The 71,593-nt window shown below is 47.2% G+C and overlaps 2 protein-coding genes across 2 annotated transcripts; one reads left to right on the top strand and one right to left on the bottom strand.

Moving 5' to 3' along the window:
* The first annotated feature begins 34,198 nt into the window (after nt 1-34,198).
* On the top strand, nt 34,199-47,073 carry CAV3 (caveolin 3). The gene is made up of 2 exons (XM_007985095.3): nt 34,199-34,420; nt 45,837-47,073. The coding sequence occupies exons 1-2, from the start codon at nt 34,307-34,309 to the stop codon at nt 46,176-46,178; spliced, it is 456 nt and encodes a 151-aa protein (XP_007983286.2). The 5' UTR covers nt 34,199-34,306; the 3' UTR covers nt 46,179-47,073.
* Nucleotides 47,074-49,023: 1,950 nt separating this feature from the next.
* On the bottom strand, nt 49,024-69,921 carry OXTR (oxytocin receptor). The gene is made up of 3 exons (XM_073009904.1): nt 69,638-69,921; nt 67,561-68,622; nt 49,024-53,652 (listed from the first exon to the last, which is right to left on the bottom strand). Exons 2-3 carry the CDS (start codon nt 68,480-68,482, stop codon nt 53,405-53,407), a joined length of 1,170 nt encoding a protein of 389 aa, XP_072866005.1. The 5' UTR covers nt 68,483-68,622; nt 69,638-69,921; the 3' UTR covers nt 49,024-53,404.
* Nucleotides 69,922-71,593: the final 1,672 nt, after the last annotated feature.

The raw sequence follows: 71,593 nt of genomic DNA, 5'->3' as shown, positions 1-71,593 counted from the left end.
AATTACCCACTAAAAACTGAGATGAATGAATCACTTTGGAATTTTTCCAAATGCAAAATAAGTACCAAGGCTGCATTGATGCTACTATTCCTACTATCATATAGAGATTGAATTGCTGTCTTCAGCAGGTGTCTCCTGGATCAAATCATTGGAAGATCACAGTGGCATTAATAAAAATAGCCACTGCCATGAGCTGAGCCTGATAATTAACGTGCCAGGCTGAGCCCGGCTTTGCATGCCTGCTCCCGTGTGATCTCCACCATAAATCCAGGGATAGCTGTTATCATTATTATCCTCATTGTACAGCTCATAAAGCTAAAGTTCGTGGCACTAAGCAACTTTCCTCAAGTACTAAGCTCAGATGTAAGCCCATGTTTGCCCAACCCCAAAACCCAAGCTCTATCACACTGCATTATTCTGCAACAAGGAGCCTTGGAATTCACCTACCCCCTCATGTCTGACATACAGAGAACAGCAATGCATGTGCTGAGCCCAAGGAAGTGCCTGGAACTAAAACTCTTTACTCTGGATTCAGACCCCTGTCTCTCGTCTTTTGTTCCCTGATAGTTTCATCAGAGCTTTGTGAGAAACAAACACAAAGCGACATAAAATCACAGAGAAGATTAAGAAGGCGTGATTGGAAGTTGGGATCAGGTGGGAGCTACAGCAGTGGGGCGAGGTGGGTGGTGTCTGGCTGGGTATGGTATCTCCAGCTCAGCCAAGTCCAAGAATTTCAAGGTCAGTTAGAGCAGCAATGTCCAGCAGCGGGTGCTAGGAAAGTGTTAACTGATTAACTCAGCCTCCCCCATCCAAAGCTATTGGGACGCCCTGGCCCACAGATGCTCTTACCTTAACAAGTATTTCCCAACAACTGGTTTCCATAGGTACCACAGGGGACACACAGGTAACTGTAGAAGGCACACAGATAAATTTACAGGAAAAATTCTTAATAATGATGCATGTCCTAAGAAAACTTTGTTTTCTTCTAGCTCCACTGGACAAAGGAGGGATTTGCTTTCCGAGTGAGATAAAAATATTTTCCTTGGTTAGAAAGTGAGGGATTCTTTAGCTTGTTAACTTACACAATATAGCTTCTAAGGGAAGCGCTGGGAGACCCAGGTTATTTCTCTCCCAGCCCATGTCAACACGAGGCTTCTGCTGACCCATGCGCCCTGCCAGGGCCTCTTAGCAGGTCCTGGACCCCCATGGCTGCTGCAAATCCAGAAGGCACACATGGACCTGTGTTTCTGTAGGGAGAGAGGAAGATGGGGAGCCCAAGTGGATTATTTCGAAGCTCCTAGAAAACGACCCTTGATAGAAAGATACAAGGGATGTTACATCTTTCAAGGGCCTTGTGTTCTTCTCAGCAACTTCAGGTCATTGAATCCTTGTCCATTGGGATCAGGCGGCCATCTGGCATAGATCCATGGGGCAGGATTGCCATCGTCATCTTCATGAAGCATGTCCCCTTTCCCTTGGAGCTGTGTATAGCACAGCCCCACAGCCTGCACAGTCACTCTTGGAGGCCCCGATTCGGAGCATTCATTCATCCATCCACTCTTTCAACAAAATTTCTGAGCAATTAATTTTTTTACCACATTTATGCCTTTAAAAAGCATTTATCCAAAAGTGTAGGGGGGCACAAAACAGCTTTGAACCAGGAAAATGCACCCCATTTTGAGAAACTCAACCATCTCATTTCATGGATGAGGAAAAGACCTTCAGAAGCTATGTACACACTGACAATTACAAACCTGGAGGACAGCAGAGCTGGATCTGAGGCCCAGATCTGGCTCCCGGCTCTGTGCTCTGACCTCCTCACCATGCTGCCTTCCAGTGGGCCCTTGGCCCTCACACTACCTCTCATCTATGGAAATGAGTCACGATCCTTGCTCCCATTTAACAAAAAGCAAACTAAGGCATACAGAAGACAACCTAAACAGGTCATTAAGATCAACACCAGCCCAACTCAAACGTTTCTCAAGAAAGGCATCTCCCGATTCCTGCAAATCATTTCTGGATTTGAATCCTCATCCAAGGCACAGAGTTTTAATTCTCTCTGGCTTCTGGCCCCTGCAGACCCCTCCCTTACAAATGCCTTTCTTAAGAATCACCCTCACGCAAGAACAATCCCTGCAGTCTACACCCACTTCTTTTCCACCAGATTTTCTGCTTCATATTCAACTGCAGGAGTCCTTTTCTGTCGATGTTGTGGAATATTTATTATCAAAAAGGTGAGATGTTGACTGCAATTATTTTGGGATGTGTATATTTCACTTGCCGTGAAAGAAAGAAGAAAAAGAGAAAAGGAAGGAAAAAAAAGGAAAATGGATGAAAGAAATGAATTGGAAGAGAAGGAATATAAAGAAGAAAAGAGGGTAGAAGGGGAAGAGAGAAGAAAGGAGAAGCAAGGAAGGAGGCAGAGAGGGAGAATGTCCTCAAAGAGGACCCTGGGTCATCTTTTAATTTTCCCAGATCAGCCAAAGACAACCATGTTAATTAGTATAGTCTGTTGACACAGGGAGAGGTTCATTCTGCAGTCTCTGTCCCTCAGTGTTTGGGCCTGAAACTCAAAATTTAATGCAACTTCCACAATATCCTTATTTGGAAGAAAGGGCAGTCTGACTCAGACTCAAGTATTAGTAAAGAAAAAATAAATAAATATTGTTATCAATGAATGTCATTGCAGGGAAAGACCACAGAGGTCACTAAGGGAGCCCTCAAAACCTTCTGCAACCCACAGTCCCTCGCTGTCCATCAACCCAAAAGCCAAACACACAAAACATGCCTTTCATGTCACTTCAAATGTCTTAACAAATTAAATATCATTACTCAAAGAAAAGCAAGGCTGTGGCAATTTTAGGTGAAAATGGTTCATTTTCCCTAAAAAGAAAAACAGAATCTTTATTTTAGTCATAAGATCTCAATTTGCTTGTCTGCCCTGGTTCCTCTTTACTGGTTAAAAGTGGCCATTAGAACATAACCAAGATCATTTTCAACATCAAAGTTGTTGCCGGCTTTTTTTAATGTTGATAAAAATGGGAAATGATGTTCAATAAATGTTTACTTGTGTTCAGAGGATCAAGGACATTGTTTACTCCCAAAAATCTTGAAAGCCAACTTGATTAAGTTGTCTTAGATTCATACCTGAGCTCTCAAAACACCTCTGAGAGATCTGGCAAAGACTGAACATGTGAGAAAGGGTTTTCTTATGGAGTTTCAAGTGTGCTTTACAGACAAAATATCAGAAAAATATGGATTTCTTAAATTCACTCTGCAGACATATTAGACGAAACTGCTTTTTTCCTCCTTGAGAGTAATACCACCAAATCTAAACACTAAAAAGAAATGTTTAACACTAATATAATGAATTTATAGATAAATGTGAGCTATAAATTTCTTGACATATGCAATATTGAGAAACAAGATGGATATTTATTTCTCGAAGTTTCACAATCAATATATTAAAAAGTTCAAATATATCTGCTAAGTACATCAAGTATCTTAGGCTGGGCTCCTGAGCTGCAGACTCTCAGGGAAGATGCAGCCACACGAGGTTTATGAAGGAGAAACCTGTAAGGTGTGAGGGAAGAAGAACAAGGAAGGGGGAGGAGGCCAGCTAGGGGACCATTTCTGGAAGGTGCGTGTGTTGGGAAAAACTCTCCCAAACCATGTTTTTCCTCTGCTCTCATACCACCTCAACAATCACCAACACAGAAGATGACATCTGTGACCAAATGCAGGCAGCGGGGCAGGAATTTCCCCACCACCAAGCAGCAGACGCTAGCTGGATGTCCTCCAATTCAATTCCAACACGATTTACCTGGACATAATGTCAGATCCCACAGGCTGAACACTCAGTCCCCAAGACTACCCCACTCCAGACACCAGTTGCAAGTCCAGGCCTCTGGAACTTCTAACCGACCAGCTTCAAGTTGGGGTTCCCAAAAGCCCCTCTTTGGGTTTGACCAATTTGCTGGAGCAGCTCACAGAACTCAGGCAAACACATTTACCAGTTTACCACAAAGGACATTACAGAAGATACTGATGAAGAGACATGTAGGGTGCAGAGCTTCCATACCCTCCCGTGTCACAGGGTGAATCCCAAAATTGGAGTTCAGGCTGGGAGTCCACGCACGTTCTCCCCTTCACACAGAAATTCAAGAGCAAGACGACACAGTAAAGTGAAAGCAAGTTTTTTAAGAAAGTGAAGGGATAAAGGGGTGGCTACTCCATCGGCAGAGCAGCAGCATGGGCTGCTGGACTGAATAGACTTATGGTTATTTCTTGATTATATACCAAACAAGGAGTGGATTACTCATGAGTTTTCCAGGAAAGGGGCAGCATATTCCTGGAACTGAGAGTTCCTCCCCCTTTTAGACTATATGGGGTAACTTCTGGACATGGCCATGCCATTCAGAAACTGTCATGGTGCTGGTGGGCATGTCTTTTAGCATGCTAATGCATTATAATCAGCATATAATGGACAGTGAGGACAACCAGAGGTCACTTTTGTCGCCATCTTGGTTTTGGCAGGTTTTGGCTGGCTTCTTTACCGCACTTAGTTTTATCAGCAGGGTCTTTGTGACCTGTATGTTGAAAAACCAGTCCCTCCAATCCCGGTCTCACCCATTTGATGGAGTCACTCTGGTTCCAAAGCCTCTGACACCTGGGCGGGCCACCCTCCAGGAACCACCACATGTTCAGAGATCCAAAAGCTCTCAAACCTTGTCCTCCTTTATTCTTAGAGAGGCTTCATTACATAGGCATGATTGATTAAACCATTGGCCACTGGGGATCAACTTGACCTTCAGCCCCTCTCCCCTCCTGGGGCTAAAAGTCCCAACCCTCTGATCCTGCCTTGGCCACTCTGGTAACCAGCCCTACCCTGAACCTATCAGACAAAAGACACATAAAAGACAACACTTTGGAGATCCCAAGGACTTTAGGAGTTGTATGTCAGGAAGTGGGAATGCAGACCAAGTAATATTTCACAATATCTTAGCCTATTACACCTGAGAATCCCTTAGCACCCACCCACAGAGGGAGGTGGATGAAAGCATCCAACCAGTAAAAAGACCCAGGCCTTCCCTCCAGCCTGGGCAACATAACAAGATCCCATCTCCTTACAAAAATTAATTTTAAATTTTTTTAAAAAAATTAAATTAACTAATTAAAAGACCCAGGATCTCCAGGTGAAGCACTGAGAGGATCTGCCACACCCAGCTATGTGGAGAGTTAACATTATTAAAAATGTGTAAAGCTCTTTCCCTGGGTATTCCACAAACACGATGACTGTGGCCTTCATTAATTCCAACCAGGTTAATTTCCCTGTAGCAAGAAATGAACCTGAGTATTCTAAGATCAGCGTTCAAATCTTTACACACAAAAAAGGTAAACAGGCTGATGTTTTAAGACACTATTTTTCACAGGCTGGCTATCTGGATAGCCAGGCTGAGATGCTCTTAGGGAGTTTTTCACTGCAATGCTTGGCAGGAATGTGACATCACAAAATGATTGTCTCTCTTGGATTATTGTCTTAAATGTTTACTGAGAACCTAACATTAATGAAATAGCATCAGCAGACATCCATTCTTTCTTTTTTTTTTTTTTCTCATGAAGCTCATTACTTCAAAGAATTTCAACTATGCTTCAAAGATATCATCAACTTAAGGAGTGCTCTCCAAGGCTTCGGAACAGTTTCTTTTGCACTGCAGCATGCATAAACAAGCGGTGAGTACAATTTTCCTTTATTAGGGATGAATAAACCTTGAAATTTGATTTTTTTCAGCTAAGTCATCTTTTCAGCCTTTCACTGAAAAATCCGACAAATCAATATTCTGGAGTTTATTTGTAATTTTCTCCCCAAGTGAAGTTTGGGCAGCACTCAAGTTCAGGGATTTCATGAGTCTCTTTAACAATATGAAGTTCTTGTTATTCTTTGTGATTTAAAAAAAAAGAAACAGTTTCACATGTTATTCATGTTATTTTCACAACCTAGGTAGATTCCTGATTCTACATTTTAGTACCATTCAGCCACATATGCCAAAGAGAATTGTGCATATAGAGAGAGAAAGAGAGGGGGAGGGAGGGAGGGAAGGAAAGGGAGGAAGGGAAGGAAGAAGGAAGAGAGGAAAGAAGAAAGGTAAAAAGGAAGGAAGGAAGGAGGGAGGGAAGGAGAGGAAGGAAGGGAAGGAAGAAGGAAGTGAGGAAAGAAGAAAGGGAAAAAGGAAGGAAGGAAGGAGGGAGGGAAGGAGAGGGAGGAAGGGAAGGAAGAAGGAAGTGAGGAAAGAAGAAAGGGAAAAAGGAAGGAAGGAAGGAGGGAGGGAAAGAGGGAAGGAGGGAGGGAGGGAGGGAGGATATCTTTTAAAGATTTGTTTATGTACCCCAAACGAATCTCACTTGCTCCTTGGCTAGTCTCAGCATACTCTCTCATTCAAATGAAACAATAAAATAAAAAGTGGTGGACAACAATTTTAATTATTTGTACTTTGTTGTATTTTTTAAACTGTAAAAGTAATACATCATGTCAAAAGGACACGGGAGCCAACCTAAAAGAGCTCCCAGTGGCCAAAATTGGAACAAAACTGAGCAATAAAATAAGTAACAAAAATATTTTTTATAACCCAAAGAATAAAATAAATAACCATAAGCCAATACTAATATAAAAAAGTGATTGAATAAAAAGTGAGGGAGAACAGAAGAATTCCAGTTAACAAATAGAGACAGAAGAAGGAAAATAGACAAACTTTATCAGATCAGTACAGCAATAATTGCTGCAAGATTCACCAAAGATACTAAAATTCGTGGATGAAAGTTTAACAAGATATAGGATATTAAGAAGAAAAGGGATAAGAAGAAAGAACTTTCCCCAAACTATGTATTATTTACAAAAGGGGAAATAGCAACTTTGAGTGGGGAAAGCAGACACCACCCAATCACATGATCAAGGCTAACACCACCAGTAACAGATGTACCAATAGCACGTACCCCCAATATTCTGAGCAGAGAAGAGCACATCACCACCACGGCATTCTTCCCCAAGATCCATAACCTCAATCTGTCAAAGCGTGAGAAAACATCGTACAAACCTAAACTGAGGGGCATTCTATAAAATGCCTGACCTGTACTCTTCAAGACTGTCAGGGTCATAAAAGGACAAGTACAGGTTGAGGAACTGTCACAGATTGGAGGAGAACAGGGGGACACGGGACTCAATGTAACGTGGGATTTGGGAACAGAATAAGGACATGAGTGGAAAAACTGGTGAGATCTGAACACAGTCTGTAGTTTACTGAGCAGTATTGTCCTGGCATTAATTTCTTGGTTTTGATAAGTGCATCATGTTAACATTAGGGGAAATTGACTGTAAGGTTTATGAGAAGTCTCTGTGCAACTCGCCTGTAAATCTACAATTATTCCAAAATTTAAAAAGTAATATATGCTTATTGTAACAAGTCAAAGCCTACAGGAGGTATAAAAAACTTCACTCTCTCTTCCCCACCCCAGGCCCATCCTTTGAAGTGACCAGTTGTTGTTAACCTTAGGGTTCTTTTTCCTTGTAAAGATACTAAAGGAACACTTTTTTTATTGTTTTGTTTTGTTTTGTTTTGTTTGAGATGGAGTTTCACTCTTGTTTCCCAGGCTGGAATGCCATGGTGTGATGTTGGCTCACTGCAACCTCCACCTCCTGGGTTCAAGTGATTCTCCTGCCTCAGCCTCCTGAGTAGCTGGGATTACAGGCACGCACCACTACACCTGGCTAGTTTTTGTATTTTTGGTAGAGACCAGGTTTCACCAAGTTGGCCAAGCTGGTCTCAAACTCCTGACCTCAGGTGATCCGCCCACCTCGGCCTCCCAAAGTGCTGAGATTACAGGCGTGAGCCACCACGCCCGGCTTGGCACATATTTTTATGTACACACATTGAGTGGGTTCTTCACTTTTGTTTTTGTTTACTTGATTGTTTTAAAAAATGGGTCATTGTGAAAAGCAAAGGTAAATATTTACTGATTAAGCTTTTAGAGAAGTCTCTTCAAAAAGCTCTAAAAGGGGATTCCAGGATCCTATAGAGGAGGATTGGAGGATGCCCACAGAAGCATGCTGGAACCCTCTTCACCCCCAATTTCTGAGGCTCTCAAAGTCTCTGCTGAAGACCCTTTCCTCTATATCTCCATAATATCCCTTACCTCGCAGGGATTTCCTTTCCCGTTTATTCATCAGCACACACCCCCAGCATTCTAAGTACTGTGTTTATTTCACTCGCCTGTGACTGCTTCCCTAGCCTTAAACCTTCTCAGCTCCTGCAAATGCCCCAGTCCACACTGTAGCAGGAGCTTCACCACCAGAGTCCAAAGTAAGTAACAAAGGATCCTTCAAGGTGTCAGGGAAGCTGGTAATATACCAATATCTATGTTCTTGCCACACTGCATTTGACTCAAGTTTCTTTCAAGTCAAGAGGGCTGTGTGGCGGCATTGCTCATCATTTTTAGACATAACCCATCCCAAAGAAATTACATCCCATTTTTTGCAATAATTATGGGTCCTAAATTGATGTGAACCTTCGAGATTTAAGGGAAGGAGGTATTTGCTGCCATAGTCACCAAACAGCATCCCAAGAGAAGAAGGGAGGACACAGCAGCGACGAGAGGTCAAGTTGCGCTCTCAGGGTGATAAACAGTGTCACTGATGGCCTTGGAGGCAGCGGTCCCCAGAATCTAGTCATCCTTACGACCAACCAAACAAATGTGATTGTTTATCTCCCTAGACACAGGCAGTGGCAGCCTACGATCTGATGTCTCTCACAGCTCAAGGGAACCTAAAGGCAGATCTGTGAGCCCTTATTCTGATTTCTCTTTGGCAAAGATTCAAGAACAAGTACCTTGTATGAAAAGTGCAAAGAAAACTGGCAGGGGTTAGGAATCGGTACAGGAAAAGGAAAGCGCCAATAAAGGCTGATCAAACCAGCGGCGGTTGTGCGTGACTGGCGTGTGATCCTGCTGGGGCCCTCTAGGAGGCAGTGTCGAGCACTCATGGGAGAGGTCAAAAAGATGTCCTCAGGATAATTGCTTCTGATACTTGGTCATAGCAACCACAAAAACAATTAAACTCGGTTTCACACAAGTCAGTCCCCATCTTACATGGTTGTTGTGAGAGTTAAAGAGCTAATGCATACAAAGTCCCTAAACTAGAGCTCGGCATTTAAAATACCCTCCTCCCTACAGAAATAAATTACACAAACCGTTTATTGAAATATATATATAATATATTTAATATATATTTTATATTATATTATATTATATTATATTATATATATATTTTGTGTGTGTGTGTAATTTAGAGACGTTTTGGTTATCTGACAAGGTCATTTATATGAAAGTGCTTACCCACCCAAGGCTGCTGGAAAAATGAATTGCCACACGCATAACGGAGCCTCTCAGAGCTTCTGCAGGTGCCAAGCAGTGGCTGCGGAAAGTGACGATGGGGCTGGATTGTTCTGAGGTTACACCTGGAGCAATTTTCCAAAGACAGAATATGTGCTGGATTCTACTTTCCATTTGAAAGCCATCTCAGTGGGTGGAATGAGCATCCCTCCTTTAAGAAACTGATAAAGGGGGAAAAGTTACATATTTTGAATAAGTATTGGAAAGGGGAAATCACATATTTTGGATAAGTAATCTATTGCACTCATACCTACAGGCCGTTTATTTTCAGGGCATTAGTGGGAGCAGGTGAAATTGACAAGGTTCTAGCAATGATGAAACCAGGCCCAGAATTGAAAGGGAAGTGCTGTTTATCGAGTTCCATCACAAGCATAGTATTTGGATTGTCTGAATGAATCCTCAAAGCGACACTTTGAAATAAATACCTGTACTGTGATTTTCCGCAGAATTCAACTCAGAAAGGTATCATGCATACAAAGTGCTTAACGAAGTGTTAGCACACAGTGCCCATGCAACATGTTGTAATTATACTTTGGATTACCCACCAAGGTGTCACAGCTAGCGGGGGGCAGAGCCAGGCTGTTTTGAACACACGCATCTGGCTCCCAATGCCATGTGCTTCTCAGTACTGCAGAGACCAGTCTTCCTCATTCCTCTGTCCCCACATTCACCTGATAAATATTTTGGGGGCACCTACTTCATGTTCATCCCCAGTGGCACCTCATTATTTGCAAAGTCGTCTCAAGTTAGCCATCTCCTTTGCTTCTCAATCTTGTATGGTTAGCCGAGTAGAAATTGCTCTCTGCACTTTACAAATGAGGAACCTGAGGCTCCAGAAAGTTCTGGGAGGTGCTCAGAATTCTTAGATACCTTTCCCTCAGCACTCACACGCCCACCACACACCACACACACACACATCCCAATCACCTAAGGTTAGGGTCATTCATTTTTTTTTCAATTGTGGAAATACTATACATTAATCCTATAAAACTAGAAGATTGTTAAAGCTATGATAAAGAAAAATTAGATTTTCCGGTAAGCATACTTCCCAGAGGCAGCTAGTGTCAACATCTTTGTGTATTTCAAAGGTAGTAGATTGGTAGACCAAAGGCCAAAGCCAAACCACATAATTTTTATTTGGCCAATACAGTGCTTTTAAAAGTGTAAACTATTACCAACATTTAGGGAATTTCACATTCATATCAGGATTTCTAACCTCCATTAAGAAACTTGAAGAGCTAGCGATATACAGCAAAAGTTGGCCAGGAGTCTTTTTTCAGAGGGCATGTTCTCTCCAATTTGCCTCAGTCTCCACCATTCCCTATTGTATTACAACTGGTCCAAGTCACTAACCACTGGCTCCTGTAGTCATCAAAGTTATAATGACTGAGTATATCTTTCCTGTCCTTTGTCTATACAAATAACTTCCACATGTGACATCATCTTATATTAACAATTTTCACTTGACTTCATATCGTGAGCTGTTTCCCACAGTATTAGAAATTCTTTTAAAATAGTATGATTGCTGTTTGGCATTCTATTACAGATGTATGTACACCTTGATTAATTTCTGATTTTTTTGCCATTATAAATAACCATGGTGATCTTTTTTAGATTATTTAAATTTGGATTTTTTAAATGCATATGAGCCTCAGATGATTGGATGATCTCTCTTTTAAAGTCCCTGGCCCTAGAGTTAATCACATTGGTCCCCTTTCAATTCAACTCATGATCTATGACTTCAGCTACAGTGGCTATTACTTCTTAGTAATCCACCACCAAGTGCCAGCTGTCTAAGTCCAAGGCTTCAAGTGAGACTCCATGGAGTCAAGGTTTTTAGCTGTTTGCAAATATGAAAGGAGAAATCACCTGGGCCTGGTGCTGCATGGAAGAGATTCTGGATCAGCCTTTGGGGATGTGCATCTCCTGCCCACCACACTGCCCCTGAGCACAGGGCAACCCGCAATGATCCATCTCATCTACCGTTACATCCACCCTCAGAGCCACGCTTTTCACACTTCCCCTACTATGGTCAAATGTCAAAACTGATGTGGGAATTTCATCTTTCATTACTCAGCATGTAGAAAAAAGCCAAAAAAAGGCTTTGAAAAAGTCAAAGTTATTGTCATCACCAAGCGCAATCACCAAAGCCTTCATTCATGGCCATAACTCACATTTGAGACAAAATTTTAACAAAGTTAGTTATCTGATATTCCAAATCACCGCAGTTTAGATATAATGAATTAAGAGGGGACAGAAATTTTGGAGGCAGATGATAGTAACAAGAAGTGGTGGTTGACAATGAGAAAAGAAATGGAAACACTATATAAAGCATCTAAAAGATTCTAAACCACAGAGCAAGCTGAGGCCAGTTCTAACAGAGGCATCATCTTCAAGAGGACAAGGCAGAAAGAAATGACAAAAGGGTTGAGGGCCACAAGTGATCCTCTGCACAACCTCATCTAGCTCAAGACTGAGCCGGATCTCGACTGCCCAAGACTCTGAGGGGTGAGGTGACCTGCTCCTGAGGTCACGCAACAAAGTAGCATAGAGGCAGGATGAGGAACACATCTCTAAGTCCCCAGCTACTGATTCTTTCCCCACCTCCTCTGCTTCATAAGTTGAGAAGTGCCAATGGCCTGGGGCAGTCCCAAAGGAGCGTCTGGGAGCTCGAGTTGACCAACCAGAGGGAGGAGCGCATGAGAGCTCAAGCTGACCAACCAGATGCCCCTGTGGCCTGGAGCTCAGACAGGAGTGACCAGGCAATATGAGGGACCCCAGCTCCTCGGCCAGTCTTGGACTCTACCTGCCTCCTGATTTGGATGAGCTTCTTAACCCCCTAAACCCCAGTCCACTCAGCCACCAAGTAAGGATTAGAGTCCCTGTCCTACCTGCCTCATGGGCAGTCTCAATGGTTAAATTTGTTAAATGTCAGGGAGCTTTAGAAACTGTTATTGCTGTGGGGGCAGTTGAGCACAACAGAGGGGAAAAGACTAGACTCGCTGGCTCACAAAAACAAGACAATTCTGCATATTGCACGTAATCATCGAGCCCGCCTGCGGGAATATCCAGGAAGATTGCTCAGTGACAAATCGATGCTGGAGAAGCTTTTGTTCTAAAACAGAGCAAAAGGAAAACTTGACTACAAAACAGACTACAAAACTTGACTACAAAACACTGGCAGGTTACTCTATCACAATAGAGCGTCTGCAGTTATTTTATTTATTTATTTATTTATTTATTTATTTATTTATTTATTTATTTGCCAAGCAATTTTTACAATATGATATATTCGTTTTACAGTTTGGGATTTTATTTTTCAAAGAGATGTAGTCCTTGTAAACACTGGGTGCGATTTTCACATAGTTTATGTTAAATCCAGTGTGACCCATCGAGGTGAGTTTTACTTTGATCCTAATAGAGATCATTCATGAATGTCGCCCTGTCTCTGTTTCAGTGGGTCATCTGAAGACTGGTTGGATGAGAAAACTGAGGACCAAAGCGAGTATGGAGCTGGCCAACCAAGGCAACTGAATGAAAAGATGAGATTTAGACCAAACCTTCTTTACTTCAAAGACTTTGTGGGTGTGATGGTAGCTTTAAGGGGGGAAAGAAGGCTCAGAGCAGGGAGGCCAGGGCTGAAGACTTGGACATTTTAATTGACACTGTACATCTGAGGGGGTTGGATATTTCATCCTCATCTTTTTAAAATTTCTTTGAGGAAAAAACTGTGTTACTCTAGCATAGATTAAACTTACGGTTCAGGGTTTTAGTCACCCAGTGATATTCCAGGTGGGTCCTCTCTGGGCTGCTGGAAGTTTCTGGGAGGAGTCCCTGAGTGTGTATTGAGATGATGTTTGTGGTGATCTGGGACAGGAGCCTTGCCTTGGTGTCAGAAGAACTGGAAGCTAAGACCTGAGAGAACATTTTTCTGCTGCATAGAGATAGCCTGTTGGCAGCAGGAAGAAATGGAGCCCTTTGGAGATGAGCAGAGGACTAGGGAGATGGGGAGTGAGACAGAGAGCATCCTGGTGCCACCAAACCCCTGCTCTGGTCTCTGGGGGCCTGGTTCCTGCAAGCTATTCCCCGTCTGTTCCTGGGCGTATGAGCTCACAAAGTCCCCTTGCTTCTGATGCAAACTAAAGCTAATAGGAGTTACAAAGTTGCCAGTAATCAATAACTACAATGGTTGTGTTCTGTGAGTTGCTCTGGGAATGTTGACATCAAAGTCATCAGGTGAAATGTGGGGTGGAAGCTTGCACTAACACTCGCGTTCAGATTGCCTTTCTTAGCCTCCCTAAAACTGAGTCACCTTACTGTACAGTGGGGATAATAAACAGGATCCGATTTTCAGGGTGGTTGTGTGACTTCAGTGGGATTGGGCGTGGAAAGTCCTTCCAGCTTGAACATTTGGTGACTTAGAGGTGATAACCCAAAGTCTTCAGGGGAGACAGCCAAGGACCAGAGAAATCAGTGGCCCTCTGGGCTTACACAGCCAGAAAGGATAGAGGAACTCGTACCCAGGTCCATGAACTTGAAGCCCAATGCTGTTTCTACTCTAGCACAACCTCAGAGGGGAGACGAGGTGCCTGGGTGGTGTTTTTGCACAGTTGGAAGAGGAAATTGATGAACTGACAAGAGACAAAAATCAGTGAGTGATTATTTGAAAGTTACCCACTAAGAGTAACTGTCTGACTCAGTGGACTCCTTGACCAATTAGGCAGTCATGAGTAGACAGAGTCAGCTTTACCTGGGTCCCAGGGAACCCAAAAGATACCCAGGGGTGTCCCAAAAGGTAGTAAAGGAAGTTAGATCCCAACAGTCATTTCTTTTACAGTGACCAATGGCAGCAACAGAGCTTGCTATTTATTTGAGGGATGCCTGTTTGGATTAATCCTCAGCTAGAGTTAGAAGAAAGGAGAAGAAAAGGGAAACTCAGGGCATAGGAGGGGAGAATGCCAAACTGCACAGTTGGCACTGGACTTAAGACATCAGGCACTCAGAAATCCACCCCTGTCCAGACTGCCAATTGATTTCACTGCAAATTAAACTTCCAATACTCCAAATGCTCAGCCTCTGGCAATGCCATGAGTTTATCAAGCATCATAAGTTAGAGGCACACGGAGTTATGTGATTACAGCTCTTGGTTTAAAAACTAGGTTGAGCTGAGGGAAGAATATTACCACAAATAAGCAAACAAGCCAATCAAAGAGCTAATATCTATATAAAGAGCTTATCCAAACAATCATAATGTTAAGACAATATGCAAAAGACAGGAGGTGAACATTTCTCTAGAAGGGAATAAAAATAAGAAAATAACAGGAAAAAATGTTTAGCATCACTAAGTACTAAAGAAATGCAAGTGATGTGACATATTATAGCTATTAAATTAGCAAAAACAATGAATAACAATAATGCCCAATGCTGGCAAGGTTGCAGGGAAGCTGGTAAGTTCGAACAATGCTGGTGGCAGGGTATTTTGGAAAGTAAGTTTCTTGAACCATAAAATGACTGATACCCTATAACCCAACAGTGATCACACTTCAAAGTGTTTCTTCTAAAAGAATTTAAAAGCTAAATACTCAAAGACATTGGCACTGCAACGTAATTTGACAGCACCAAAAAAAGTTACAAAAACAATCTAAATGTCCACAGTATGAAAATAGTTCAACAAATTATAATATGTCCAGCTAATGAAATATTTGGAAGCCATCTAAAATGGTAATTTTGCAGATTATGTAGCATCTTAGAGAAGTTTTTAATATGCTTAGTGCAAAAAAGAAAAGCCTATAGAGGTTGGGATTATAATTATGGAAAATTTATGTATGCAGGAGTGCAAGAATAAAAGGAGCTCAGGATAATGAAAAGTGCTGTACCTTGCTAGGCTAGTGGAGAATGGGTAATTTTCAGTCTCAGTTTCTGCATCAAGCAATCTGGAGCAGTGTGTTATCCCTCTCCTCCCTCCCCTCTCCCCTCTCGTTTCTCCCCTCTCCTTTTCCTGCAATCAGGGTTATGAATGAGCTAATATATGGGAAGAATGCTGCACAGTGACACATTACGCTCTTCTTTGCTTCTCCCTTCAGCTCAGGGTCCCAAGAGGGTGCGACCTGCAGGATCAGGGCAGCTGCCCAAGGAGCCTGAGGTCAGGTGTGGAGGGAGCCTTCTGGCCCATGACCAGCATGCCTCTCACGGTCTTCAAACCCAGTTTCCCAACAGGCCTTGCACCCCACTCCCAACTCCTTTTTTGGTCAACAGAAGACCCAGGCTTTCAGCACCCAGAGATTGTGCAGAAGAAGAGAGAGAGACACCACTGGAGCCCCCACCTTGGGAGGTGCCTAAAAGCCATGCGGTAACCCGTACCCCCACCCCCAGGTTTATGGTTTGTAAAGGACCTCTATGTCTTCGATCTCCTCTGAGACGCACAAGAGTCCTGGGAGAAGATAAAATGAAGACTTATTTGAGAAAGAAAATTAGGCCCAGAGAGGTAAACCACCCTCCCCAGGGCTCCACAGGCTGTAAGAGGCAGAGAGCAAGACCAGAATCCAGGCAGGATGACTCCGAAGCCCACGCTCTGTTGGCTGAATAGGAAGAAGCTGAGCTGCCTCCCCCAAAGCTCAACTCCCCTTGAAACTTTCTTAACAAGAAGACATTTTGATTCGCCAGAAATCTCCCAAGGGAAAGCATACTTACTGTCTAGACCAAAGCTTCTCAAACTTGAACATCAGTCAGAATCCCCTGCAGGACATTAAAACAGATGCCGGGCCCCATTCCAGAGCTCCCAAGTCAGTAGGTCTGGGGTGAGGCCTGAGAACTTGCACGTCTGGCCGGCTTCCAGGAGATGCTCATGCTGCTAGTCTGGGGACCACACTTTGAGAAGGCCTGGTTGGAAAGTCTTGATAAATGCTTGAGGTTAAAGATGTACTTGGGGCAGAAGGGGAGAAATAATTCCACATGGAAACCAAGGAGGAAATGCATCCTTCTGCTCCCCAAAGGGAAGTAAAATGAGAAAAGAGGATCAAGCAGATGGGAGGAAGGCATGGGTTTGGAGAAGTAACTTCTTTAGCGACTCCACCAACAACTAATGACAGTAATTAGAGTGATGAGTACTCAGTGCCAGTGGGTTGGTGGTGTGGAAATTGAGGTGACGGATTGGGTGTCATGTGGGAATAGGCTGGGACACATGGCCCACAATGGCCAGATGGGCGGGCTGGCCATCTGGATTTCAGCCATAAATTAGCGGAAGGGCTTTGGATGTGTTGGCTGTGGTGTCAGGGGACTGAGGACATGTCATGCACCTCCTGTGGGCAGGGAGGCCCATAAACCAAGGAAGCAGGTGGCCGTCTGTGGCAGCTGTCATGGCCCAGCATAAAGCTAAGCACTTCTACCTATTATATCATTCAAAAACTGCCTCAGCCTGCAAGATGGGAGAGGGGCCTGGGGCGGGGAGGTGAGGTTGTTGAACTTCCGCCAGCTCCCTGAAACCACAGTGTCTGTCATGCCACCACCAGAGATGAATTCTTCTAGGGAAGACTTTGGCGTCTTTCAGGATCTTCTGTTCAAATGTCCTTCATAAGTCCATTTACCCATTAGTTCCACAAATATTTACAGAGCCTCTACCAGCGGCCAGGTGATGTCACACCTTTAGATGGTCATGGGCTGATGCTTTAGAGGGTTTAAATTGGCAATCAGCCTGTCTCATTTTAATTTAGAATGATCAACAGAGTAAAGAAGCAGGGAGCTGAATTACAGATCTGGTGAGCTGGGACTTTAATGCTATTTGTTAGCAGCTGGTGCTGTTATTACTGTTAGGAGGGTTTGTCACAGAGGACAGCGTGGTTCAGAGTTGTCCATAGGATCTGAGACTCTGGAAAGCCAGAGTTCTTTTGTCAAGAGTCAAGTCTAAGGATGGAAGGTGTGAGTATCAGGGGTGTGAGAATAGGGGGCTAGGCAGTAGGGGGCACAGGAAAGATGGGGGCTCGGGCGGCCTGGGTGCTCCAGGCTTCTGAAAATGCTCACTCTGACAAGAACTCCAGAGAAATGTGTGCAGGACAAATCCCTGCTCATCCTTGTTCTAGGACTCTGAAGGGGTAGTTCCTCTGGAAATCTATCCAGGGAATTCATTCCCAGATCCCTAGAGACCTCCATCCTAAGGAAAGCCCTTTACAGTCTGTTTGGAAGTAGTTCTGTTCTCTATGTCTGATTGTACTTGAAAGTTTTCAAAAGTACAAATGGTGGGGGAAGTAGGTGAGAAAGAGATGTTTAACATATAACCCTGGGGAGAAGAGCGGTGGATTTTGAGTCATCAGCACAAGTTAGAATTTGGCCTCTGCCACTTAGGAGCTGTGTAAACTCAGCAAAATTATTTCCCCTCTTAAGCCTCATTTTCCTCTCTTGTGAGAGAGGTGATAACACCTATATCCCAGCCTCTGAGAGGCTATAGAGAGCAGTGATTGGAGACCTGACTGCTGGGATTCAGATCCTCGCTCTGCCATGTGCAAGCTGTGTGACTTTCACAAGTTGCCTAACCTCTCTGAGCCTCAGTTTCCTCATCTGTGAAATAAGGTTAATCATCATAGCTATCAGACAGGGGTACTATGGTGATTAAATAAGATGTAAAGCACCTGGAACAACTTTTGTCATTTAGCAAATGCTATGTAAGTGCTTATTTATTTAAAAGATAGTCAAATGGGATACTTAACTGTCAAACCCATCACCTGCCATTACATCTGTAAGGGAAGGCTAGAGATTTTTGGAGGGAATTTGCTGCGGTAGCAAGTACCACGGCATTTCCCTATGGGTGCGAGAAGAGGAGGTCATTCCTCTGCCTCCCAAGCCAAGTGAGAGGACGCCCAGGGGAACTATTTGGGTAGGCTGGTGGGGAGGGCTTGCAGGATGTGGACGTAGCCGTCCTCTCCCTTCCCGGATTTCTACTGAGCTGCAGATTCCCAAAGGCCACCCTAAGTGTCAGCGAAGCTTATGGAGTTCTTGATGGTGCCTAACATGAGTGTCCAGGAGTTGCGGGGGGGCGGGGAATGGGGAGCATGCAAGGTAAACCTAAGGCTGGTGGCTGGCAGGAGCCGCCTACAACGGCAGAGCCAGGAGAGCAGTCTGCTAGTGTGGCGGGCCCAATGCTAGGGCCTAAATTGCGTCTCCCCCAAATTCTTAAGTTGGAGTCCTAACTCTCAATGTGACTGTGTTTAAATTAAAGCCACAAAATTGGGAATCTGATCCAATAGAATTCATGTCTTTATGAGAGGCACCTGAGAGCTCACGTGTTCTCCCTGCCACCTGAGGATACAATGAGAAGGTGGCCGTTTGCAAGCCAGGAATGGAGCCCTCACCTTAAATCACCTGGCCAGCTCCTGGATGATCTTGGCCCTCCAGTCTCCAGCACAGTGAGAAATAAAATTTCTGTTGTTTAACCCCATGCAGTCTAGGGTATTTTGTTATGGCAGCCCAAGCCGACTAAGACACCCAGGGTATGTGCCTATTCCCAGGCACCAGTACTCTGTGGAGGGCGGCCTGCCAGGCTCTGGGAGTCCCAGGGGTGTGTAGTCTGGGCCAGGACCAACGATCAGACCACGAGTACATTTAGGGAGGGTTGGATAGAGGTCCCTATAGAGCGTTCTCCAGGGGGAGCTTGGGTTAGGGTATCAGCCTTTTGTCCACCCAGAAAGAACAATCCCAGACAGCACTAGCTGTGTGAAAAGGTCTTTCAACCTCTTCCAGGATGCAGTGGCAGTTAAAAACAAACAAACAAACAAAAAAGCTGCAACCTAAATGAGGAGACCACAGCCCTCCCTGCTCCAGTCCCCAGCAGGGGCAGCCTCACCTGAGAAGAAGAGAGATGCTTGGTGCTGAAAATGAAATTAAATTAAAGTTGTAATGGGCTGGGCTTTCTTTCCTTTTTTTTTTAATTGAAGTGTGACACTTTGCTGTCCAAAGCGTGATCCCAAATGGAGCCTCCCCAGAGAGCCTGGCAGAAATGCAGGCTCTACCGTCTGCATTTTAACAAGAACCTCGGGTGAGTCACAAGCCCACAAATGTTTGAGAAGTGCTGGTGTAACACATGAACAGCTGCAGGAATACCCACATATGGACACACCCAAGCAGCTGGCACCCAGATATTTACCATACCTCCACCTCCCCAGCAAACCCCTGGGGGCCCTTCCTGCTGGATGCCCTGCAGTGGGTTTTCTTAATTAAATCTGAAATTGAGTCTGTTCCAGTTCTCCAAAGAGAACTGAAGGCTGGAGGCTCTGCCCAGAAGGTCAACAAGGGGTGGAAAGGAGCTTGAAGGCAGTGGCGGGAGGGAAAACAAAGCCAAATCAGAGCCCAGCTCCTGCAGAAACCACTCTCTCCTCTCTAGCTCTACGGGCTCTCACTGTACCCCCTCCCTTCTGGCCTGTTGTCCAGGTTGATCTTCACAGCCACTTCAACTCCAGATTCATAAAAATGCAAATAGTGGAGCCTCCCACAGCAGCCAAGCCTGGGACTGGTGATGGCTGCTATAACCACAGCTGCTCCATCAGGCCACTTCTGTTTTTCCATTGTGGATGAAAATGTGCTGTTTCCTTTACATAACGTGTAATATCTTGAGTTTGCTACTCACACCTGTACAATCAGGCAGCTAAGACTTACCTGGTTGTGGTGCTACTTTTCTGAGATTCCTCCCCACTGATTCCTTAACACCTCAAAGACACTGGCACATTCTCAGCAAGAAATGGGTCTCCTCCGTCCCCAGCTACTTTGCTGGGTGTCATTGGGTGAGTCTCCAGGGCTGCTGTTGTTGTTGATGGTCTGTCCTGGAGCATGGGACTTCCAAGAATCAGGCCAGGGCTACTGGCTTCCATTGTCTAAAACAGGGTTTCTCCATTTCTGCACCATTGACTGTGGAGCTGGATAATCTTTTGCTGTAGGGGGCTGTCTTGTGCAGAATAGGATGTCCAGCAGCATCCCAGCCTCTATTTACCAGGTATCAGGAGCCCTCCTGTGGCAATCAGGTATCTCCAGCCTTTGCCAAATGTCCCCAGATTGCTCCTGGTTGAAAACCACTGTTCTAAATGCATGGCCAATGCCCTATGTGCTGGGCTGCCAGAGGGAACTGGGATGGCCTGGTGGCAGGGTTGCCCAGGAAGAAATAATCCAAGTTCCCAAGTCAACAGTGAGGGCATATTCCAACAGGTCTGCTGTCACAAAGAGGGGACAAAAGTACCAACGGAGCACTTAACGGGGAATCAGTGGCCAGGTCCTAGAATAGAAAGTTTCTTAATTTGGATATCCCAGGAGGAGACTCTCGGACAAGGGTTCCAGAACAAGTAGCTTATATGAAAGGGGCAAGGAAGACTGACAGAGGGTAGGGAATTGATACAGGAAAAGGAAGGTATCCATAAAGGCTAAACGCCCCTGGGGGTGACTAGCCTGTGATCCTGCTGAGGGCCTCTAGGTGGCAGTACCAAGCACATGCCTCAGACATCTCCCCAGGCTTCCAAGGCTGAGGGAGCTCCAGTGTATGTATTTATAATATACCAATTCCCAACAGTCAGTGGTTGCTGGCTTCTCCCACAGGGCAATAATTCCCCAAAGAGGCTCCACAGTCCGAGGAAAGCCCTCGGCAGGGAAACCTTGCATGTCAGGAACAGGGAATCAGGCCGTCGGGTCACTCACTATCCCCCCAAGATGCTCCCCTCCCTCAGCCCACCCTCAATCCCAGGCACTGATACTGAACTTCTCAGTCTTCCCAGAGAAGCACTGCCCAACATCGAACCCACGCCTCTCTGAGAGGGAGCCACATCCACTCCTATCCTGGCCCACCCTTGGAGAGGGAGGGTGGCAGATGCAGATCCACAGCCTCCTGGCCACAGATTCCAGGTCCCTAACCCTGTTGAAGCTCCAGGGTGCCTTCCTGAAGAAGCAATTCGGATCACAACAGCATTTTGCATTTTAATCCTGCATCTACATTCGTATCCCTACCCCTCTATCCTGCTTAGATCCGCATATTACTCTGAGCTTACAATCCTGCTGAATGGATTAATGACCAATTCAAAAGATGGAAAACATGTGGCGCTTGAATTGATGAGCAAGTTCTTCCACTGTCTACCAGATCAACCGTGAGCAGGTTGCTTTCATTCTCTGGGCCTTTATTTCTTGATCTGTGAAATGGGAAAAAGATGCCTACCATGTTTCTCTGCCACTGCATGGTTTTGCTGAATGCCAGCCCTCCCTCCACCCGGACCTGCATCCCAATTTCCAGGACTCTGCCGAGGGAATCTCACCTGGGTTCAAAAATACCTTACCATCAACCAACACCTGAGGGCTTCAGGGGTTGGTGTTTTTTATGATTGTTTTAAATTTTATCCCAGACACTGGTGGTCACTGCTGCTACTTCCACCACTGTGCCCTCTTCCTAGCCCTAGTCCCACACATGGCAGCTTTGATGCCCTGGGCTCCTTTGATGCTCTGCTTCCTGGGCTCCTGACCACATTGGTTTCAGCTCTGCCCACCTGGCCCTCACCCAAGCAACTGTCCTCCTGACTGCAGCTCCAAGGGCTGCCCCCTCTCCACCAGAAGGAACTGACTTACCAAGGTGACAGTCTAGAGACTGCTTGCCTGATTAGACCCATGATCCCCAATCTCACACTCCAAGTGAGGCCCCTCCAACCAAGAGGAATCCAGCACATGGATCCCCACTCCCACATGCTGATCCCCACTCCCTATCCAAAGGTCGTCTCAGTTGTAAACCACAGGTCATCCTGATCCCTTTCAGAACCACCCTGAGGCCTAAGGAAAAGCCTTGGCCTTACTACAATCAGATTCCAGCACCACTGCTTAGCAGCTGTGTTCCAGGCACATTACTGCACCTCTCTGAACCTCAGTAGCACCCACCTTCTTCTGAGAGTCATGGTGGAGATCCAGTGACAGCAGATGCAATGCGTTTAGCACCATGCCTGGTGTCTAATCCTCACAGCCCATGCATTCAACAAACGTATAACTGACAAATGTTACCTCTCCCTCCATTTAAAAAAGCATTGCTACCATTGATTAAGAATAATGGTAGCTGGGATCGGTGGCTCACACCTGTGATCCCAGCACTTTCAGAGGCTGAGGCGAGAAGACTGCTTGAGCCTGGGAGTTTAAGACCAGTGTCAGTGGGCAATATAGTGAGACCCTGTTTCTACAAAAAAAAAAAAATTAATTAATTAGACAGGCATGTTGGTGCATACCTGTAGTCCCAGTTACTTAGGAGGTTGATGTGGGAGTATTGCTTCAACCCAGGAGGTAGAGGCTGCAGTAAGCCAATATCATGCTACTGTTTTCCAGCCTGGGCAACAGAGTGAGACTCTGTCTCAAAAAACAAAAACAAAAAACAGAACAACAATACCAATACGGTTTGAATCTGTGCCCCCACTCAGATCTCACATGGAAATATAATCCCATTGCAATGTCGGAGGTAGGGCCTGGTAGGAGGTGATTGGATCGGGGCGGGGGGGCAGATTTTCCCCTTGGTGCTGTGTGGAGATAGTGAGTGAGTTCTCGTGATATCTGCTTGTTTGAAAGTGTGCGGCCCCTCCCCTTCTTCTCTCTCTTCCTCCTGCTCCTGCCATGTAAGACGTCTGATTCCCCTTTGTCTTCCACCTTGATTGTAAGTTCCCTAAGGCCTCCCCAGAAGCTGCTGCTGTTATGCTTCCTGTACAGCCTGCAGAACCATGGGCCAATTAAACCTCTTTTCTTTATAAATTACCCAGTCTCAGGTATTTCTTTATAGCAGTGCAAGAACCAACTAATACCAACAGTAACTAATACCTGGACTCCTCATCACTGTTATAAGTACTTTACATACATTAACTCACAGGGTCACTCCCTTAATCCTGTGACTTGGGAAACATAATCACCCTATTTTACAGAGGAGGAAACTGAGACATGGTGAGATTAAGCAACTTGCCTGAAGTCACACTGAGTAAGTAAGAGCCAGGATGAATCCAAATGTATATGACCCAATTTATACCTTGTCTTTTCAAAAACACAAATCTCAAGATTTTCTGCGTTTAATGTAAATATCATGGCCTTAAATATCAATTCAAAAGTACTCAGAATCCAGCTGAAAGCTGCTGGGACTTCTTGACTCAGCTGTGACATGAGTCATTACATATGCATAGAAATAGCCACCCCTACCAGCTTTGGAAGAACCAAGAGGTGGCACATGCAAAGTGGATTGGCTGTCAAACATGGAGCAGACATTCACCTTGATTGGAGCCAGACCAGCATTCACAATCCTTGTCTTCTCTCCATGGGAAACAAATGCAGAGATGCCAGGGGTTCAAACCTGAATAGCTCGCACAAACACATACAACAAGGCACAATTTTTTCCAACATTCTTCGTTCACGGAATTTCTTGGTTGAGCACTTCTGCTCTAATTTTCTTTCCAGATATGAATCGGTGTGAAATTATCTTCATTTATTCACTCTATATATGAATCAGTGTGACCTTCTCTTCATGTAGTCATTCAACAGTATCTATAGAGTCTCTACTGGGTGCCAGGCCCTGTTCCAAAAGCTACATTCACAACAACAACTTATTCCTAGTTCTTATTCATTTCCTATGAGCCAGTGTCTTCCAGAAGCTCCTTTTGGTCTCTGGAGGGGTTGGTACAGTGAAATCCTCAGAATATATGGTCAGAAACCTTGAAAATTCCATGGGCTCAATTATTCCCAGTTAACCTAGCTCTATTAAAGAAAAGATTGTCTTGTCCCAACCCATTAGCTAAATCCATGACACTCCAGCAGGCCTGCCTGGGGCGGGTTATGAGGCTCTGCTTCCCCCTCCATGTTGCTTCCTTTATTCTGGCTCTACCCTCCTCGCTCAGTTTGCAAGCTTTCTTCCATTTCCACTGGTCTCCATGTGCCAACCGCAGAGCCACTTTCTCCTCCGCACCTCTGCAGAACCAGACTCCTAATTCCTGCTTCTTTTCCCCAACCCTACCACCTCCTTCCCCGGCCTCCTTGGCTGCAGGAAACCATACAGCAGGACCACTCTACCTGGTCCACTAAACAAAGATAAAATTAAGGTCTACTAAAATGACATTGCAGCCAGGCATGGTGGCTCCCATCTGTAATCCCAGCACATTGGGAGGCCAAGGCAGGAAGATCACTTGAGCCCAGGGGTTCAAGACCAACCTGGGCAACATGGCAAGACCTCATCTCTACAAAAAGATTTTTAAAAAAAGAAAAAAGAAAAAAAAATTAGCCGAGTGTGGTGGTATGCACCCATGGTCCCAACTACTTGGGAGGCTGGGGTGGGAGGATCATTCAAGCCCAGGAGGTCAAGGCTACTGTGAGCCATGATTGCACCACTGCACTCCAGCCTGGGCGACAGAGCAAGACCCTGTCTCAAAAAAAAAAAAAAAAAAAAAGACATTGCATTTTCCCTAATAAAATGAATACTTCCTACATTACCACACACGAATAAACAATGGAGGTAAATATACAAGCTGACACAAATTAAAACTTCTCTTACAACCCCACCAGCCCTACAGCATGTTGTATTGAAATACTACAAGAAGAGCCTCACATATCTGAACAACACAAAATAAAGACCAATAGCAAACCACAAAAGTTTTGTTTCCATGAGAGTGATTTTTATTTACCTGACAGAGATGCCAGAGATGCCAAGTTCATCAGATACATGCGACCTAAAGAGTTCTTCACTGCCTCTGTTTAATGATCCGATTGAATGTCTCACTGCTTTTCCTTGAGGTGATCAAGATCCCATTTGTTTAAACATTCTGTTAAACTTCTGGCAGTCATTTCCTACACATGCCATTATCTTCGTCTCCTTTGAGGCAGCGTTGAACTTTAAGCTAGAGTCGACCAAGCTGGAGGTGGTTGAGATATTTTATTTCATTTCAGGTCCTGGGCAGCTAACCCTGCACATTTGCTCCTAATGTCAGTCACTTACTCTGTAACTCCCAAAGGCTCTGTCTTTCTCATTTCCAATCCATCAGGATTCAGTGTGGGGTTCCAAGCCCCACACTGTATAGATGCACATTGTGTAACTTTCCTTGCCTAGATTTTGAAAAGGGTTGTGTTTTCCCCCATGAAAGATCCACCACAACTAGGCAATGCCACAAGAATATCAGCCTTCTCCTCCTGCTGAATCAGCCACTCTTCTTATTCACAGTAGCTGTTCCAGCCTCCCTCCCCCATCATTTGATGCTAAACTCAGCCCCTTTTCCAGAATCCAATGACAACAGGTACGTTGAACTTGTGAAGCTTTTATGAAGATGGCGAGGGGTTGCACTGCAGGGCAGACAGATGGTGCTCCATCCCTAAATCCCACCACCAACTCCTTCTCTCCCTCAGTCTCTCTCCCTGGCCCAATTACCTGATAGCCCCATGGCCTGACTGCCTCCTCCCTACTGCCAGACACTGGTTCTAAAACTAGGAAATCAATGGAGGGGAGCTTTAAAAATTACCGGTGCCCCAGTTCTAACCCAGACATTCTGCTATCACTGGTCTGGCATGTGACTTGGACACTGAAATTCTTTAAAGCCCCTAAGGTCACAGCCCCAGACTGCAGGTCCCCTCCAATTTTCCACAGTCCCCACCTCTCCTTGTCATCTCCCCACACTGAGGCTGGGCATTCCTGATTTTTTTTTTTTTTTTTTTGAGCTGGAGTCTTGCTTTGTCTCCCGTGCTGGAGTACAGTGGCACCATCTTGGCTCACTGCAACCTCCGTCTCCTGGGTTCAAGTGATTCTCCTGCCTCAGCCTTCCAAGTAGCTGGGACTACAGGTGTGTGCCACCACGCCTGGCTAATTTTTGTATTTTTAGTAGAGACGGGGTTTCACCATGTTGCCCAGGCTGGCCTCGAACTCCTGGCCTCAGGTGATCCACCCACCTCGGCCTCCCAAAGTGCTAGGATTACAGATGTGAGCCACCATGCCCAGCCCCTGATTCTTATGGTAATGATTGACCTGTCAGTTTTCCTACAGCTCAAAAGAAAGGGGTGTGTTTCTCATCCCCATGTCTATCAAAAAAGAGATGACCCACGAAGCTGTAGGTGTATTCCACCTGGCCTGCTTCATTCATTTACCTTGAGGGCATTTCAGTTTGCGACCCTGACATGGTCGTCACATCATCCTATTATTATCATTCCTCTTTTACAGGCAAGAAAAATGAGACTCAATGTCATACACCTTGTGACTAGCAGATTCTCTCAGGTCAATTGACTTAGAAGCCCAAGCTCTTAAGATCTACAGGATTCTGCCTTCTTCGAGTGAACCACCCTAGGAACCCACCCTGCACTATTCCCAGAGAGCACTGGCAGTTGGAAATTCCTCCTTAAATGAAGCCCCCAATCTGCTTTTCAGCTGCAAACATGACACTCATATAGAGAGAGAGGGAGGGAAAGTGAGTTTGGAGGCCAGGTGAATGTTGGCTGACCAGCAAGTGCCGCTCAGCTGGGGACCAGCAGGGTCTTCACTATCTGGGTGGACTGCCCTAGAGATGGGGCCCCAGGATTTCCACGGAGCTGGTGGCTGTGCGCTGGAAAGAAATCGAGGAACTCACAGCCAACAGGCAAGACGCACAGGAACCCCTGGTTGACCAAAAGTGTGGGATTGAGGGGGAACAGGAAAGGCAGAGAGGAGGCGAGAACATGGATCACAGCTCCTGATTTGGAGCAGAGGTTGAAAGGATGCTTTGGAGATGGAAGAAGGAACACAGGTGACCTCTGAAAGCTAGAAAAGGCAAGGCCACCAATTCTCCCCTAGAACCTCCAGCAGGAATGCAGCCCTCTAATGCCTTGATTTGAGGACTTGTGATCTGTAGAACTCTAAGAGAATACATGTGTGTTGTTTTAAGATACATTTATGGTTATTACAGGAGCAATAGGAAACCAATACAGTTAGAAGTTTGGGTCCTTCTAGCATGTATTAGTTTGCTAGGGTTGCCATGACTACCGACTGGGGGCTTACATAGCAGAAATGTATTGTCTTACAGTTCTGGAGGCTGGACATCCGAGATCAAAGTGGGCAGACATGCTGCCTCTGAAGGCGCCAGGGTAGGCTCGGTTCTAGGCCTCTCTCTGAGCTGCTGGTAGTTCCCTGGCTTGTGGCAGCAGAACTCTAATCTTCACATTGCGTTTTGTTGTTGCTGTTGTTGTTGTTGCTTTGTTTGTTTGTTTTTTTGTGTGTGTGTCTGTATATTCAAATTTCCCCATTTTATAAGAATATTATATTGGCTGGAATCTAATATTACCAATCATATTGGATTCCAGCCCACCTCAATGACTTAATAGCTTCATCTTAACTCTGATCATCTGCAGACATCCTATTTCCAAATAAGGTTCTATTCACAGGTACTGGAGGCCAGGACTTCTACATCTTTTGCGGGAATACAGTTCAACCCTAACACACCATTATTCCTAAAAGTCGCCCTCCTCTACAAATCGCAGGGGAGGAGGGCAATAATTATTTCCCTGCAAGAAAATGACCCTCCAACTTCCTCTGTCTGTTCCCCAAGCTCCCTCTCTCTGTTCCCCAGAGGCCAACGCCCAGTGCTCTGGGGCAGTGTTCCCCGCCCCCCTACTCACTGGAACTTCAGCACACGCTGCAGGGATCTGGGGGTGCTCAAGGGCCTCCCTCATTCCTTGCAAGACTGGGAAATCCTCCCAGGCAGGAGCCATGTCTGTCCATGATCCTAGGGCTTCCTCCCAGTGTTTGCCACCTGCCTACACCAGCAGGCAGTGTGCCAGGCCCTCTGTTCATCATTGTTTTATCTTGTCTGCCTCCCCAGCACAACTGTGCAATCTGCCAGGTTAGGGTTCAAGTCTTCTTCACTGTTTTATCCTCAGCATCTGCTACATGCTGCACACCCAGTAAGCGTTTGTTGAAATCATACATTATTCATCTTCGTTTCCCATCCACCAAGCCTAGGAAAAACATCAGCGTAAAGTCACTATGTGTTGAATGAAAATATGGCCCCAGGAAAGCTTCCCTCAATGCAGAAGAGTTGAGTTCAACCTGTTTTCAAGAAAGGCAGTGTGGTGTATGAGGTGGGGCGTGCTCTGAATCTCTAGGACAGCGTATGTGGCTCACTTCTGAGGCTCAGGCCAGATGAAATTGAAGCCAGCTCTTCTTGACTCAGAAACCAAGGTCCTCTGGGAGGCTAAGTAGACAGAGACAAGGAGGAGTGATGACTTCTCTCTCATCCTCACCCCTCGTGAATTCTGCAGAATGAGGTTTCAGACAGAACCAAGGGCTCATCTTCAGGGCACCCAGTCTCTGGATTATCCACTGGGTCTGGGTTATACATCACGGATCTCAAAGAGATGTGCAGAAAACCCAGCCCAGAGAACCCTGCCCAAGCATCAGGACTCTGTGGATTCATAAAGATGTTCTGAATGCCAAAGCACCTGGAATTCTCAGAGACTGAGGCCCACCCTGGGCCTTGCTGAAAGAAAACAGCAAACACTGCTCTCACCCACAAGAATACATGCCCCTTCCCGGAAGCCTGCTCCAGAATGGTCTCTGAATGGGGGGTTTTCACTGTTGGTCCTGGAGGCTGGAAAAATTTCCATCTCTTTTCTTGCACGGGCCGGTCTCCCCTGTCCTGGCAACTGCTCTTGGAGGGGAGTATGGCAATTTGGGGTTCACTTACTCCTTCTCATTCTCTGATGAAAAATCAAGGTCAGGGTGGAAGGAATCCCAGTTAGATGTGGTACTCAAGTCAGAGCTATTTTCCCCCAGGTGGGGGAAGAAGGTAAGGAGAGCGAGTCTGCGCTGGCTCGAACGTGAAACCGAGGCTGTCCAGACATGGCTCGGGACAGCACTAGCCCAAGGTGGCTCTGATGACTCGGGACTCTAAACTGGGTCTGCAAACTACATACAGACCATGAGCCAAAATCTTGTTTTTATGATCTGACTGCCGCTTATTTTTGTAAATAAAGTTTTACTGAGACACAACCATACCCCTTCATTTACGCATTTTTTGTGACAGCTTTTGAACTACAAGGGCAGAGGTGAGTAGCTGCGACAGAGACTGTATGGCCCACGGAGCCTGAAACCAGGGCAGTGCAACCCATATGGCCCCATGCTTGGGAGATGCCACAGCTTGATTTCACCATGTTGAAATTTTTAATCATTTTTTAACAAGCGCTGATTTTTGTTTTTTCTCTGGACCCCTCAACTTATGTAGCCAGTCCTACCAGAAAGATTTACTAAATGGTCCTACAGTTTGCCCTGTTCCTCTACTTTTTGAGTCCTTGGTTCCCTTTTACTCCTCTACCTTAACGTTTCTGGACCCAGGAAGCCAGCCCCTTTCTGAAGCAGTCTACCACATCTCTGGGAAACGTCGAGGCAGTCCTTCCTGGTACCCTTACCGAGAACTATATCAGCTATCATTATCAGCGGGGCCAACTGTGACCCAGACCCTGGGTTGAGTCAAGCCAAAGTCTGCCACTTACTTACCAGTCCTTGGGACCACCCAGAATGAATCTCATCCCTTATGCCTTCAGAGATTTGAGGAAAGTTCTTCTGTCCCTCTCGCTGAGTCTTCTCTTTAGAACCCAAAATTGTTCTGTTTCTCACAAGACATGTTTCAAGCTCTTTCTTAAAGGAGCTTCCTTCCTCTATAGATATGATCTAGTTTCCCAAGACCCCTCTTCAAGCATGGAGCCCCAGTGGAGCTCCAAGTATAGTCTGACCAGTGCACAGCTGGGTAAGATAGTCACCTCCATTATTCTAGAGTGTTTATTGATGCATCCTGAGATCACTCTGTCTATTTTGGAACCCATTCCAAAAATCTCCCAATTCCCTCATGATAGGAAAAGATAGTCTGTTATGCTCATTATATAGGTGAGTAAACTGAAGTTTGGAAGGGAGTGGCCTGTTCATGGGCATATAGCTGTTCTTCTGTCTCAAAATCCCAAGCTCTCCAATCCACCAACTGAGATTTTTGGGTGCTCAGTTTCTTCATCTGTAAAATGGAAAAGCTGTGTCTCTTCCAGCTCGAGCAGACTGTGATTTGTTTTCTAAATACAGACCCCAAAAGCCAAGTCCTGAAGAAAATAGAAGCTCTCAGCCCAGATCTAAAACTTGTAGGAAAAACAAAAAAGCTTCCTTTCCTGCTGATCATTCTAGACTTACCAGCCTTGGGAACATTTGCGTGAGTCTTGCTTGTTAACAGTAGCCCTAGACTTGCTAGTTCACTGAGTTTTCAGTCCATGGTACCATCACTTTCTTAGTAAGTCAGCTTATGTAAGCTTTCCCTTTCCTATTACTTCCCCTGTTCACACTCCACAAATTTGGCTTCCTGCACATCCCATTTTCAGAATTATTTTCTCTCTCTTTTCCCTGACAAGCCAAATAACAACAACAACAAAAATCCTTTAAAATAAGAACGCAGAGTCCTCTGTAAAACCCCAGAAACAAAATGGGCTCTGGAAAGCCACTCTCTCTCCTTAATTGCTTTCTCTTGTTAGCTGCATCACCCCAGGGTTGACTTGAAAGTTTCATCTGTCAGTACGTTCTCTTCGTAACATTTTGTCTGTGAGTACACAGCCCCTCTGGTGCCCCATTAGGTTTTCCCATTGTGTGGAGGGGCACAGACTCATACGTGGGGAATACAGGCAGGTTTTACCATCCAAACTTGACAAGTAAGGGCCCCAAGACTCAGAGAGGGGGCTCAGAGCTGCTTCGCGATGGGGCCAAGAAACAACTAATGGTTCCCAGCTTCAGTGCTCTTTTCACCAGCGAGGTTCTGGGAAATACAATTGTCATAACAAAGTGAGAGATGACTCTTTCTCTGCCTCTGACATCTGGCCCTTTCTTCTCTACCTCTCTGATTCCACTCATCCTTCTGGTCCAGCTGAAGCACACTTCCTGTGAAATCCACAATGTGTGTTAGTTGCTCCACTCCCTTGGCCCTCAGCAGTGATCACCAGCTAGGGGCAGTGACCCTTTCAGATAACAAATGAGCCTCCTTACACACACTAAGGTGCCTTAGAATGAAGCCAAGCACGTCATGAATCTCAACAAACAGTAGTTGCTATTGCCATTGGCGCTCATTGTTTCAGTGTTTACGGTTGTGAAACAAGCTCCCCCAAAATCCAGTGACATGAAAAAATGATTATGATCGTGAACTCTGTGGTTTAGATATTCAGACAGGACACAGAGAAGACAGTTTCTCTGTTTCATGGTGTCTGGGGCTTCAGCTGGAAGACAGAAAGGTTGGGGATGACTTCAAGATTGGGGACTGGGAATATCCAAAACTTTGTTCACCCTCATGCCTGACGCTGATGTTGGCTGACAGCTGGAGCCTCAGCTCCTCTCCATGTGGTTTCCCCACATGGGCTGGTGTGGGCTTCCTCCTGGCATGGCGACTGAGGTCCAAGAGCAAGAACCCTGAGAGGAGAGAGCCAGGAAGCCAGCCAGGGAGGGAACACAGACCCTTCCTTTTGGTGGAAGGAGTGTCAGTCTCGTCATCTTTGGAAAAGACGGCCTTCCATCATCATTATTACTATGTCGTTATGATTACTTCCCTTTAGGATGATGAGTTCTTCCAGGTGGCTCTTCCATCCCTTGCAACAAGACTGCCATTAGTTGGTCCATCTTTCACCAGACAGATCTGGTTCTATAGTACACAAAACTTAAGCTCAGGCTTAGATCCCTGCGGCATCCCTCGTGAATACAAGCAACAGTGTTCTTTTTGTGTTCCAATCTCTTTGCAGAATATTCACATACCTGGGACCAGGGGGACCTGGAGACCCAGGCAAGGAATGGAAAAGCAACAAAAAATGTTACCTCTTAATCCTAAGAGACTTAGGGACAGTTTTCTAGTTGCCTGCCATTTATCCCTAGTAACACTGTGGGGGCTGAAAATGTGCTCAGCTAAAAATCTATAGTTCCATCATCGTTTGCCAGGACAGGAGTGACCAATGAGATATAAACAGAAGTAGCCGGATGGGACTTCTAAGAAAGCTTTCTAACAGAGCCAACTCAGTTGGCAGATGTCATTTCTTGTCCCTGCCTCTTCCTGTTTCTTCTTATCCAGACTCAGAGATGATGGCTGGAGGAGCAGCAGCCATCTTGTGCCTATGAGGTAGCTTCAAAGCTAGCAGAACAGAGGGATGGGAGTCCAGATGTCTGATGACATCATGGTGCCACTATAGTATTTCTGAACAATTTGTGTTAAGTGAGAGAAAACAGTTCTTACCTTATTCAAGCCACTATTAGTCTTGCATCCTTTGTATTAGTAGCCAAGTATAATTATTGATAAAGCCTTAATCACCTCTGGTTTTCCCTCTCCTACCTCAAACTTCACTCAGCTCCAATCTACCCTCCAGCAGGCCACCGGTCCTGCTTTGAAGCCTTCAATGGCTTTCCAGCAGCCCTAGATAAAATCCACATTACTTAGTATGATATTTGGGAATCTGCACCCCCGAGGCCTGAGCTGAGCTGTATCTCCTGCCTCAAACCCAGACACCCTGTGCTCCAGCCACTCCACATTTTCAACATTCCTGTCTATACTACTCTTTGATACCCATAATCCTGTAACTTGAAGTGTTCTAAGTGGTGAGCTCCTGCTTGTCATTCAATACATATCTGCAAAGTCACCTCCCACAGGAAGCCTTCCCTGATGTCCTCAAAGTCACTGACTCCTATGGACTTCTAAGACCAGTTCTTTGTAAAATATCTCTGTTGTGTGGCACTTACCACACAGTATTATAATCACTTATCGTTTCAACTGGTCTCCCCCCCTTGACTGGGAGCACTTCAAGGCAGAGACAGAGCCTTGCTGCTCTGTTTATCCCCGGCTATTAGCAAATCCTGAATGAAGGAGTGAATAGACAGGTACACGGAAGCACAGCCCCTGACCCCTGTGATTCAGAGTTGCCATCCTTCAAGCTGCTGGGTCCCAGGGGATGGCTGAGAAGAGGGCACAGAAAAACCAAGCAGATCTCTAAGAGAGGTGCACCCCACTCATGCATGTGGAGTGTCTGGGACCCAAGAAAATCCTGGAAGCTGTGACTAGGGCAGGATGAAGGGTAGCACGAACATGAGCTTCATGTTCCCCGCACCGGCCATATCCCAGTGCAGGCTCCAGACGGCAGACGAGGGGCAGTCCCACAGCAGCTTCCTCTCCCTGTTTCATCCCCAGCCTGGCCCCACACCACAGTCCATCAACTCCTGCTCCAGGTGAAAACCTCAGAAACCCACAAAGCTTAGACCTGCTCCAGGTCACCAAGCAGCAGGGCCAGGCACTGGCAATCCAACGAGAAGCCCCACGACATCGCATTTCCAGCTCCTGAAGCCATTCCCAGGGTAGGAGAGCCCTAACTGTTATTATCTTGTCCCCATTTTATAGATGGGGACAGAGTGACCCAGAGAGGTGAAGTGTGCCAAAGGTCACACAGCCAGCCAGAGGCAGAGGAGGGACTAACTCCTCTTCCCTCCATGGGCAGTGCACCCCAAAGGAGCCCAAATGCTGACAGCAGTGGGGCAAATTCCAGGGGCCCCAGAGCGACAGCCGAGTTGGCCACAGCCACACAACGCATAGGAAATGCCAGGCCCTCTGCACCCTCTCTTGAGGCCCAGTGCCCCGAGGCAGCCCCCTTTAAGGAGTGATCGGCCTTCCAGAAGAGCTCCAGTCTTAATTTTAGCTTGGAGGCCTGCCACCGGAGGCTTTAGCAAGAGGCAGGCTGAAGTTATGTGGGACAGCTGTCAGCCGGCATGCTGGGTGGGGCCTATTTAGCTGGCAGGGACATAAGTCTGGGGACACTGAATTGGTCTCTCTGCCCCAAGGATTTTCAGCCCCAGCCGGCCACACGGCTCGGATCTCCTCCTGTGGATCCCCCCAGCTCCACGATGATGGCAGAAGAGCACACAGACCTCGAGGCCCAGATCGTCAAGGATATCCACTGCAAGGAGATTGACCTGGTGAACCGAGACCCCAAAAACATTAACGAGGACATAGTCAAGGTAGGCTCTGTGGGCCTGCCTCGGCGGGCAGAGGGTATCAGGCTTGTGAGAGGTGGGCGCTTGGCAGGGGAGGGTTTCTGCTGCAGACACCGCTTCCCTGAAAAGAGATTTGTTGCTCTGTTGTCTCTGTATCAGCCCACCCCCCTCCACCCCCCCCAAAAAAAGGCTTGTAAATCACCCAAGGACCTTTAGCAAAATCAAGAGCAAAGAAATTAGCCTCATCTCCATGACCTAAGTGCTAATCAGGGCGGGAGAAGCGAGTCACAAAGAAAATCCCTCCTTACTACTGTGACGCTCCTGCCACTCACTCCTGGCCCTCATCCTGGGAGGAATAGGAACGGGTGGCCAAGTTGGGCTCCTTTCCATGCCAGGGGGCATTTCTGCGGTCTCTCTAGTGGGTGCAGGGTTAATCCCCAGAGGACAGCTTCCAGCAGGGCCGGCAGCCCCTCAAGGTGCACTCACTCCCCCAGAGCACTGCCCAACATCTGTCCCTAAGGCTGGGGGCCATGCCCCGCCCTCCCCCAGCTCCCTCCTCACCCCAGGTCTAGTGGCCAGGACAGGGCAGAGGTCACCTGGGACCCTGGAAAGGAATGCTCAGAGTTGTCCAGCCCTCAGGGAGTCTTCCAATGTCTGAAGTTGGGCCTCTTTCCTCGCCTCTCGGTGACACTAACAGACCTGCTGCCTCCAGGCCCACACCTTCAATCCAACTTCCACCCAGTACCCAGAGGGATCTTTCTTTTTTTCTTTTTGAGACAGTCTCGCTCTGTCCCCTAGGCTGGAGTGCAGTCGCGCACTCACGGCTCACTGCAGCCTCAACCTCCCAAGCTCAAGCAATTCTCCCTCCTCAGCCTCCTGAGTAGCTGGGACCACAGGCGAGTGCCACCATGCCCGGCTAATTTTTGTATTGTTAGTAGAGACCGGGTTTCATTATGTTGACCAAGCTGGTATCAAACTCTTGGGCTCAAGTGATCCTCCTGCCTCCCAGAGTGCTGGGATTACAGGCACAAGCCTCCGCACCTGGCGCAGAGGGAACTTTCTAAAGCAGAATTCCTTCAAGAAGGGTCCCGGCCACCAGCATCAGGGTCACTGGAGGGGCTGTGAAGAGGGCCAGTGTCTGGGGCCTCTCAGATTCTACTGAAAGTGTTGGAATCTCAGGCCGGGGCTGTCCGATAAGGATACTGTTACCACAAGGAATTTTAAATTTTCTAGCAGCCACATTTTAAAATGCAAAAGCAAACAGGTGAAATTAATGTTCATGATATTTCTTACTTAACCCTATATATTTAAATAGTTTATTTCAACATATAAGTAATATAAAACAATTATCAATGAACTATTGTACAGTCTTCAAGTTTAAAATCCAGTGTGCTTCCTACACCCACAAAGTATTTCAGTTCAGACTTCACATTTTCATCCAACATGCTTGTTCTGCATTTAGATTTCATAAAATGTACATGTGAAAATCAATTCACATGCCTGTACTGTTTCATTCTGTAAAAATGTTTCAATAATGAAATCAGGGTTTACATTTTAATTAAAGTTAAACAAAAGATAGAATTCTTCAGTTTCGCTAGCCACATTTCAAATGTTCAAAGCTCCTGGTCACTGGATCAGACTGTGTGGCTGAGGACTTGTTCTAAAGCACAGGCCTGTATTGCGGTCTTTCAGTGGGGCACCCCCCATGCTGGAGAAGCCTAGCCTGTCCATGTGGCTGTCCAAACCCAACACACTCTGGCCCCAACCTGCTTCTTCTGCCTAGTTTGCTCCCACCTGCCAGCCCACCCACCAGAGTACCTTCCTGTGCCATTGCCAGAAGTGCATGTCCCCTCTTTTCCAGGTGGTGAATGCCTCACTCAGCCTTCAAGGCCCAACTCCAATGCAACCTCCTCCAGGAAGCCTTCCCTGACTCCTCCAGGCAATTAGTTGCTCCCACTTCTGTCCCCCTGCTTCACTCAGGGCATTCCTCCACAACAGCTCTTATTACACTGGATATTATATTTCTATACATTATTAGTGATGGAGATAGAGTATATAATATAGCACTGTGTGAAAGTTGCAATAAGGAAAATTAGGAAACAAATTTTACAAACCGTAAAACACTATATACATGTAAATAAAATTGTACATGTAAAATATTATTAGTTACGGTTTCCATCAGTGTGATCTAGCAGGAATAGTCCTGGACTTGACTTTAATAGACTTGATTTCAAATCCAGTCCATTTTACCTAAAAATGATAACACTGGACAAGCCAACCAGGTTTTCTGAGCCTCAGCTTCCCCTGTAAAGTAGGAATAATATCATTTACCTCCATCAGGTAAACGAATCTCAAAGCAGCACTGTGCAATATAACGTGAGGATTGAATGAGACGAAGGGTTTGAAAGTGTCTAACACAGTCCCTGGCACCCAGCAAGGATGTGACAGTGTGAGTCAAAGAAGGGTCTCAAAGAGCTTGCAATCTAGAGGCAAGAGAACTAAGCCGGGAGCCTGTGTCACGCCCAGGTAACCATCTGGTACACCCTGGTGGGCTGCAGGGGGATGGGAAAGAGGACCCCACGGGGGAACATGGTTTCTAAAGGACACCCACAATGAGTGGTAAGTACAGAGGGAGCCCTGGAGGGAGCCAGCTGCAAGCCGCAGGCCTGGATTATGACACAGAGGGAGCAGCGGGGGCGGCAGCACAGATGCAGCGGCTTTACGCAGCCTTCCTGGGGCTGAGAGCTGTCATCTCCTGGAGGCCCTGAGCCCTAGAAAAAATAGCAAAGGCTAAACAAGGGTGCCACACATAATTTTGTCCAGAGGAGGTGGTTATTTGGTATGTTTTGGACATTCTCTGCTTTAGGGATTTATTTGACTTTTATTTTTAGTGAGTGAGAAATGAAAAAAGCTTACTGCAGAACAAGGATCATAAAGCAGACTCAGATATATATCAGATTTAGATAGATTTCAGGTCTATGTTACAGTCTGTTAAAGAATAAAGAAAAGAAAGAAGGAGAGAGAGGACTGTGGCTAGGAGGGTAAAGCCAGACTGTTCAGCCTCTCAATTGCCAGAATTTCGCCATTGATGGAGGAAAAGAGAGATGGGAAGGAAAAGGGAATAAAGGAGACAGAGAGAGATGGAGAAACCGGACAGAGGCTGAGAGGAGGGTGCAGGAGGCCCTGGCAGTGCCCCAGGTGGCAGGTGGCAGGGTGGCCTCACAGGTGGTAGGAGGTTCCTCATGGGCTAAGATGAGTGACAAGGAAAGAAGGCTGGAATAGGACCTGGCTACAGAGACTCGAGTTCTGGTCCAAGACCTGACAGTAACTTGCTGTGTGACTCTGAGGAAATCCTTCGCCCTCTCTGGGCCCAAGTCCCTGGTGCCACCAGCCGCTTCTGTTTCACATTTTAAAAAGCCAAGGATGAAGAGTAGGAGATAGACATACTACATCCATGGATTTGACCCCCAGTAGAGGGGAGGCACCCCTTTTTGGCCCTGCCCTTAAACCCAGGCAGCCAAGGACAGAGGAAAAGCCCCATACACCCCAATAGACTTCAATTGTGGTCTCCAAGGCTGGGGGCCCAGGGCAGTGTAGAAGGTCATGGAGATTGGAGCTGAGGAACTGGGGGGAGCACACCCCCATTCCTGTTGCCACTTGCCTCCTCACCAACACTGATTCCACAAATCGCTACTGAATGCCTGCTCAGCACAGTCACTGTGCTATCCCAGAGGACACGGTGATGAGCAGGACAGGCTCACTGCATGCAAGCCCTCCAGGCTGCGGGGACGGGAATGCTGCCAAAGGTCCTCAGGGTTCTCAGCTCACCAGTGGGTACACCCAAGGATGCCTCAACCTTCAGAGCCAGGTTGGAAAGGTTCTAGCCCCAGTACAGGTATACCTCAGGACCTCAGAGCCACCCCACACTGTCCCCAACTTATTTCTGAGAAGGCTTAGGGCCACCTCACTGACAGCGCTCTCTCTCTCTCTCCTCTCTCTTCTGTCTCTCTCTATCTCCCTTTCTTGACTCACACATAGGCCCCCAGGGTCCTAAAGCAGTGATGCTTGAACCTGAGAGTCATGCAGGTTCCCCAGCTTCTGTAGTCAACTCCTCCCTCTCAAGTTTCTCCCAAGTTGCCCTTCAAGCAGGGGAAGGAGATAGACAGGATCCCAGCTCCTCCACGATACTACTCCCCACCCTTCTCCACCCACATCTGCCACAGAATGCCTGCCTTCTTCAGAAAAACAAAATCCTATTTGCCCCTCGGCTCAGGCTACACAACACCCAGAGCAACCAGATGCCCACCAGCCCTACAAACTCTTGTTCCAGGTTTGTGCCCATCAGGGACACCCTGTCGCACAAAGATGAAACTGACCTGGTACCTCCCCTGGAGAGGAATCCAGCCCTGGGGAGAAGATGAGATGAGAACATACAGGAGAAGGTGCTGAACACCATAAATGAGTGCCAGATTAAGTGTCATGGGAGGTTAGGAGAGGAAGAATTACTTTCATCGGGAAAAATCAGAAGCCAGCTTTATGGAGAGGTGGTATCCATAGTGCATTATAAAAATGAGAAAAATTAAAAATGTGAAATGGAGGAACAAAGTTTTCCATGAAGAAATGGAATAAGCAATGGCTTTCCCAACACTGGGAAGAATGTTGGGCAGAGTCGGCAAATGTGAGAGGCTGTCATTACCACTGCCCCTTCCAGTGTTCATGGCAGACATGACTAATAGATCACAGCACTGCTCCATGGAAGCCATGAACCATCAGCTAGTCATAGTGGGTACAACAGGTAGCACTTCACTGCTGCTCTGTCTGCAGGAGAATAATGAACTATCGAAGAGGATTAGGACAGAGCATCTGAAAGGGAATTTGTGGGAGAGAAGGCAGGAAGGGCAGGTTGAAACTAAATAATGGAGGGTCATCCAATCCACTTGTCATTCCATATTGGCAATTCCTTCCTTTTGGAAATGTCTTACCCTCTGTCAATGACCTCTAAGAAAGGCTACATCAGACTAATTCACACTGAGGTATTACAACTTAGTGTTATGAGGACTCCTGGGTATCAACTGATCTAGAGTTTTTCAAAATGCAATCCACTTTCCAGGGTCCTCTGGTGGGAGCACTTATTAAAATGCAGATTCCTTGGCCTTGCCCCCAGAAGTTATTCAGCTGAGCTGGTGAATGTTCGCATTTCATGTTTGAGCATAAAAGTTTCATGCTCAGGCCAGGCACGGTGGCTCACGCCTGTAATCTCAGCACTTTAGGAGGCCAAGGCAGGTGGATCACCTGAGGTCAGGAGTTCAAAACCTGACCTGGCCAACATGATGAAAACACGTCTCTACTAAAAATACAAAACAACAGCCAGATGTAGTGGTGGGCACCTGTAATCCCAGCTACTCAGGAGGCTGAGGCATGAGAATTGCTTGAACCCGGGAGGCGGAGGTTGCCATGAGTCGAGATCGCACCACTGCATTCCAGTCTGGGCAGCAAGAGCAAAACTCCTTCTCAAAAAAAAAGAAGAGTTTCATGCTCAAACTTGTCAGCTTGTCAGCAACCAAGTCCCATTCATCCTACAGAAGACACCTGGGGCCCAGAGTTATCCCTTGTTTTCCTTAAAGACAGACAGTATCAGTTATCAATTGCTGAGTAACAAATCATTCCAAAACTTAATGGCTTAACGAAACAACCATTTTTTGATTTCTCACAGTTCTGTGTGTTGGCAGGGCTCAGTTTGGCAGTCTTGCTGGTCTCACTGGGGGCCTCTCATGCAGCCACAGTCAGATGGTGGCTGAGACTGCAATCACCTGGGGGCTCCACCAAGCTGGAACATCCAAGATGGTTCACTCATAGCCTGGAATACTGGCAGAGATGGCTGGGAGGCACAGCTCAGCTGTGGTGCTGGGGTGGCTGGCCCTCTATCTCTGTGTAGTTTCAGGCCTCCTCATTCACATGGCCTCGCCATTAGTCTCTCAAGCAGCATTCAGCAGTGCGTTTCTAATTCTACCAGTCTCCGGAGCAAAGTATAAAAGTGGACTTCTCACATGGGGGCTCAAAGCTCCTAAAAGCAGAAGCTGCTGGTCTTTCTGAAGGATTAGTTCTAGAACTGGCACAACATCCTTTCGGCCACATTCTTGTGGTTAAAGTGAGTCACGGGGCAAGCCCAGACTCAAGATGGGTTGAGACTACCTGAGGACAAACCCTGAGAAGCATAACTAATGGAGGGTCATCTTTGAAGACCAGCAAACCACCCACTGAAAGCTCGTGCACAGCCAAGCCGAGAGCTCCACCCAAGGTGCTTCTGTTGTTCTCCATTCCAATATGCACCAAGTTTCTTGAAGGCAGAGACTGAGAGGGCAGAAGAGTGGATGGGAAGGGACAGGCAGTGAGGCAAAGATCAGGGCTTAGTGGATTGCTGAGGAGCTTCTACTGGCAGGTTCTTCTCTTCCTCTCTCTCTTTGCAGCCCTCTGTTAGCTCAGTCTCTTCCCAGCTCCTTTACATAAACCCAGCCCAGGTGCCCTAGGTCCCCTAAGGTAGACCTGGAGCTGAAGAGAAGGGCTGGAGGGCACTAAGATGGGGGTAGGTATATGGTCCTACCTAGGACGCTCTCAACTCCAAGAGCATCCTCTTGAAGGAGGAGTCAGAGATATTCTCGACTGCAAGATCCAGATGATGCCTGGTCACCTCCTCCTCCCATCAGAGCCAGCCTGTGCTGTGTTCTGTGCCTCAGGCCCTGCTGGGGTATCTGGCCCCTTCAATGACCCTGCTGTCAGGCTGACCTGAGCATCACTCTGCCAGTCCCTTACATGCCATGTGAAACAACACATGTAAGATACGTGACCCCAAACTGGCATGCATAAAGGGCCAAATACATTGTGTGTGTTACCATGGTTATCTCGGGTTGTACAGAAATCTATTATTTTGTTGCTACCAATTATAACAAAAGATGCAGAGCTTCGTCATTTTTACAGTTTTTGCAACTATCACTTCATGTTACTTCCTGTTTTATAGGCCAGTGCCTCTAAAACTGAGTGAAGGACCAGTTTTAATATTATTATTCCAATCCATTGTACAGCTCTACTTTTGCAAAATATAACAAAAATTAATCACTGGAAAAATGAAAAGAAAACAGCCGTGCAGTTATAAGCACCAATTTGTATTGTTAGATTCAATAAACACAAAATTACTGCATCAAATTTCTATGAATATTTCTAAGCACTCTCAACTTCTATAATAACCTTGTTGGGAGACAGGGCACACTGATTGTGAAATGCCTTTTAAGTAACAAGGTAATAGGGGAGGAAGCTGGGACCTGGCAAAAGCTAAGCCCCTCGCTTGGGTTTGCTGACTCTGAAGCTAACTCCATGTCACTACAGATCTTGGCCCAATCGTCTCTGTGTAGAGTTGAAAAAAGAAAGCAAACAAACAAAAAACCTAGCATCTCAGAGAGGGAAAGTACCATGCCCCAACTCACACAGTAACTCGGTGGCTGGTGGATACTGGGACCATATACCTATCCCCCTGCTAAGAGCTATTTCCCCAGCCACAGATATCCTGTTTGAATTGTCCAAGGCCCTGGATGCCTACGGACTGAGTCATACAGGACTCTGGGGGAGGTATTTTTGACCGTGGGTGACTGCTGTCCTCCCCCGCATCCTCAGGCAATCCCCCGCCCTGCTATCCTGCACTTTCCCCGCCTTCTCAGAGACTGCGGAGACTGCGCTGGCTGGTTTCAATTAATCAACTGGGTCTCTTGCTGTTCCAAAAATAAATATGCCAGAGAAGGGGACACCGACAGAATGTGCATCATCGTTCCCCCTTCCTCACCCTCCAGCCCCTCTCTCCAAATGCACGCAGTGTCCTGAGCCTCAGCACGCAGATGCAGGCTCCCAGCCCACTACTCTCCAAGAAAAAGCCATCTCCTCTCTGCTTCTGGAAAGGAATTAAGAAATGAAGTCACTGCGTGCTTGTGCTACACTGGCACAACTGCCTAGAGCTGCCTGAGCCGGGCCTTATAAATATCTCCCCAAACTAGCATGCTGTGGCCAAAGCTCTCTCAATGCTCAAATCTGAGCTAGGGGAACAGCTGCCTCCTCCAAGCCCAGCCCAGCCCTCTGAGAGCACGTTTTCTGAGATTCACAGAAAATACAGCACTTGCCCCACACACAGCCCCCAAAGGCAATCCCTGGCAATAATTCAAATGTTAGCACCAATAGCTTCTGCAAACACCAAAAAAAGAAGAAGAAGAAAGATAATTAAAAGACACATACAGAGGCCATTGGCAGTAGGATTATTACTGTAAGTACTGTAATTATTACTGTAAGGAAAGGAGGACTCCATCCATCTTATCAGCACAGACTGAGACACACACACACACACACACACACACACACACACACACATTTATAACTAGGTAGGCTGGATAATAATCTAGGATGTCAAAAGAATTTCTGAGATGTATTGTCAAAGGAAATTTCAGAGCACCTGAAGGAATAATTACCATCATTGAGCAATATTACCATCACAATAGCACCACGTGCCAAGTATTGTGCTAAGCACTGCTCAAGAGGTAGTGCGCCTAGGTGAAGTGGGTAATCAATCAGTATTTATTTGGATGTGTAGGTAGGCGGATGAATGGATGGATGTGGACGGATGGATGGATGGATGGATGATAGATGAGCAGGTGGATAGGTGGCTAGATGGATAGATGAATGAGTGGACGGATAGATGGTGGGTGTCAATCCATTTTGCATTGCTATAAAGGAATACCTGAGACTGGGTAATTTATAAAGAAAAGAGATTCATTTTTGTTCACGGTTCTGCAGGCTGTATAAGAAGCATGGTGCAGGCATCTGCATCTGGTGAGGCCTAAGGAAGCTTCCAATCATATCAGAAGGCAAACAGGGAGCTGGCGTATCACATGGAGAGACAGGGAGCAAGAGAGATGCCAGGCTCTCTCAAACAACCAGCTCTCATGTGAACCAGCACAGCAAGAACTCACTCATGACCACAGGGAGGGCACCAAGCCATGGTGAAGGGTCCGCCTGCATGACCCAAACACCTCCCACCAGGCCCCACCTTCAACACCGGGGATCACATTTCAACATGAGATTTGGAGGGGACAGACATCCAAACCATCTCAGTGGAGCGTGGATGTATGGATGAATACATGGAAGAAAAATGATCTCAATCAGCAGGATCAAGGCCCTGGGGGTTTGACTAGAACCTCCATAGGCATGGGGAGTGAATATGACTTTTCCATCCCTGTTCCAATCCCTCAGTCCCCCAAATTCCCAGCCAGCCACCACCTCCTGGAAGCCCTCCAAGAAGAAGTGACATCCTTCCTGAGAAGATGAGGCCCATTTTCTTCCTCTCCTCCCATCCACAGGCTTGCATAACAGATTAAGTCATCTCTGATGAAACCTGCGGCAGAGAAATCTGGGGGCCGAAATTATACAAGGAAGGTCTTGGGAGGCCCTACTGACTCAGGTCAGCTTTTTCATATCTCCTGCAGCCCAGAGTCTCACCCTGTAAACTGTGCTGCCTGCTAACATACCACCCCAAGTGAGGCCTCATCCTCAGGGATCCCCAGCCTCAGAGCACAGGGGGATCAGGGACCTGAGGTGGGGTACAGGAGCTCAGAAGCTAAAGCCACATGAGAAAAGGGGGCCCAACACTGTCTGAGCAACATGGTTCTAGTCACTCCCTTCCCCAGAAAACATTGTACTGGAAAGAAATACCCCAAACAATCACATCTTTAGTATTCTCTTTAGAGAAATACAAACCCAAGACTCTTTTCTTTTTTCTATTCTATTAATTCTCTGTGATGTGGCCATTTTTTTAATAATGAAAGTAATTTTAATAATGGCGAGGCAATAGAGGAGAGGATCTCCTCCCCATAACCAAAGTGGGAAAGGGACTAGCCGGGAAGATTGAAGTTGGAGTCTGGCTGCAGGCCCCCACACAGGCCCCTCCTGTTGATCTGATTAGTCTGTACCTCCATTCATCCCTTTTTTATTTAAATAGCCCAGGAGCACTGCTAGAAAGAAAACATCTCAGAACAGTTACAGGCATTAGCAAACAGCTCTGCAACCTCCCACTTGGCAGGCTGTACTGGTAACAACCATGGAGAAACCAGTCATTAAGCAGCTAAGTTGGTTCACTGCTGTTTAACTGGCCAGTGGAGTTTTTTTTTTTTTTTTTTTTTTTTTTTTTTTTAAAAGACGGAATGTCTGTTGCCCAGGCTGGAGTGCAGTGGCGCGATCTCGACTCACTGCAAGCTCTGCTTCCCGAGTTGTCACCATTCTCCTGACTCAGCCTCCCGAGTAGCTGGGACTACAGGTGCCCGCCACCACGCCCGGCTAATTTTTTTTTGTTGTTGTTGTATTTTTAGTAGAGACGGGGTTTCACCGTGGACCAGTGGATTTTACAGCCTCACATCCTTTCATCCTCATGATACCACTGGAAGATTGTCATTGACTCCATCTTACAGACAAGACAGCTCAGACTTAGTGATGCAAGTGACATCACCCATGTGTAGGCAGCTAGGAAGGTGCTTCATGCACAGCAGGGCTCGAGAGAGGTTAGGTAAGTGACGTGAGGAACCTCTGCCTGTTCACCATCCAATCCACAGGTGCCAGTAAATTGCTGCAGGATGCATACAACTGTCCAACACCCTTCAAACCATAAAACAATAGAATTTGAGAGCTGCGGCTGTAGCACTGCCACTGAGTCACTGTTGACTTTAAGCAAGTCACTCACCTTGAGGGGGTTGAACGAGCATGCTGTGTTGGTCAGTGGTGCCCAGGAACAACAGCAGCTTGGGCTCAACAGGGAGCTTGTTAGAAATACAGAGCCTTAGGCCCCACTCCAGACTTGGGGAGTCGGAATCCTGGGGTGATGATATGGTCTGGATCTGTGTCCCCTCTGAACCTCATGTTGAAACATAATCTCCAATGTTGGAGGTGGGGCTGGGTGGGAAGTGATTGGATCACAGAGGCAGATCCCTCATGGCTTAGTGTTGTCCTCACAATGGTGAGAGAATTCTCATAAGATCTGGTTGTTGCAAACTGTGGTACTCCTCCACCCTGCCCAGCTCTCTCTCTTGCTCCTACTCTCACCATGGGAGACGCCTGCTCTCCCTTCTTTTGCCATGATTGAAAACTCCCTGAGGCCTCACCAGAAGCTAAGCAGATGCCAGCACCATGCTTCTGGCACAGATCATGACCCATGGGCCAATTAGACCTCCTTTCTTTATCAATTACCCAGCCTCAGGTATGTCTTTAGAGCAACGCAAGAATAGCCTAATACAGGTAGGGTCCAGCTGCCAAGGTTAACCTGACCTCTAGGGGATTCTGACGTATGCACACACACACCCAAAAGCTTGAGAAGCGAGTGGCTTCTGTGAGTTGAGGCTTCCCCTTGCCGCCCCTGCAGGTGGATTTCGAAGATGTGATTGCAGAACCCGTGGGCACCTACAGCTTTGACGGCGTGTGGAAGGTGAGCTACACCACCTTCACCGTCTCCAAGTACTGGTGCTACCGCCTGTTGTCCACGCTGCTGGGTGTCCCGCTGGCCCTGCTCTGGGGCTTCCTGTTTGCCTGCATCTCCTTCTGCCACATCTGGGCAGTGGTGCCGTGCATTAAGAGCTACCTGATTGAGATCCAGTGCATCAGCCACATCTACTCACTCTGCATCCGCACCTTCTGCAACCCGCTCTTCGCGGCCCTGGGCCAGGTCTGCAGCAGCATCAAGGTGCTGCTGCGGAAGGAGGTCTAAAGCCAGGTGGGGCAATGAGGGTGGCAGGGCAAGGGGCGTTGGGCCAGCCTGGTCCCTGGGGGACTTCTTCACAGGGGCTGCTGGCGAGCTCTTTCTCTTTAGGGACTGCTCTATACCCCATGATGGAGCACACAGTGTAGGGAAGCCAGAAGGAAAAGACAGCCCAGCCACGGAAGCACAGTGGCCCTTCGCTCTCCCCCAGCCCCACCACGATGCCCCCATGCCCGGGCGTGAGGGAAGATCATTTGCTAAGAGGCAGCTACTGCAAGTCTTTGCATTCACTTGTACTGTAACAACATAAACCAGCACGCGGTTCCCACCGGGGGCCAACCTGTCCACGTGCACTCAGGAAAGTGACCAGTGACCACTGGCATTAGGAGGGTGGCTCCAATAAAGGATTTTGGCTGCATTTGGGGAATGCTGCATTTTGTTCATGCCTGTAAGATTGGTCTGTGTCCTGACCAGCTCCAAAAATATACTTCACTGCCCTGAAAAACAGATACAGGGAAAGTTGGTTGTCTCTTCACTTGCCGAAATCCAAGGAACAGAACAGAGTCTTTTTCTTCTTCGGATTCTATTGTTTGCTGGGATTGTACATGTTCCTTGGGAGATCATGTTCAAGTGACTCCTCTTGCCTGAACCCAATAACAGGCACCAATGGAGGAAAATGGCCCTTGGGCTGGCAGGGGCAGTGACCCTCCCAGGGTACCACTGAGGGCAGGGCCTGGGTTCAAGCCTCCCTGAACCTCCCCTTTGGCTAACTGAGCCCCTGAAATGCACAGCACTGCCATTTGACATAAGAGTACCTTCGGCCTCAAGAGCTGTGAAGAAGTCACAAAGTCTAATTTGTGCATGTGTGGACTCACTGTGGAAATAAAATGCAATAGAAAGAGCATGTATCGCTTCCTTCCTCTTCAAACACATACACACACACACACACACACACACACACACACACAGAGTGCTCTTATCTTCTTTAGGGCTGTCTTTTCCAAGTGTGCTATCCAGAACTTAGCCATTAGAAAAGAAAAGATGGGGACGGGTGTTAGCATGTGTGGTCCGGTTCTTTTGGAAATGCTGTGTATTTCTCTCACAGATTTTCAATAGGCATTGGCACATTAAAGGCTCTGACAAGTCCTGCAGTAGAGCACACAGTTGTAAGGAAGCCAGAAAGAAAAGACAGCCCAGCCACGGAGCACAGTGGCCCTTCGCTCTCCCCCAGCCCCACCACGATGCCCCCATGCCCGGACGTGAGGGAAGATCATTTGCTAAGAGGCAGCTATTGCAAGTCTGTTTAGACCAATATCCCCCAATTCTATCTGACCTTTTTTTTTCTTTTCATGTAACGCCCATTTAAGTCTCATATAATTAAGGTTCCACAGCACTTGTCAGGTTTTCGGAGACATTATTCGTGCCTGGCCATGAGCCCAGTGGTCTTGGGAGACGGTGTGGTGAAGTGGACTGCACACAGCTTGGGAACTAGGACGCAGGTAGCCTTGGTTCCAGACCTGCTTCTGCTCCTGGTTGCCTTCTCCGCCTCAATTTCATCATCCACAAAATGATCTCTAATGTGCATTTTGGCTCCAAAATTTTACCCAATTTTGGTTTTCTCCTAACATCTTATGTAAATTTCAAACACAGAGAAAAGTTGAACAGCTACCTACCCATCTAGGCTCTACCATTAACATTTTTCTACGCCAGCTTTCTCACGTCCCTGTCCATCTATCCACCCCTCTCCATCCCACAAATCTCATCTTTATGCATGTTTAAATATGTTGCAGAGATCAGTATATTTTACCCCCAAACACTTCATCATTCATCCCTTGTTTCTGCAGATGAGAAAGTTACAGTCCAGAGAAGTCAGCAACCTTGCCAAAAAGTGCCCACCTAGCCAGCATTATTGCTGTGGCTCCAGCCTGCCGCCTCTGCTCTCCCTTGGGGCTCTTCCACATTGTTGGGGGGCTCAGCAGGCCTAGGCTCCCCCCGCTGAAAAGGATTAAGGCTGATGTTACTTATGTCTTCCTGAAAGGGCCTGCCCTTTCAAATGTGTCTTGAAATCATAAGGCTATCCGTTTCAGCCTTGGAATCTTGGGTTATGAAGAGAATTTGCCATCTTGGTATTTGTTATAACTGGATTTGACGATGACTCCAATTTTTCAAGCTCACTCTCTTTCTCTAAGGGCAGACTATGGTCGGTGCTTAATTACCCACAAAGTTCACAGAACTGGAGGCAGGACACACATCTGAGATGCATGGGTGTCCAAGGAGTTCTTCTCCCTGCAGGAATCCCCTTGAGAAGTAGCAGGCAGAAAATCATATTGAGGGCATGATGAGAACGGGCCTGAGGCAGGAGGATGGAATTCCCTCTCATAAGATACATAGGGACCACCAGGGACTCCTGTTTAAAATGCAGGTTCCAAAGCTCTAGCTCCAGAGTTTAATTCAGTAGTGGGGCCCAGGAATCTGCATTTTAACACAAACTCATTTGTGATGCTGCAGATGGCTCCCAAATCCACTTTTAAGAAATATGTGTTAGTGTTCCTTCAAGGTTAACAGTCTAGAATCCTATTAACCCCAGAGTTCCACTGTGGTTCAGAGCAGGTTCGGGGACATCATACAAATGTTTGTTCCTGAATCTTAAGAGCATCTTCCCACAGAACTCTGACAAGTGAGTGCACCTGTGATTCCAGAGAATGGGACCAGGGCCCCCTTCCACATCCTGCCACAGTCCATGCACCTGTGCCATAATCAGGCCAATAGCTCTGAAGCCCTGCAGGGTTCTGGGTTCTACAAGCCACGTGTTCCAGTCACCGTTCTTGAGAGGAAGAACGGGGACAAAGCAATGTATGGAAACAAATGTTTATTAAGTGCAGTCTCTATCAAGCAGCTAATGAAGCAGACACCTTATGATCAGCCATGCCATTCACCAACCGGCACAGTTACAGAGGAGTGCCAGAGCAGGTCACCACAGTAGAACAAAATCAAGGTGTTCACATTTTGCCTTAAGTGGCATTTCATTGCTATTGAATACAAAAAGGGTTAAACACTTTGAAACCAGGATTCTCTTAAAAGATAGCCTGCATTGTCCCTTTACATTTCCTGAAGTGGCAAAACATAGACTCAACCCAAAAGGAGACCAAAGTATGTGTCAGATTTTTTTTTTTTCAGCGCCTAAGGAAATAAGACTCAGAGTTTCCACATTCACTTTTGATGATCAGAGCCATGAAACACTGCAGAAGACAATCTGTAGCTCCCACTTCCTGGCAACCCCAACCATGCATATGGTTGTAAACAAGTCTGAAACTGTAGGGAATGGTGGTTGGGAGACCTCAGGCATGAGGTCTGGGGAGGAGGCCAAAAACTGAGCCTGAGGTAGTATTCAGAACCCCTGTGCTCATTTTTCTAGACTTTATTTGGGGAAAGACTAAGAAATGGTGAAAATGCTCTCAAGGAGATCCAATGGGACTACTGAAATTGAATGTCACTTATTTGCCATAAAAGAGACTCCTGTGCATAATGAGACCCAACGTACCCGCCAGAGCTTTCACATGAAGAGAATGACAAAGCATCCCACTTGGTTCTGATGTCCAATAATCTCATAACTCCAGGGTTTCTAGGAAGGCTGTGCTCCTGGTCAGAAAATCTACTGTGAGTTGTTGTCCCTTTGATACCTAGTGGCCTCTGTTGGCTTCTAGGATGGCAACTTCCCTGGGACCAGCAGAGACCTCGGGCATCTCTGGCTGGTGGGCAGTGAGGCATGGATGCTAACAGACACCACCACTGCTGCATTTGCACCCAGAGCACACGAGTGTTTCGGTACATGGGCACAGAGGCCCCAGAACAGCATCCTGTTAGCTTCCCAAAGAGCAAGGACTGGCTGGTGTTGACGCTCTTCATGCATGTCCCAGCAACACTGAGCAGTGCCTTGCAGTTCAAAGATGATACTATCTTCAATCTCCAGGTAATACTGAAGACCTTGTGCTAAATCCTTAGACTTTGAACATGGACATTTCAGTGCATGCCTCTCTTCTCCCAGAACATCTAGACAATGCTAGCTCATTCTATTGTGTGTGTATGCGCATGTGTGTGGCTATGTGGCTACTGCAGCATGGAAGAAGAAAGTGTGTTATAAAGAGAGAGAATGGATCTGTGGCCTTTGAGAGTGCTCCCGCTGTATCCCAGTAAGTACAACAATGTGTCTGGAAACTTAAAAGGCGCCCCACCATGCACTGAGCTGGCCAGTCCCTGACAGTAAACCTCTGATCAATAGTGTCCTGTATTTAGTGACAAAGTATTTCTTAGACCTGTTCATGTCCTAACCTCAAGGCTGAGAGGACATTTGAGAACATGTTCACTAGGTAAGAAAAACCTCTGACACCCCTAGTGAATTTCTATTTTATATAAAACATAACAACCTGCAGCTACAAGGCATCACTTGTGCCTTTACAAAGTAGGGATATTATCATTGCTGTTATTTTTTGCCAAATAGAGACATCATCTCTTGCAGCAAAATCAAGTGAGAAAACCATAAGATCCCTCTCAAGCAGTGAGCCACATAGAGAAACGAAAGCTCTGAGAGGCAAGAGATTCCAAGGAATTCATCTGTCAAGCTGGCCTTCTCTGAATTCATCTGTTGAACATTTTTTTGTTTATTTTTATTTTTTTAAAGTTCATTGGCTTTTAGTATATTTTCAAAATCGTGCACCATCACCACTAATTTCAGAACATTTTCATCACCCAAAAAAGAAACCCCAAACCCTTCGTAGTCACACCTCATCTCCCACAGCCTCCAGGCCCTGGCAAACACTAATCTATATTCTCTCTGTATAAATTTGTCCATTTTAAACATTGCATTTCAATGCAATCAGACAACACGTGGTCTTTTGCAACTGGCTTCTTTCACTTAGCATAATGTTTTCAAGGTTCATCCATGTTGTGGCATGTGTCAGTACTTCATTTCTTTTTAGAGTTTAAAAATGTTCCATTGTATGGATAGACCACATTTTATTTCCCATTCATCAGTTGATAGACATTTGGGTTGTTTCCACTTTTTGGCTATTTTAAATAATGTTGCTATGAACATTGGTGTACAAGTTTTTGTGTGTATGTATGTTTTAATTTCTCTTTGGCAAATACCTAGGAGTGGCATTTCTGGGTCATATCGTCACTCTATGTTTAATTTTGTGAGGTACTGCCAAACTGTTTTCCAAAGCAGGTGCACCATTTATGTTCCCATCAATTTAAATTTCTACCAGTTTCTCTACATCCTCACCAACACTTGTTGTTGTTCATCTTTTTATTGTAGCCATCCTAGTGATTGTAAACTGGAATCTCATTGTGGTTTTGACTTGCATATCCCTAATGAATCATAATGTTGGGTATTTTTTCATGTGCTTATTAGCCATTTGCATATCTTCTTTGGAGAAATGTCTATTCAAATCATTGGCCCATTTTTTTAATTGATGTATTTTTCTCCTTATTGTTGTGTTATAAGAGTTATTTCTATATTCCAGATACAAGTCCCTTATCATATATATGACTTGCAAATATTTTCTACCATTCTGCAGGTTATCTTTTCACTTTCTTGATAGGGCCTTTTGAATCACAAAAGCTTCAAATCTTGATTAAGTCCAATTTACCTATTTTTCCATTGGTTGCTTGTGTCTTTGGTGTCATATGTAAGAAACCACTGCCTAATTCAAGGTTACAAAGATCTAAGTCTATGTTTCTCTCTAAGATTGTCTAGTTTCAGTTCTTATATTTAGATCTTGGATGCGTTTTGAGTTGATTTTTGCACATGTTGTGAGTAAAGGTCCAACCTCATTCTTTTGCACATGCATATCATTGTCTCAGCGCCATTTGTTGAAAAGACTCTTCTTTCTCTATTGAATTGTCTTGGGAACCTTGTCAAAAATCAATTGACCATAAGTATAAGTGTTCATATCTGTACTCTTTATTCTACTCCGTATGTCTATCCTTAAACCAGTAACACACTGAGCTGATTACTGTGCCTTTATCATAAATTACGAAATCAGAAAGTGTGATTCCATCAACTTTGTTCTTTTTCAAGGCTTATTTGGCTATTCTGGGTCCCTTGCATTTCTTTATGAATTTTGGGACTAGCTTATCAATTTCTGCAAAGAAGCCAGCTATGATTTTCATAAGGATTGCACTGAATCTATATGTCAATTAGGATAGTATTGCCATCTTAACAACACTAAGTCTGATCCGTGAACACAGGATATCTTTCCATTTATTTAAGCCTCCTTTAATTTCTTCCAAATTTTGTAGTTTTCAGTCTTGCACTTGTTTTGTTAAGTTGATTCCTATTTTATTCTTTCTGATGCTATTATAAATGGAATTATTTAACTTTGTTTTCATATTGTTTGTTGCTAGTATAAAGAAATACAATTCATTTTTGTATATTGATCTTGTATCTTGAAACCGTGAGGAACTTGCTTATTAGTTCTAATAAGCTGTGTGTGTGTGTGTGCGTCGTGTGTGTGTGTGTGTGTGTGAATTCCTTAGGATTTTCTATATACAAAACGGTGTCATCTGCAAATAGTTTTACTTCTTCTTTTCCAATCTGGATGTGTTTATTTCTTTTTCTTTCCCAAACGCTTCTTAAACATTAGCTTCTTAAACATTTTTAACCCAAGTTCTAATTGGTCCACTGTGCCAGATGGTCTTACAAGGTAATCCCTTTCTAGTGCTACCCTCTGACAAGTTGGTCCTCAAGGACCCCAGCATTTGTTCACTTAAAGGCAAATATACTTTGAGGTCAGGAGGATCTTAACACCACCCTCTCCATCTGAAGTCCCAACCCCACTCCTTACCCCAAGTCCAGAACACTGGACTTCCTGACCCAATTGGTCACCAATCCTGTATTTCCTGCTTTTCACAATAGCCCGGAATAAAGAAGTAAAAAGATACTGGCGTGAAATTGCAAGTCCAGGAGAAAAAATAAGCCACCCACTGCCCAGGGTAGCAGTGGGTTCAGGGTGGCAGAAGTACATGTAGGAGGTGAGGGGGTTGCCTGATGGCTGAGTCCCCTATCATCTCCCATCATGGAGACCACTCTCTACCCCACTGAAGCCACCCCAAGGAGTGGAGGGAAACAAACTGATAGGTACCTTACACACAAACATACGCCATCACTTAGGGGCAGACCACTTATGCCAGCACAGCCCGAACCTCAGGAGGCAGCCCTGGCCCTGGCTGGTGGGTTACGCCGTGGATGGCTGGGAGCAGCTCCTCTGGCTGGAGCTCCGATGGCTCAGGACAAAGGAAGACGAGTTGCTCTTTTTGCTGGTACTTGTCTCTCCCAGGCGGTTGCCCTTTAGGTAGCTGGCGGAGCAGCACAGGAAGCGCTGCACGAGTTCTTGGAAGAGGTGACCTGTGAACAGCATGTAGATCCAGGGGTTGCAGCAGCTGTTGAGGCTGGCCAGGAGCATGACAATGATGAAGGCCGAGGCTGAGGGGGTGGGGGCAGGAGAAAGGAGAACAGGGCATTAATTAACACTGGAGACACTTCCAGACCTATCTGACTTAAACACCATTTCCTGAGTGACAGGCTTGTCCAAGTACTACATCCTGACTCACAAGATGAGGTACTAAAGAGGCAAAGTTTGTCTTCCTTCTTCCTCCTTGTGCTGGACATGCCCTCAGGCTGTCCTCCAAACCTTCCCCACTAGGCTCAGCCCAGGCTTGGAACTGTCCCTGCCTTTCTTTCACCAGCAGCTTTCCCACTGCCTACCTCCCTCTATCTATCACAGCCACCTTTTCATGCATCACTCACCCAACCAGTGTTGAGTGCCTACAATTTCGAGCATCTACAAGCACGGCACCCAGAAGCTGCAACACCCAGTTTTCATGCTAGCCTCACCAGCACCTAGTTACTTGAAGTCCCTAAGAAGCTTCGGTTTCCTAATCTTTAAGTGAGCATAAGGACAGTGCTCAAACCTCTGAGGACTGCTGCTAGGATTAAAGAGTGCCTGATACACAGTGAGTGCCCAATAAATGATGGCTGCTATCATGACCATGTGCCGGGCAAATCAATCAAATAAAATGAGAAACACCATGATGTGGACATCTTGTGAGTTACGTAGGCACAGGAAGGGGGTGACACTCTGAGAGTCATAGCCGGCCCCACAAACGGGGCATGTGAGCTGATTCCCAAAGATGCCTATGGTTTTTCCAGGCAGAGCAGGGAAGAAATGTGCTCCAGGAAGAAGGAATGGCACCAGCAAAGGCGTGGCAGCAAGAAAATGTATGACATCTTCATGGCTGATTAACTGTGGAGATGATCAAAGCATCTCCATGAAGCTATGCCTAAGAGCACTACTTCAACATGACAATAAGACTCATGCAGGAAAAAGAAAGTGACATGAAAATTATCTGAAGCACTCTGTAAAGGTTACTATACTGAGGACTCATGGAGTTGCAGTCGAAATTAATCATCAGAAATCAGCTTCAAAACATTGCCTGTCACAAACCGAAACTTCAAGGAGGAAGAAAAAATTCCTAATTCTAGGTACTTTCAAGCACGGGGATAAAAATCTGGCTTCTTTCAATGGCCTTAAATCTGAACAATCATACATCTCCTGATGACAGACAAGGCCAGGCAACATCTCCAGAAACCCACAAGGAAAACAGCTAGGAATTCTGTTCAGCCACCTCCTTGTGTGTGAAGGCAACTGAAAGAAGGTGGGGAAAATCCACTAGTCTTCTTTCTGTCTGCTCTGCAAAATTTTTTGACAAATAACTCTAGAGTTCAAGAGCTAAATCCAGGGAAGGACTCTTCACTGGGGATGCTAGAGAGGTGCAAAATCTAGATGTGGCCGCTGATGAAGAGAACAGAGATGTTTATCAGCAAAGTCTTCAAGCACCGAGGAAAGGCGGTTGGTTGTTGGTAAGTCTACATAAGTGGCTCTCAAAGTGGGCTCCCCCCCACCCAGAGCGACACATCACATGGGAACTTGCTGGAAATGCACATTCTCAGGCCCCACCCCAGAACCTCTGGAGGTGGGGCTCAGGAATGTTGTAATTCTAATGCGCCCTCAAGGTTAAGAACCACTGGTCTAATTAATTGGTGCACCTGTTGGAACAAAAGCAAGCTACGACAGACAGAAAACAAAATTCTTGCAAAAGAGAGTTTTTAGAAAGCAAAGAATGGAAATTTAACTCTTAGTACTAGAATAATAAACGATAGAAAAGAGGAAAAGTGAAAGAAAAATGACCAATATTACTAAATTCATTGCTTTTAACAAAAAGTATTTTGTTAAGAAATTTGCTTTGATTTGGATGGCTAAGAAGATGAATTTAAGTTAGAAACTCTGGTGCAATATTTCACCAACAATATTAAAATCCACCCACAAGACTAAAAACAGAATGTCTTAGAAATAATGAAAGAGGCAAAAATCAACATGCAACATGCAAAAGTCAACATTTACAAACTACCAACCACAAAGGGAAGGACATAGGTGTATAAAGCTTTGCAATGAGATAGAAGGAAACATCAGGAACGAAGTTAACAGAAAGACACCGTGTTTTGCCTAGTTGGACACAGTTATTTGGCACAATCTTATCTGTTCATGTAAGCCATTGGTCTCACTCTTTACTCTTTGGATCTTTCCAATTTTTTATCCTTTTTTTTTAAAAAAAAAAAAAACTACAGAAACATCAACAACAAAGAAGAAAAGGGTTAATGAATTCCTGAGTAGCCACCAATCCTTCCGCCTCCAAGAGGCTGGTGTGGGTGAGAGAAGTCTAACCAGCAACTCTGATCCCACCTGGTGGCCATAGACACGAGTGACCTCGAGTGGGTCCTCAGGAGATGAAGGGCCCTCTCTAAGCTGAACCTGCTCATGTCAAGTCACCAACACTAAGGGCACATTTGGCTGTTCTTAATTTGTCAATATCCTAGTCATCCCAAGTCACTAAGTTTCCAGGAACAGCACTTCAAAGCTCTACCATCACAGGGAGATCTATTTAGGAACACAAAACAGGGACTATGGAGCATATTTCAAAAGGGTGAGGCAGCAGGAATAAAGGCCCATGGTTGAGAACAGCCAAGATCATTCAGGGACTTCCCAGGAAGCAAGAAGGGAAAGGTGGAGTTTCACAAGAGAAGAGGTTGGAAAGATGGTTTGGAACCAGACAGGGGGATCTTAAATCCAGGCAGAGTCTGCCCACTTGACTGCATGGGCAATAGGGAGCCATTGATGGTTACTGAGCAGGTGAGTGACTACGGATTCCACTTCAACCTGCTTTCTGCACTTATTCTATCTTGTTTAGGCCATAGCATTCCCCTTTCTGGTGGCAAGAAAGGCTTCACAGGATTACAGAGGACTTGGAACAGAACAAAGCATGGAAAACATTGTCCTTACATTTCACATTTTCCATGTGAGGATGTGACAATGTTGACCCTCATAATCACTGCTCGAGCCTGCCCAGAAGAGTACAGTTTTCAAAGTAGCCTTACCCTCATTTTATAGATGAGGAAAGTGAAACTTAGAGAAGGAGAGTCACTTCCCCAAGGGCACACAGCAAGTCACCCTGTGTTCACACATTAATGAAGACTGATTACTTTTAAAAACAGGTTAGCATCCTCACAGGCCAGGTTGGTTCCAGTTAGTGAATCCTGTCTGTCCCAAAGCCACGATAGAAGGTGGTTAGGCAGTTTGCCTAATGCTATCATTTGAGGGACAGAGAGCAACCTCCCAGTTCCCAAAACAAATGTGGTCCACCACTGAGAGTAAGCACTGCCCATTCCCCATTTTTGATGCTATGGATGCTGTGGTCCCCCCTGGGCACCCATTCCTCCAGCTGTTCAAGAGCTGCCTGCCAAATGCTCACAGCTGAGCTCCTCTCTGGGCATTGCCTTTGACCAAAAGGAGCTGCCACACCTAATGACTGCTTAGTGCAAATGTGCAAAGGCCAGGACCCATGCCTTCATCTGGGCTTCTCTGAAGGGCCATGGCCGCTCCCAAGCTACCGGGGAGACTGGCTTCCCTCCCCATTTCCACACAATGCAACCACAATGAAGTCAGCGCAGAGAGGAGGACCTACAAGTCCTCATGGGCCTGACCCTTCTCCGGGGTCCCTCAGGAAAGGAAGCTGTTCACAGTGGGAGCCCCTGGCCCACAGAAACACTGGCTGAGAGGCAGGGAGGAGAACCCAGGAACTCAGGATCTGCACGCAAAGCCCTGGGGCCTGGATCCCCCTCCCACCTAATCACTCTCTGAACTACATCTACTGCCTGAGCCTCAGTTTCCTTATCTGTAGTATGGAGGCAGTAAACATAAGGCTATTGAGAAAATGAAAAGAAAAAAAAATTAAAGATAGTGTAAAAGGGCTTTGTGACTGGCAAAGTGTTTTTTCAAGTAATTGTTATTAATATTAGTATTAATGCTTGTGAGCTATGACCAGCTACAGCAATTCTTTACAATCCAAGTCTGGAGACTCCCAATCCCAGAACAATTACAGAAATCATCCTCAGCCCATTTTTCCTACACTGCTCAAAAGCTAAAAAAAAAAAAAAAAAAAAAAAAATCAAACCCCAGAGCCCTCGGATTGAATTACTTGACAAGAAAGGAACTCTAACGGTCAACTTTGGAAAAACTTATTCTGCCGGTGACCTAGAAATCCAAAAGGGAAGGTTGCTGCAACGGTGGGCAGGAGCAGGATCTCAGGGTCTTCGATGGAAAAGCCAGTTCTAATCATGTCTATCCCACTTGCCTGCCATAAAAATCACATCTAGCCCCACGATCGAGCCCTGAGTATGCCAGGACTGCAAACTTCCTCTCTCCCGTCCTTGCTGGGAAGGGAGGATGAAGAGGAGGTGCTGTGCAGCCGGACTCCCCGGGGGCTGCTGGTCTCATGCTTATGGCATTTCTTGGAGGAGGAAGAGGTCAGACATCCATCCTTTCATTCTGCCTCCACTCCATGCCATGCACTGAGTAGGTGCTGGGATCTAAGGGCAGTCCCTGCCCTCAAGTGATTTCCAGACTCAGGATGAGAGAGACTGAAAAGACCAGCAGAATATTAAACAGGGGGTAAAGCATTTGGGGAAGGGGCTGCTGGGCACAAGGCTGAGGACTAGGGGTGGTTTTCAAGTGCAGTCTCTTATGTGCCAAGCGGGGTATGTGAGCAGAAACAGCCACACACCAAACGCCAATATCCCCTGCTGGGCAATTCTGCCCCTGGGAGAATCAACTCTGCATTTCTACGTGGCACCATGATTCGTGGAGGGGTAGGAGGCAGAGATCTACGTTCCATCCTTCCCAGCCTGGCTTTCCTCAAGCCCCAGGAACTCCCCTGTTCGGATTTCCCGGCACTCTCTCCACCCCAGCACTGAAACCCCAAATTAGCCCAGAACAGCTGACAGGCAGCTGGCCATGGCCTCTCTGGGCTGTGCTGTTCCTGAGGCTACTGGCACGTTTCACATGACTCCAAGACGTACAGTCGAGATTGGCTGGGTCAAAGCAAACCCGTCAACTTTACAAAAGGCCTGCACTTGAGAAACCAATCATTTGCTATGGGGCCTCCCCAGAGTACCAGGAATTCAGACATTAAGTCTCTTATTCCTACAGGACCGTGCGGGCATCTGGGAACAAAACTATGGAAGGCCATTTCTTAAGAAAATGACTTTTGAATGTATGCTTATAGAAAGATTGAGTCGCAGTATATACTATAGGGTGCCTTCTTAGAAAAGATTTTTCTAAAAATCACAGATGTGTGATCAGCCTGTGTAGCACAAGGTGTGGGTGAAGAGCCAAACGGGCGGGCTACAGAGTTGAAAATGGGTTTCTCCGACAGCACTGCTCCAATCTGGTAGGTGTGCTGAACTCACTGGGCTGGGCCCGAGAATAACCACATTCTGGAAGAAGACAAGCCAGGGCCTCCCTGCAAACGACCAGCCCTTCACTACCCTTCAAGGAATGACAAGGCCCTCCAGCCAATCTGGACCACATGTGTAAAGGCAAACAGTGAGTGCTGGTAAAAGATAATATATTAAAGCTTTGCTGCTCAAAATGTAGCCAGTGGCTGGCTACAGGGCATCTGATAGGCATCACTTGTTTCCTCGTCAAAACTGCAAACTCTTGGGGCCCCACTCCAGACCTACTGAATCAGAATCTGCATTTTAACAAAATGCACATTAAAGTTTGAGCAACTTCCTTCCAACAGACTCAAATCTTATAGATAGGAAAGAAGAAATGAATAAAGTAACCGTCCGTCATTCTTGATCTCAGCGTGGAATGTGCATCTGCTTCTTTACATAGTAAGCTCCTACTCATCCCTCAAAAACCCTTTTCAAATGATACTTCCCCTCTGAAACCCTCCTGATAGTTCTTCCCAGGAAGACAGATCAACTAATGCCATCTCAGGGCATTTGCAGTACTTGGTAAATAAATACCTCTATAACAGCATCACTCCATCATATTGTCATTATTTTTTGATACTCTTTGGCCAGGGACTGTGTCTTATTGGTGGCTCTGTCCTTAGGCTGCTAACAGCTACTAGAAAATAGGAAGAGTTCAATAAGGAACTGAATTGAACTGAAGCATGAAATTAGAGGCAAGAGGTCCTGATAAATCAGCCACTGCTGCCGGTATGTTGGAAGGGCTACAAATAATTTCCCTGCTCAACCACAGGATATGGCCTCCCAATAAGGTGACTGGACTCAAATGCAATTCCCTCTGGGAAAATTAAGTTCACACTCAGGTATGGTCAGGTGGAGAGAAAGGGAGAGAAACAGAATGTGCAAGAGTGCTGTTGGGATGGGAGATATGGGCTGGAAGGGCAGAGGCCCATAGTCTCGAAGCATCTGGCTAAAGGGCAGGAAGCCTTAGCTCCCGGCTGAGCACAAAAGGAGATACTGGCAGAGGCTGCCCCTCAGTGCAGGAATCAGGAGTAAGGATTTGGGCCTTGGGGCTGGGACACAGGAGACCACCTGGTTACACCTCCCTCTCACCCATACCTTAGACAAGACCCAGTCTAGGGTACCTCTAAATGAGAGCTAGAACCTTCCACCAGCCCTCCAGTCTCCTCCAGGTGAGACAGTTGTTTCTCTTTCCTTTTAATACTCTTGTTCCCAGTATCCTTAGACTTGCCACTATGCGCCAACTGAAACTGCAGCCCATTTGCTAAAATGCTAGGTCTGTGCCCAAAATAACTCCCACTCCATCAGCTGCGCTGACTTGCACCAGCAGGATGTTCCACCCTCTCTACAACCTAAGCCCTATTCTGAACTTCGGAAACCTGAGATTCTGAATCCCAGAAACCTGAGTTGTGGGCAGGCTCAGCCCCATACCTGAAGTGTGTGGGGCTGCCGCTCCACCTGACACTAACCCCGCAGAAACTGGGGGTGTCCCTCCCAGAGGTCTGTGGGTGTGCCCAGAACTCTGTGACCAACCTTGACCAGACTGTCCCACATTTATGCATGCTAGCATCTGGCCACAGGAGGGCAAGGGCTTGGGAGGGCCCCTTGTCAATTCTCTTCACTTGGGGGTTGACAGATGAAAGCAGAGATTGTGTGAACAGGAGCCTGCGAAGGCATCAGTAACTGTTTTTTGAATGAATGAGTTAGCATTCAGAGGAAGAAGCCCCTCCAAAGTGGGAAAACAGATGGCTTCTTGAAAGGGGCACTGGATGAGGCTGCCAAGCTCACTCGTTCAGGCTGTGCACTGCACAGTTCCTAGGAACACCCTGCTCATAGACCATGAGGTAAAAGGCATCCCCTGGAGTTGTGCCACAAAGTAGCCCACACACTGGACTTGGGCTTCAAAGGATGGGAATCCATGGAAGAAACTGGGGTGGGTGTTCCCATGGCACGAACAGTATTAGCATAGGTGCAAAAGCAGCAAGGCCACAGGAACTTGTGGAAAGTGGCAAATCATCGAGCCTGGCTGGGGTACATGAGGCAGGCTGTCCAGAGACCAGGGCAGTGCTAACAAGAGAATATTCATTTGTTGGGTATTAGTTTAAAAAGCAGAACAGTGGGTCTAAGCCAGCAGTTCCTAACCAGGGATGACTTTGCCCTTTAGTGAACTTTTGGCAATGTCTGGAGACAGTTTCGGTGGCCACAGCTGGCAGGGAGGTTACTAGTGGCAAATAGCACGTAGAGGACAGGAATGCTGCTAAGTATCCTACCATGCACAGAACAGCTCCTCCCCGACACACATACACATACGCCAAAGATTATCCAGCCTTATCTTTACGCCAAAGATATTATACGCCAAAGATTATCCAGCCTAAAATGTCAGTAGTGGCAAAGTTGAAAAATCATACTCTAAACCAAGCAGGTGATAATGGAAAGAGAAAGCAAACTGCCCACAGGAGGCATGTGGTGCAGCTAAGATGATGGAATTGGTGGACACAGGGAGGATGCGAGGGGCGTGGCACTGAACCCAGAGTGCTGGGGGGGGGGGGGGGGCAGTGCCATCAGCAGATGTGTACCTAGGTGGGTGTGTGTGTAGGTGTTGCAGGAAGAGCCCAAGATGTCAGGACCTTGGGGCCAGACAGTGGGGGAGGGCTCGACTTCCATGGATCTGGGGCAGGTCCAGCGATCTAACAAGCATCCAGGAGATCCCCAAGGTGAAGGTGTAGATCGCCGGGAAAACTGCTAGCCTAGGGTGGCAGGGAGTTGGGGTAGTCATGCAGTGTGTCAGTCTCTAGAGTGAGATGACTGGGTTCCAATCCCAGCTCCATCACTTACTCAGCGGTGATCGTGGGCAGGTCACACCTCTCTAAGCCTCGGTTTCTTCATCCGTAGAAAAGCCATGATGGGCCCCTGCCTTGCTGCATTAGGGTGAGGAGCAGAAATGACCCGGGCACAGGCCTTGCTCAGAGTGGGCACTCAGTCAGTGGTGGCTGCTGTTACCAACTAATCCCACTCCTCCCTTCACTAAAGCTGAGGCCCAGAGAGGGTATCGAGTTCCATCATGAACTGTTATCCCTATTGCTCAGATGGGAATGGCAGAGGTCCAGAGGCCATCAAGAGACATTGCCCCAAATGACACAGATGGCAACAAGACCAGGTCCCAGAAGGGGACTGGCTACTTCTCAGCACTGTCTCCGGGGGCTGGGGGCTCTGGCAGGTGGGGTCTGGTGTATACGGTCTGGCTTCAGCCCCTGGGAGGGAGCCCCGTGGGGTTGTCTTTGCTTCCATAAGTTGCCAGGGCAAGGTGTGAAGGTCAGCAGGTAGGCCAGCGCCTCAGATCACACTCAGACATGCCAGCCCCGGGCCACAGACCTGATCCAGCCTCCACAGACAGCGTGATGCAGCCAGGGCACCTGCTAATCTCCCCCTGATCCGAGGCCCTCCACAACCCCTCTTCCCCTCCTCACCCCTCCCGAAACCCAGCCATCAAATGGAAACATGATGTAACAGGGCCTCACCCAAGAGGCTGGTTTGGAGTTTGTTTTTCTTTGAGTTTTTTGGTTTTTGTTTTTTGTCTTTTTAGCTGTTATTTATCAAAACTTTGGAGGGAAAAGAAGTGAAATCACCTCAGGGCAGAAACCCAAAGGGAAAATATTAACATTAGCTAAGAACATAAAAGAACACACAATTACCGAGTCTGAAGTTAACTGTCCATCTCACTGTGATTTATACCCAGAAGGGCCAAGCTGGTGCACTGTTCACGGCCCAGAGTGAATATCCTGTGCCAGCTCCTCCTGCCGGTCCACCATGCTCTCCGCATCGCTGGGTCACCTCAAGAACAAGCCCCTCCAAGGGGCCTGGTCCCCCACACCTCAGGCACAGCATTCACAGAAAGGAAAGGTGGACGGGACATGCCAGATGGTCCTCAGTCCCACGGAAACAGGGAGGGGCTAGGAAGCTCATTCTACAGATGGGGAAACGGTTCAAACTAGGACTCCTGTGCCTGTCAGCCTTCCTCCCCGTCCAGCGCTCCTGACAGATGTTTGGTTGCCCCCAGTGACGGGGCGCTCCTTTCTTTCCCAGGTTGCCAGTTTCATTTTGGAGGGCTACTTAGAAAGTCCCTATTCCTCCTGAGTCCAGCTCTTCATGCCCATCCCTACCCCGTCTCACTCACCTCCCTGCTCCTATTTTCCATGTATTTGGCAAGCACTGGTTGAGCTATCAGTGACTGTGCAGCCTTGTACCAGGCATCCCCTGGAGTAAAAGCCACCCCCTGGAGTAAAAGGCATCCCCTGGGGTTGTGCCACAAAACGGCCACACATTGGATTTGGGCTTAACAAGTAAGGAACAGGACAAGCAGTGTCCCTGCTGTGATAGGGCTCACAGTCCACCTCTCCAGCCGTAACAAGCTTCTCTCCCACCTCCCAGCCTCCCTGTGCCTGCTGTCCACTCCCATTCCCTCCACCCAGGCTCAAGACAAGAATCCCCACCTTGTCCATCAGGAAGGGGCCATGGGTCACACCATTTAATCCTCACAACCCCACGCAGTGAGCCATGCTATCCTTATTACACGGAGGACGAGGCAGAGGCACAGAGCAGGTAAAACAACTGGCTTAAGGACACCAGACTGGGCGTTTTACCAGGGAGATGCTGGAAGGAGAAGACTAGAGACAGAGACCCCATATCCTGTCCACCACACTCAGTCAACATCAACCAACCCTAGAAATACAAACAGCCCCACTCTACCAAACTCCCTCCTCATCCTCATCTCCTCCCTCAGAACTGCCCCAGGGTCAGAGCCCCTGCAACCAGCAGCATAGCAAATGCCACTGGGTTCAAGGGAAAAGGCTGGTGCCAAATCTTTGGCTTTGGAATTTAATTCTGGAAGATATATAAAGGGCTCATCAAACCCCACGTGGGGCATCCAGTCTCACCAGCCTCATCAAGTCAGCACCCGACAGCATCCGGCTGCTTTGAAAAATAGATCTCATTAAATTACTCAGATGCTCCCATTGGCTCTTTCTTCCGAATCACGGAAATATTTAAGCTCAAAGTTTTCCTCTTTGGTACTTATAAAAAGTAACCACATGTAGAGCTTGTCTATACACAGAGAGACTTTATTATTATTAATAGTATTATTACTACTATTATTGTAATATTTTTATTTTCCTTTTCTTCTCCCTACCGCCTGCTTTATCTCAGTTTCCTCATATATTTTTTATCTTGTTAAGTTACCTAAATTTTTGTCCACCACTGCACATTACTTTTGGAACAAGGTGAGTTCTAAACCCACAAAGGCAGCCCTTGGTATTTGTGAAGGTGTATGAAGGAATGAAGTCACTCAAGGGAGAGATGGAAAAGAGAGAGCAAACACTGAAGGAGAGAGAGACTTTGGGTCCCCAGGCCACCACATCTGCAGCCACCAGAGGCGTGACATCCCACCCACTATGGCAGCCTTGATGGTGGCCATTGACTAAGCTTTCCTACCTCCCTGGGGTTTTCATGATAAAGCAGGAACAGACCCATGTGTGACGTCACAAGCATGACGTCACACTGTTAGCCACAGGCTCCAGTACTGGCTCCTCAGGTGATGAGTGGAGTAAGGGCCCCAGTCTAGATATTTCTGCTTCTAAATTCTGTCCTCTTGGAAAGGAAAGTGAGGCTGTGCATTAATTCCACTTTTCCGATAACAACCTCTTGAGGTAGCTCGAGTGTGGTTCTCTTTTATTCCTTCCTTAGCACTTGCTGGTGGCCTCTGGGTTGAGAGGTATCTCGAAAGTGATGTAGACACCACTTCCATCTGCTACTTGCAATTATCCAAATTAAGGCCAAGTGGACACACGGCTGGTGTTCTAACTGAGCTCACAGCCACTCTGACCCCTGCATCCCTGAGGCCTGGGCATGATGTGGCCAGGCTGGTGGTGGCCAGAGTCCATGTCGACACCTCGGTGTTTGATGGGGTACTCACATCTGGACTGGGCTCCTGCCCCTGGCTGTGTGCTTGGGGTAGCGGGGAGGTCCCAGCTGCAGCAGCATCATGAATCCCTGCCAGTCTGTGTTTGGATTCTTCTCAGCACCCGGGACAAAATGCCAAGGAGGACCAAGAGAAGCCCCGGGGTTTTCATGCAACACCCACCCTTCCCCGTGAATTCCTAAAGGAGCAAAGGGAAGTAGGACCTGAAATACTTAAAGTCCTCTTCTTTCCCTGCCCCTTGGGCTTGAGCAGGAGCCCATCTCTACTGAAGGTCTCATCCCCAGGAAAATCCTCAGAGGACCACAAACACTCAAGAGGCCTATAACCTCCACTCTGGCCAGGATCTGTGTGCGTCTGTTTGTTTCTCTCTCTTTTGTTTCTAAGACAAAGAAATCAATTGTTGGCATGCTTTTAAAGTGTAGAAAAGATCTAAACTTTGCTTCATGGTACATGTGATGTGGGTGTTGCCCATACACTCTCCTTCTTTAGGGAGGACACACAGTGAGAAGAGGAGTACAGGTGACGGGCTGAACAGCAGGAAGCCATAGAGGAGGGAACTGGGAGGAGAGGGAAGGAGAAAAATCACCAGAGACTCGAGACATGAATGGGAGAGGCGAGGGGACCCCAAGGAGAGAGGAGCGGAATATCTGTTGAATCAATTAACTGAATGCTGAAATGTCTTCATTCTAAAAGCAAGACACTAAGGCTCAAGGGGAATAAAGGGATCTCTCATCTAACATCCCAAAGCTAGTAAGGGCTGGAGGAGGACTAGACCCCACATCTCTCCAGCATCTACTCCAAGGGGTGCTGGTTTCACTTCCTTGACAGTTGGTGCTCGAGCTCCTCAAGACCTGGATCTGGTTTCTTCAGATCAGCCCAGGAAACAGGTGTGGCCTAAGGCCTTACTTAGAGACTTCTACTACTGGCTTTTGCCTCCAACCCCACTCCCTCATCACGTGCCCTTCATAAGAACCCTGGCACAGGAAATGCCAGCTCTTCCTCTGACTTGCTGTGTGACCTAGTGCAAATGCCTTCCCCTCTCTGGGCTCTAGAACCCTCTCTATAAGGTGTGACCAGGAGCCACACGCATTCAGTAAATATTGAATAACCAGTGACTTGGCCACTAAAGCAAACACTGAGCTAACTGGGAGGGTTCCGTAAAGCCTGGAGTCTGTGATTTCCAGAAAGGACCAAAGCAAAGTTACCAAACTGAATGAAAGCAGCTGGCACTGAAATTTCAACTTCCCAGGTGCATGTGTTTGAAACTATTGGGCGCAGTGGTGAATGCACACAGAAATGGGACATTTGCAGTGTCTGGAGTGCAAAAAGGGTGAAAGCAAATCCTTTGGTCTTTCTTTACAAACATTTGAAGTCCCCAGCATCCAGCACGCGTTATGGAATTACCTTCAAACAAAAACTTATAAATCATTCACCACCAGCAATCACCCCTCCTGCTCTTTCCACATGAGCTACCGGAAAGGGGTTGTGGGGTAGGGAGTGACAGGAAGCTGCCTGGTGCTCTGTGCCTTGGGGACAGCCACCCAGCACCAGTCACAAACCCCAGAGCCCTAGGGTGCCTCTGTTCCTCCAAGCTTTCTCCCTAGGTCGCCCTCTTCTACGCCCTCCTCCTAGCTTTCTGGCACAGGCCAAGAATGGACAATTGCCCCACCCTCAGCCTTGTCCTCAGCAGTCCTCCAACCTGGAAGGCACATTCCCCGCCTACAGAAATCACCCAGCCTCCCCCTCAAACTTGAATGTCCCCCTCCAGGCTTTCTTCTCTTTCCCCCAAGTAGTAGAAGTGAAGTCTCAGTCCTGGGCACTCTCCTCCCTAAGCCTGCCCACCGCTTCTTGCAGTACTCACCTCTCTGCATGGAGACTCAGCACCTCCACTGGATGAGGGGTTCGGGGATTTGTCTTCACCTCTCCCTTGGAATCCTCTGCCCTCCAGCACCCCCTTCAACTACCAGGGGCTTGGCTGGACAAATCGCCCACCCCTGGAAGGCTGTCCTTGTCCAAACCAGACTTCTTGGCTTCAAATGGATTTCTTGAACTTAAAGTGGAAGTTCAGCTTAATGTGAACTTAAACTTGAAGGAGTTTGAGCCTGGCCAGGGGTTCCAAACTTACCTCTGCCATCTCCTCCTAACTACCTCCTCCTAACCACGTGGGAAAGCAGATGGAGTCCCTTGAACCTGTTCCACCACCACAGTAAACCATACAGCCCATATGCAGCCCAAGGACTGTGCTAAAGATTTTAACTGCATTTTCTCATGGCATGCCCCTATGCCCGGTGACAGTTGGTACTTTTATCCTTATTGCTACCTCACAGATGAGAAAGTGGAGCCTCAGGGAGGTTAATTGCCCTAAGTAACTTGGCCAAGGGATGATGGAACAGTGACTCTGTGGGATTTCAAACCCTCTTATCCCCCCAGGAAGTTCACAGACCCCTGGACATTCTGAGGCAGCAAGATAAGGGCGTCCCCCAGCCACCAGGCTCCCTCCTCCTGGGTCTCCCAGCCCTGGCTACCTTCCTTGGGGGCGTTGGCATCCCAGACGCTCCACATCTGCACGAAGAAGAAAGGCGTCCAGCACACGATGAAGGCCAGCACGATGATGAAAGTCATCTTGACCGTGCGGATCTTGGCCTTGGAGATGAGCTTGACGCTGCTGACACGTGCCAGGGCCATGCGCCCCCCATCGCCAGCCGCCGCGCCCTCTGGCGCCTCTGCCGCCGCAGCTGCAGCGGTCTTGAGCCGCAAATTCTGCCAGATCTTGAAGCTGATAAGGCCATAGCAGGCAGCGAGTACGATGACCGGCACGATGTAGACAGCTAGTGTGATCCACGTGATGTAGGCCTTGGGTCCCCAGGGCTGGATGAAGATGGCCCAGCAGTCGAAGACACCGTTAGCCACCTCCTGCAGAGAGAAGATGTGCACCTGCGGCGCGCTGGCCACCAGGCAGCCGAGCCACGTGGCGAGCACTGCCAGGCGGTCCGTGCGGCGGCGCAGCGAGCGCAGCGGCTGGCAGATGGCCAGGCAGCGGTCCAGGGACATGAGTAGCAGCAGGTAGGTGGAGGCGAACATGCCCACCACCTGCAAGTACTTGACCAGGCGGCACAGCAGGTCGGGCCCGTAGAAGCGGAAGGTGATGTCCCACAGCAACTGCGGCAGCACCTGGAACACTGCCACCACCAGGTCGGCGATGCTCAGGTGCTTCATGAAGAAGAAGAGGCGCGAGTGCTTGTGGCGCGTGGTGCGCAGCGCCAGCAGCACACATGCATTCCCGCTCAGCGCCAGAAACAGGATGAGACAGAGCACCGCCACCTCCACGCGCGCCAGGGCCTCGTTGCGCCGCGGGGGTCCGGCGGTGCAGTTGTCCTCGGCCCCCGGCGGCGTGGCGCTGGAGTTGACTGCCTCAGTGCTGCAGTTGGCTGCGAGCTCGCCCTCCATGACCCTGGCGGCCGCGGTGCGCCCCGGCCTTCGAGCCCTTTACGGCTTGGCGCGGCGGGGCCGGATCCGGCGTGTCGGAGGGTGTACGGGCGCCTGGGGCTCCTCCTGGAGACTCCACGGACGGATCTGCTGGGTCCACCCTGAAACAAACCGGGAGGGCCGTGAGGAGACCGCCGCGTTTCTCTTCCGACGCGGGTAGGGCGTGTTTGTTCCATTCCCAGGAACCCAAGTCATCTGAAACACGGGGCACAACCGCCGGCCTCGGGTTCCTCAGCCGCCACCCCAGAAATCCCCGTTGGAGGTCCCTCCTCTGAGCCACTGCAAATGAGCGGGAATCCTCTACCAGCCACAAGCCCAGAGCCCCCAGCGTGCCAGTTCCTTGGGATGTTCAGCAGCTTCCACTGGGGGAGAAGGGAGGGTCAAAATCGGCCACTTTCCTCCGGGACTGGGAATCTAAAACCAAACCACCTCCCCGAGGGATCTCCAAACTACCTACCCGCCCCACGCTCCGACCCTCAGCATATCCACCTCCCGCGGGACCCCCATACCGGCCCCTCTCCCAGTAAACGTTAATTCAAGTACTTCCTCCGGGAATCCCCAAATAGCCACTTGCCTGGGAAACCCCAGCTCAGGGCCATCCCCATCTAAACCCACTTTCTGAGACGCTCGGCCGTCACTACCTGAACTTCCACAGCACCTGCTTCGGTGGAAACCCGGTTCCGCAGTCCCTCCTGGGGGAACCCCTACCTCAAACCCGGGATGCCCAAGCGCTGTTCCCAGATGCTGGCATAGACACCTCCCGCGGAGCTCCTCCCCAGCCCGGCAGCCTCGAAGGTTCAGGAACCCCCGGCCTGCGCTTTGGACCCAGATAATCAAGGACTCTGGGTCTCAATCCCGAGAAGTCACTTTACAATCTCTCGGAACACCCCGCGCTCCTCCAGGAACAAGGAGTGTGAGGCACCCCACCACCTCCACTCGGGTCCCGATGGCTCCACCGGCCCTAGCCATCCCGTCCATCCCTGCTTAGCACCCAGCTACCTGCACCGAGTCCGCAGGTGAACCTAAAGTTGACTCCCCCCAGGGAAGTTGCACGGCGACTGACGGCCCCAGGGACAGTTGCGCCCGGCCCGAGTTGGGATGGCCTGCCGGCAGCACCTAATGTGATGCTAGGCTGAGATCTCTGACTCTGGAGCCTCGGTTGTAATCCCCTCGCCGCAGCCTGGCTGGTCGCTGGATGGGTACAGGAGGTGAGCGAGCAGCGCCGCCGAGGATGAGCGCGCGGACAGCGTCTGGATGCCGCGCTGTGCTCTGGGGCAGAGGCTGTACTATCGCACGGGTCCGCTAGGGGGCGGACGAAGCCAGCCGCGCAGACCCCTGCGGAGCGGGGCTGGTTCGCCCAGCGTTGGTCCCCGAGACTTAACAAACGGGTTTATTTTGAAGTGGTTTAAAACTGCGAGAGGGAGGGAACTCGTAAATAACCCGCCCGTTTCTTCCTTTCTTGGTTTGGAAGCTCCTGACTCTGAGACACATAGGAGGCTTGAATAATAATGTTTTCCCCGGGTAGATAGTGATGAAGTTACAAAAGCATTTAAAGTGATTGTTTTCCAAAAATGATGTTAATTTTCAGCCTTTTCTCTCCCCCCACACCTCCAGCTTGATGTAGTGGCTTTAGCAGTGAACTCAAGTAAGTCTTTGCTTTGGAATACTTTTGTTCCTATTCCCGTTAATGAGGAATTAGAAATGGCCTCTATTCTAAGCAGTGCTGGGAGAGGCTTTATTCTTTAGGTAGTTTTAGAGGAAATTCTGAAGCACAACACTCTATCTTCATTTAAAGTGATTCTGCTTGTCTGCGGCCAAGAGCCGTTTCTTCCTCCTTGTCGTGCTTCAGAATTAAAATCCTAAATCATGCCAAAGGAAGATAAAATGTTAAAGACAGCTTCTCAGCCTCCCTGCCCCTTCTCTATTCTCAAGTCATTTTTTGAAGTAATTTACAGTGGCCAAGAATTAAGTCAGAAAAAAAGGCCAGGATTCAAAAGTAAACAAGGCTCCTTAAAATGCATTAAATGTGTATTTTCTCCTGACATTTCACTTCTCCCTCTTTTCATTATGTGGAGAGAATTGAGTTAGCCAAGGACTGGGTTTCCTTAATCCACAATTACAGGCCCATGCCAGGATATCCCAGGGGCCAAACTTACAGCACCTGGATCCCAGGGTTCTAGCTGAGTAATCATTCCAGAATGGGGCTGGGAATTTTGGCAGCATTGCCAAGGGGTGGCAGGCAATATTAATCAATATTACTCAATAGTACCTATCTACCTTGAAAATTACAGATTAAAGTTACAGATCACTCAGGTGAGAATGAAGTGACCTTGGGCAAGTCCCTTCTCTTTGGATCTCAGTCTCCTCATATGTAAAATGAGAGGACTGGTCAAGATAGCTAATGTCTGAGGTTCTGTCCCTCTGGTTTTCTGAAATTGTATAGGCTGTGCACTCCAAGAGTTTAATCCTAGCAGGTAAAACACCCCTGCCTCACTCCATGGCTGGATGAAGGGAGATGTTTCCCTATGAGCCCCTGATTGGCAAATGTGGGAAGGAAAACACTGGGCTGTAGAACCAAGCCTGCTCTTCTTTCTCCTGGAAGACAGCTGCTTTCTAGGGAGCAAGTTTACGGAGCCACTTCGCCAAGGACAGACTCTTCTACCGTTTGTAGGGAAGCCTGCCTACCTGTGTGGTCCTTGCATAGCCGGTGAGACAGCCTAATTCTGGATTCACCTAACAGGGCTATTTAGTCTCACGCAAAAGCTAAATTCTCTAATTTAGTCTTAATCTAAAAAACAAGAACAACAACAACAACAAAAGATCGTAATAGTGTGATCCCCATTTCCTGTCTTTTATTTCTCATTGTGTGCAGAAATCAGGCAGGAAACAGAGAGGTCCCCTTGAAAACTCCTAACAATGAATAAGATATGCTCCTTCACCTTTGAGCTTCAGCCAAGGAGAAAAACACATATTAGGTTGGTGCAAAAGTAATTGTGGTTTTTGTTGTTAAAAATAATGGCAAAAACTGCAATTAGTTTTGCATCAACCTAATATTTGCAGTGTGACAACAAT

Source organism: Chlorocebus sabaeus, chromosome 22 (genome assembly GCF_047675955.1).
Source record: "Chlorocebus sabaeus isolate Y175 chromosome 22, mChlSab1.0.hap1, whole genome shotgun sequence".
Classification (NCBI taxonomy): Eukaryota; Metazoa; Chordata; class Mammalia; order Primates; family Cercopithecidae; genus Chlorocebus; species Chlorocebus sabaeus.
Note: the sequence above shows the minus strand (reverse complement) of the source record. Positions and strands in the feature narration are given on the sequence as shown.

Bases quoted from the DNA above. Each gene is read 5' to 3' on its own strand.
- OXTR (XM_073009904.1), bottom strand. From the start codon at position 68,482: ATGGAGGGCGAGCTCGCAGCCAACTGCAGCACTGAGGCAGTCAACTCC. The intron at 53,653-67,560 runs GTAGCCAGGGCT...CCACCCCCTCAG, and splicing joins TGCCAACGCCCCCAAGGAAG to CCTCGGCCTTCATCATTGTC.
- CAV3 (XM_007985095.3), top strand. From the start codon at position 34,307: ATGATGGCAGAAGAGCACACAGACCTCGAGGCCCAGATCGTCAAGGAT. The intron at 34,421-45,836 runs GTAGGCTCTGTG...CCGCCCCTGCAG, and splicing joins TTAACGAGGACATAGTCAAG to GTGGATTTCGAAGATGTGAT.